The sequence below is a fragment of the Trachypithecus francoisi genome, unplaced genomic scaffold (assembly GCF_009764315.1).
Source record: "Trachypithecus francoisi isolate TF-2019V2 unplaced genomic scaffold, Tfra_2.0 Lachesis_group12, whole genome shotgun sequence".
Taxonomy (NCBI): domain Eukaryota; kingdom Metazoa; phylum Chordata; class Mammalia; order Primates; family Cercopithecidae; genus Trachypithecus; species Trachypithecus francoisi.
Genome location: NW_022681457.1, coordinates 60,674,532 through 60,746,620, shown reverse-complemented (window position 1 = coordinate 60,746,620; position 72,089 = coordinate 60,674,532). Strand labels below are relative to the sequence as shown.

The following is a 72,089-nucleotide window of genomic DNA, read 5'->3' as shown; positions in this document are numbered from 1 at the left end:
ACCAGGCTGGTCTCGAACTCCTGACGTCAGGTGATCCACCCACTTCAGCTTCCCAAAGTGCTGTATTTCCAATACAGGTGTGAGCCACCACACGCAGCTAATTTTTTTTTTTTTTAAGTAGGGACAGGATTTCACTGTGTTGGCCAGGCTGGCCTTGAACTGCTGACCTCAGGTGATCTGCTCACCTCAGCCTTCCAAAGTGCTGGGATTATAGGCATGAGCCACCATGCCCAGCCAGATTCCTTGGTTTTGATTTGTCTATTTATTTATTTTCTTTTAACCCAATTCCCTTCCCTCTGTAGACAATCACTGCAGTGTGTTTAATGCTTATCTGTTCTTTAGCATGTGTTATTTTCTTTGAGATAGGGTCTTGTTTTGTCGTCCAGCCTCAACTTCCCAGGCTCAAGCAATCCTCCTGCCTCTGCCTCCTGAGTAGTTGGAACTACAGGCACACACCACCACACCTGGCTATTATTATTATTATTCACAGAGACAGATTCTTACTCTATTGCCCAGGCTGGTCTCCAACTCCTGGGCTCAAGTGATCCTCCCAGCTCAGCCTCCCACAGTGCTGGGATTACAGGAATGAGCCACCACATCCAGCCTTGTATGTGTTCTTGACCGGTATATATTGTTAGTGGGCATGTATTTTAATTGATATAAATGATAAGTTCCCTATTGCTGTGTGAACATAGGATCCATTACTTTGAGTCACTACACATTTTCACATTTTACTTACCTTCCCCATACAGGCTTCCAGTTCCTGCCCCCGACAATTAATATTGTGACCAACATCCATACTGTGCCTCTTGGGGTCCTCTGTGAGAGCTTCTTGGAGAGACATTTCAAGTGGTAGAATTCCTGGATCATAGAGTATGGTGGTTACAATGTTGGGCCACCCAGGCATCCAGTTCAGGACCAAGGGAGCCTCAGCTGCTGCCAATAGCTCTCAACTGAGTCTTTCTCCAGGGGACTAAGAGAGGTCTTGGCCCTAGGTCCTGGGACTTGCCCCTTTGTATCTGGTGGGGCATGGTAGACAGCTTTGAAGGGTCATCTCAGCTCCAGATTTCCCTGTAAGATAACAGAATAGCTGGGCTGAGCACAGTGGCTCATGCCTGTAATCCCAGCACTTTGGGAGGCCGAGGCAGGTGGATCACGAGGTCAGGAGTTCGAGACCAGCCTGGCCAATATGATGAAAGCCCATCTCTACTAAAAATACAAAATTTAGCCAGGCATGCAGGTGTGCACCTGTAGTCCCAGCTTCTCGAGAGGCTGAGGCAGTAGAGTCGCTTGAATCCGGGAGGCAGAGGTTGCAGTGAGCTGAAGATCATGCCACTGTACTCCAGCCTCGGCGACAGAGCGAGACTTCGTCTAAAAAAAAAAAAAAAAAGATAATGGAATAGCTGAGGCCTCTGTGGTGAGTGCATTTCAGTTCAACTTCTACTGATTTCACTCCCTTGAATGTTAATTCTGAACATGCTCCCTGGGAAATTTCATGCATGCACTGCATACTCTGCAACCAACCTGAGTCGCAGATAGTGTGTGCACTGAAAGCAGTCATGGCTGCCCTCCAGGGTGGATATGAGATACAGCCAGCACTCCACCAGCCCCACAGAAATGTCCTACCTTCCCTCATCCCTGTGAGCACTTGGGATTTTCTAGTAGTCCAGGTTATTTTAACAAATGTTTTAAATATAAAGTAGTATCATTTTGTTTCAACTTGCATTTCTCTATTAATGATTTTTGGTCTCTCTTTATAAATTGAACAGAATGGGCGTGGTGGCTCATGCCTGTAATCTCAGCACTTGGAGAGGCCGAGATGGGTGGATCACCTGAGGTCAGGAGTTCAAGACCAGCCTTACCAATACGGTGAAACCCCATCTCTAATAAAAATACAAAAATTAGCTAGGAGTGGTGGCTCACGCCTGTAGTGCCAGCTACTTGGGAGGCTGAGAAACGAGAATTGCTTGAACCTGGGAGGCAGAGGTTGCAGTGAGCTGAGATCACGCCACTGTATTCCAGCCTAGGCAACAAAGTGAGATTCCACCTTAAAAAAAAATAGTAATAAAATAATTAAAATAAATAAATAAATTGTCTGAACATCTTATTTGGTATTTTCCTTTTGGGATTACTGTCTAGCTATTAATTCCTTTTCATTTGAAAATACTGCAAAATAATCTCCCATTCTGCCATTGGTTTATTAACTTTATCTTGTCCTTCATTGAACCAAAGCCTTAATTTTCATGTGATCAAATCTTTTAAAGTTTCAAATCTTTTAAAATTTTTTGGTCTATTGTTTTTATTGTTGAAGTTCTGTTTAAAAAGTCATAAAGACTCTGTATTCTTTTCTAATAATTACATATTTTTACCTTTCAAATTTACACGTCACATGTTCACATTTAATCAACTTTGAGCTCACTTGACTGTGATATTAAGCAGAGATCTTGTTTTATATTTCTCTGTAGAGTGGTTTAACTTGCCCTAGATCAGTCCCATTATTTCTTTATTAGTCTATTTTTTCTATGCCAATGCCACACTGTTTATATTGTGATGACTTTGTAATATGACTTTATATTTGATACAACAATTTTTCCCTCTTTGATTTTCTTTATTGTTTAATTAGCGATTTTGTATGTTTACCAAATTTTAGAGCGATTTTAAAATCAATGTACGTTTTAGAGTAAACATCTATTTTTTCGAATCCCAACTGGAATATTCATTTAGATTGAATTAAATATATAGATTTAGTATAGGAGAGTTGATCTGCTTATATTGTTATCTGTCAGGATTATTGAAGTATTATTTCCGTATCCTTTGTATGTTGTTGCTATTGTAAATGGTATTATATTTTTAAATTATATGTCCTAATTGGTTATAGTTGATAAAAAGAAATACCATTGAATTTTGTCATTTGATGTTCTATCCAACATTTCTGCTGAATTTAATTTTCCCATATTTATTGAGAGATAATTGACAAATAAAATAACTTTATCGTTCATTACAAGAATTTTTCTGTTGAGTTTGGATTTTTCTGTTTGTGTGCTTGCTTGGCCGATGATCACGTCATCTGAAAATGATGATGGTTTAAAACATCGTCCAACCCATTCTCTTCTAACCAGCTCTCTTTTAACTACTGATATCATGGAAAACCCATACTGCATTCTAATATTTTTTTCCCTCCATACCCAAGTAAATAAATTACCTCTTATTTTTACTTTGCAGAAGAGTTGAGTTATAATTAGGTGTTAAAACTTTCTTTAAGAAAAGTGCAGGATAAATCCAAACATGTTAATATATGCCTTTCAGTCCTATTAGTGACTTCCTCCCAGAGTGTTTCTGTTCCATTAACTCTATCCTGGCCACTCAAAGTGACATTTACTCCCAGTTAGGACCCTCAGTCTTAGGCAGCCTCCTGGGTTTCCACTTATTTTCTTGTTTCTGCCATGACCATGAGAAGGCCATGCTGGGGACAGTGAGCATGAGAGACTCGTGGAGCTGAACGGCCCCAGCCTGGTCCACCAGGATAGTGTAGCCAACTTGCAGATGCAGTCATGAGCCAGCCCAACCAAAATCAGTGGAACTGCCCAGCCAAGACGGGCCAATCTTCAGGTCATCCCACAGACATGTGATCTGGATAAATGCTATCGTTCTAGGCATTCAGGTGATTGCGTTGTGTGGTTACTAGTTTAGTTACACAGCAATTGCCAATTGCAAATTTGTCACATATTAATGCTCTCTTTAGTCACCATACAAGGTAAGAATTCTGCCAATAGGTATTTGTCATTTGTCACGCTGCTGATAAAGACGTACCTGAGACTAGGAAGAAAAAGAGGTTCAAATGGACCCACAGTTCCACATGGCTGATGAGGCCTCAGAATCACGGCAGGAAGTGAAAAGCACTTTTTACGTGGTGGTGGCAAGAGAAAATGAGGAAGAGGCAAAAGCCGAAACCCCCAACAAAACCATCAGATCTCGTGATACTCACTCACCACCAGGCGAACAGTATGGGGGAAACCGCCCCCATCATTCAAACCATCTTCCACCGAGTCCCTCCCACAACACGTGGGAACTACGAGAGTACAATTCCAGATGAGATTTGGGTGGGGACACAGAGCCAAACCATATCAAAGGGGAACCCTCTCCTCTACCCCTGCTCAGCAAGGCCCGTGCCCATACCCGCCGTGTCTCACCCAGCTTACATGACACCATTGCCATGCACACTGCCAGCACAAGTGAAATACAGTGCTGAGGCTTGTTGGGGTCCCAGTTATTTTCCCAAGATGTGGACATAGTTCCGTTCCCCAGGGGGCCCAGGAAGCCCTAAATAGCTGGCCCTCAAACCCTGCCTTCACAAAAAAGAACCCTGAGTAATCCACATGTTTAGAAACATAAATGGTTGTACGCACTTTGTTTTTTTCACTTGCGATCCTCAAGTGAAAAGAACAATGTGTAGAAGGCTCATTATTTTGCAGATTTTTGTTACCAACCATTCTTTCTGCCTAAACTTCGGCAAGTGGGTTTGCTGCAAGGGGTGTTGTTGGAGCCTCTGGCTGTCAGGATGATGAGCCCAGCCGGTGTTCTTGGCTGGGATTTATGATTTTTGAAACTAATTCTTATTGTTGTCCACTTCACAATTTTGCTGCTGCGCTGTAGACCGTAGTATCAATTTTAGTTGAAAATGCTGCAAAAACAAAAAGTAATGCCACTTCCCACACCGTTTCAAAAGGTTTTTTAAGTGGAAAAAGGTATTTAGTATTTTTAATAAGCATCTTCAATACTATTGAGTTGGTTTCTTTGTTAATATCACAAGATTAATTATGCTGTCAGACACTTTCAAGGCCTGCTTAACAAAGATTCAGTGATATAATGGTTTGCTTTGCACTGCCTTTTTTCTGCATAGCAATCACAATCAGCATTAGACAATTTAAAACCCTTTCACCAGCCGGAAGTTCTGAAGAGCCTTTTAATCAACAAAAGTAATTTTGCAAACAACTAGATACAGCATTTTTCATATTAACTAACTTGCATTTAAACTCTGCAGGCTTGATTGTTTCTGGATCTTTGATTCCAGGAAACTGGGATATTCCGAAGGCCTAGAATCCAAAAGTGAGGATCACACACACTCTCTGCCCTGGGTACCCCCCAAACGTTAAGGTCCTGTTACCCCATTCTGCTCCTTAAAAAGATAGCATTGGTACTCAAATGTAATTCATTCAATTTAATTATCCCTTAACATACATAACTCATCTAATCAGCTACATTCTTTTTTTTAAAATATGATTACCTAGAGGGCTTCATCTTGTTATTTAATAAATACAATTTGTGTTCATGTGTTGAAATTTTATAGTTTTAAAAATTTTGCTTTTTTAAAAAATGGGTGAATGCGTTGGGTTAGAAAATTCTATGAGTGCCACCTTCGAGATTTTAAAATTCAATTGTTTTGAGATTGACGGGAACTGAGCCGAAGCTGACGTTCTGTGCTCACAAGACAGCAGCCCCTACAAAACTAAAGGTTTTGGGCTTCTGTGTGTGAAGGAGCCTTAGCAGGGAGACACATTTTGCTTTGTTTCGTTTTGTTTTTAATCAGGCACATTTTTAAAATGAAACTAACCTTTTACTGATACCTTTAAAACATTAATTTTTTTTAAAAAAGAGGAGGAAATAAAGGCCCAGCCAGCAGCAGCAATTCGTACCGTTACTGTGTGTAGTAATTAACAACCGCAGCAGTGATTCCTACACCCTAAATCCTTGTGTGTTTGACACTATTTCAACCCTGGCGAGAAGTGACCCAGGGATGTGGAGCCACAGGACACGAGGAGCAAGTCCTGTCACGAGAAATAACAGGGTCAGGAGACACGACTAATGAAGTCATAGCAACTGGTGCACAGAGCCAATCAGAGGAGGCGCCAATCTGTAAATGAGGATGTAATTAGCAGAAAAAATAACATGCTTTGGTTGAATTCGAGGGGAGCCTGTAATGACTGGATATTGAGAAAGATTCCGAAAGATTAGAGCAAACATTATGCAACAAAGAATACCTAATTAGGGGAAAAAAGTGAATATGCCTTAATTAGAGGGAAATACATGATTGAAAGATGCAAAGTTGTCTTCTAATATGAATGTAGCCATGAAGGTTAGCGTGTGTTTCCTGGTTCGGCATAGCAAGGCACTCTGTGAATTAGTGGGAGCAGCACACTCACGTCTCTTTGCAGTTGGTGCTTTCTGTAGGGAGACACAAAGGAGCTCCTGAGCACCTATTGCTCCTGTGAGTGGATGACCTGTGGTGCCTATAGCACAGGTAGTTAGTTACCCGCCTTGGCCCCAAAACATTCCTGCCTCCTGGAGCACAAGCACCCTCGCAATTTGCCCGGTGCTTAAAAAGCAGAAAACAGATCATCACGTGCAAAAAAAAAAAAAAAAAAAAAAAAAATGTGTCCATGTGCCAGCATCTAGGCACATAACTTACCTTGGATGGTTTCCTTTCGGATCTGTAACTGGAAAGGTGTATATTTTGCTTAGAGAATTGAAGCAGAGCCCTCCTCCTTCCAGACCACCCAACCCTAGTAGGTCTGTCTTGTCACCCTAGCAGGGGCGTTTTTATGACCCACAAAAATGAGGGAAAAAAATGCCAGCAGGAGCCCTTCCTTCACGATAGTAGACATTTCAAAACTACAAGCAGCTACTAATTTTTTCCCCTAATAGACAACTACATGTTCCTCTCTTTTTTCCTTTTTGTCAATCTGTTCTTAGTATTGATTTTCATTTATTTCACACGATTCTTAATTGTCATTATTAGCACATCCATGGCGCATCCCTCGGCTTAAATATGCCCTGTCAATTTTGCAGCATATTTATAGATTAATTTAAACGTGTTTGTAAATTTATGACTGCATACCTTTGGTATGTTTGTAACATTAAAATACTTATGGTACAGAATTTTTTAATTAAAACTATTCATCAAAGAAAGTCCAGGTAGCAAGCTTCTCCTTGTTTGCGGTGGGGGATCTGGCAGCTAGAGCCAGAAAATAATAGGTCAATTAAAAAAAATCTAAAGATAGCATTTTCAAAGACCCAATTGTTTAATGAGCATTTGGCAACCGATCCCCCCAAATTAAATTATGAACTTGATTTTTAGTTATGGGCATCAGGGCTGCACATGGCAGAAAAAAAGAAGAGGCCAGGGAAGGGAGCCACTCCTGCTTAGGTTTCCTGCCAGCAAGGTTTGCTTCTCAGAGTCTGGTGGGAAGGGCAGCGGGGACCGCATTTTGGAAACTGACACCACGAAACCATGGGGAAGACTGCATTGAGTCCCCACACCTCTGGTCTGCCCTACCATGCCAGCTTTGTTTGTACCTCTTAAAACCCACAGCCCCAACTTGGCAGGCTTCTCTTGAGGAGACAGCAAGGAGGGCTCTGAGCTGCTACGGAAACAACCTTTCGTATGGCACTCATCAAATAGGGAAAAAGAGTCTCTTCGGTTCTTTGCCCACATGTGCTGCTAATTCCCTTTGCTGAACTGTCAGCTATCAGGAGAAGAGGAAGGCCATCAGAAACAAACAGCACTCCTGTGGTTCCCTTAACTGATGCTTCCTCCCCCGATGCTGCTATTACTGGTTCTGTATAAGGTGCTGAACGGGACCACTGGCCTCAAATTCCAAGGAAGCAAACATGTAATTAACATAATCAAAAAGCCAAGCAGCACCCCACCATGGGATTATGGGGCACTGTGTTCAAGTCTCAGAAATAACTGGACACTTTGGGGTTCTCAGACAAGGAATGGGTAAAAAGATATGCTCATTTTCCTTCTAGTGGGCCAGGCAGGTCAGAGTACGGACTTGATGTTGGCTCGTTGAAATTCCTGTCTTCCTATCTTATTCTCTTTTGAATTTGCCTTATTTTTTAGTACTTTCCTCCTATTTTTTTTTTTTTTTGGCCAGTTTTTTAAAAAAACAGCTGGTCGTGGACCCTAGATCCCAGCAATCAATTCTGCATTTCTTACACTTTTAAAATACCATTTCCTAAAAGTAAAAATGGTATTTTTCATCAGCACCCATATTTTCACATTATTTTATAAATCATTTTTCTATTTTCCACTCCCTACAATTTGTAAATCTACCTTCTTGCTCTGATTATCCCAGATCCCCCCAACCCATATGCGAATATTGCTTGCAAACAGACATGATTTTTTTAAACTAGCAAATTATTTGGGGTACTTCTCACAGATATGGAATGAATAACATTGACTGATACCCTATTATTATTTTCTAGTTTTAGAATCCTGCTGACTTTGGGGGTGGAAATTTTAGTGATAGAGCTAAATCTCTGTCCTGAAATAAACAATGTAAATAATAAAACATTTTTCAGCCATCTAACATTAAGTAGACCATGTCAAATGTATTTCAAGTCAGATGCTAGAAAAATGGCAGCGTTGTATACACTTACCAGTGGCATCTTGAGTGGGTTGGATGGCTGGATGCAGGGATGCCAAGGGAATCATCCACTCGGTCTCCTTACCAGGCCTGAGCTATTCCTGGGCATTTCAGGGACAGAGTGGCCTATAGGAAAGTTATTTTGTTCATGTGTTGCCATTCAGTCCCCGATTTATTTCCTATGTGAGCTTTTATCAAAATGTCCCCACTGATGGAGAAGGCAAAGGCAGATAATAATAGAGATAGCTAATGGAGCAGGGTTGCATTGGAATTGGACCAAATCCTCCTTTTGCTCGACTTTGAATGCTAAATGAATCACTCAGATTTATATGGAGGTAGAGGCTCCACAAGGTCCGCATCAGGGCAAAATAGGGTTACAATTCAATAAAACGCGTGGCAATGCTTTATTGACTAATGAACCTACCGTGCCGCCAACTGCTGTATTTTACTGTTGCAGCCCATAACTGCCTGGCAATTACATTGTGAGTGTTTGCTAAAGATGTGTCTGTCTTTTTCCCAGATCTGGAAACAGGTTCAGCAAGAGAAGCTCCGGAAAAGCAGGTCGGACACCTTTCCCAAGTCTTCTGGGGCTAGAAGCCAGGCACAGATAATAACAATGCAAACAGTTGATGCTGCTATTTTTAAATAAGCTGTTATTATTGACTAACAGAGGTTGTCGTGGGTGGGATGACAAAGCCTCCAGTGCCAGAGAGTTGCTGCAAAGACTTCCACCAGAGAGCTCGTTAATGAGCAACGGCTAAGTGCAGAGTTAAATGCCTGCCGCCATGCTTTGTGCTCCCTCTTCTGCGGAGGAGAGCTGACTGCTGGCCGGGTGCTCCAGCCATAATCCCTTCAGCCCCTACCATCCTCCAAACATGTTGCCTATGGGCATATCTTATCATTAGGTAAGGTGGGGAGCCCAGGACATGAGGTTTTCCACAGCAGAGAAGGTGGCTGTTTGCCAGTAACCAGGAGTGTTTTTTAATATTGAAAAATACAGTGGCTGCCGCTGTAGGTAGCTCTGCTCTCACACCACACAGTCCACATGTGCCCTAATGCATGAGCTAGAGCAATTCCAAAGGGACTCTTTGCACACTTGCATGCCTGCACACATTGCACACATGCACACACACACACACACACACACAGATGGACTAAATTTCCTCTGAATTGTTCTTTGCCTTAGTGCATTTAAAATGAACTTCAGTTTTGGAAAGTTCAGTGCTTATGGTCCCAGGTCCCTACTGTGATGTAAAAGGCACTTGGAGGCCCCAGCAGGGCAGAATCAGCAGAGAGAGCTTCTGTAGTGCTGTGCTCTGAAAGGCTGGGCCAGAGAGGACCAGTGGAGCAGGAGGATGATGAGCCAGCATCACCCTTAGTCTCGGCTCTATGTGTCTGCTTTTGTTTGTTGGTTTGGTTGGTTGGTCGGATTACAGACAGGATCTCATTCTATCACCCAGGGTGGAGTGCAGTGGTGTAATCATGGCTCACTGAAACCTTGAACTCCTGGTCTCAAGCAATCCCCTGCCTCAGCCTCCCAAAGTGCTGAGATTGCAGGCACGTGCCACTACGCCCAGCTAATTTTTGTATCTTTTGGTAGAGACAGAGTTTCACTATGTTGCCCAGGCTGGACTCAGACTCCTGGACTTAAGCAATCCTCCCACCTTAGCCTCCCAAAGTGCTGACATTACAGGTGTGGGCTGCTGCAGCCATTCAAATGCTGCTTCACATCTACTTGGCACGTATGTAGTGATGTGTTCGGGAGGAAATATTGAACCTCATGGATTATTTAGACCAAAGGCTAGTTGCAGAATGATTCAGGAATATGGTTGTATCTTTAAACATTTTTTAAAACATCCAAACGTACTGAATATATTTGCACATTAGTAAATGTGTACAAATGATCTGGAAAGAGCCACATCAACCTGAGAGTAATGCTTGTTTACATTACATGTGCTAACATAGTGCCAGGCACTGTTCTAAATATTTCACATACATTAACATGCCTATGATCATCCCAGCAATTTTATAGGGGTAGTTACCACCCAAGTTTTATTTTACAGAATGGGGAGTTGAAGCACAGAATGGTGAAGTCACTTGTCCAAGATCACACAGCACAAAGCAGCAGAATGATGACTCCACCCCAGGCCTCTGGGCCCTAGAATCCATCCTGAGAATCCTACAACATCTGCCTCCGCTTTGGACAAGGTTGTACTTAGATGGGATGAAGTTCATGGCAGTGATGAAAGAGAGTTTCAGCCTGATCTCTATGTCTCAGCTTTTAACTGGTAGATTATAAGCTCTTATTATTTGTGAATTGTATAATGTTACGTTGACAAGAATTATGGAAGCCCAGCCTGAATGCCACCATGTGATGTCAGAGCTGGTGTTTGATTTTATGGTTTGATCAGTTTGGCAAAGTAGTGCAGTCCTAGTTGTTGCAGGCTAATGAGAATCGCTGAGAGAGACTTGCTATGAATAGGTGATGTGTTCTGTCCAAGGATAGGCCTGGTGCACAGTGGCTGGATGTGTGAAGGTTTCACTGTGTTAGGTGAGGGGATCAGCCGATAGTCCACGCCAAGGCGGGCTGGCCAAACAGGACCCAGCGCACTGGGTGGTCCTGATTGCCACTCACACTCTGTGAACAGCCTTTTGTGTCAGGGCAGGACAAATCCATTGTGCTGAATTAATATTGCTGATTTAAATTCCATTGTTTTGTAATACCTTCTATTTAAATGTAATAGTTTTGTGGTTTCGTTTACATTTAATTTGCAAATCTGTTTTGGCTGCCCTTGTAGAAAAGCTCTGAGTTTCAGTTGTGTAAAATGGTCAGATGGGAAGAAACTACCAGGGTGTTTCCCTAGCTTATATTTTTCTCCCCCACCTCCCCCAAGGGGCATTTGGCCTCTAAGGCTGCTCATACTCCATCCTCATTTTGCCCACTTGCTTCCCTCCTTGGTGGGCCTGCAAGTCCCCACCTTGGTCAGTTTCTTTCCCAGGGTGGGACTGTCCCTGATTTACCTTTGGGTCCCCTCTCCATGTCTGACTTTTTTTTTTTGAAGGCAAGGTCTTGCTCTGTTGCCCTGGCTGGAGTGCGGTTGTGTGATCTTGGCTCATAGATCTGAGAGAGATAATTCAGGTTCACTGCTGCAACCTCTGCCTCTGGGGCTCAAGTGATCCTCCCACTTTGACCCCTCAAGTAGCTGGACTACAGGCATGCGCCACCATGCCTGGCTAATTTTTGTATTTTTAGTAGAGATGGGATTTTGCCATGTTGCCTAGGCTCTTCTTGAACTCCTGAGCTCAAGCGATCCACTCACCTCAGCCTCCCAAAGTGCTGGATTACAGGCCTGAGCGACAACACCCGGCCCCATGTCTGACTTTTATTAGACCTCAGCTTAGTGTTTTAAAATGCACTTTACAGAGGTAATTCGAAAACTCGTTTATGCTGAAGAGTTGATGGCTTGTGTTGGAGACAGTCTACATTCTTTAAAGAGTATGGCATATTCCACATAAAAAGTCTAAAGGCAGGATTTCAAGTTCCATAGAACTTGCAGAATATGGCGCCCATCTCTCCATGTATCACATTGACTTTTGGGGTGGTGAAGATGGGGGAGGTCGTTAGCTGTCTACATATTCCTGAGATCTCCAGCTTCTACGGAAAGGGAGTTGTCGGAAAGAGGTCATAGAGAGGGAACGTGGCTTATGGGACATTTGGACATTTGGCTTAAAAGGACCTTTCTGTAGCGAGGTGTCCAGGCTTCTGTGTCTAGGGCATGTCTCTGGCATAGCAGGAAGGTTCAGGGATGCAACTGTGGTCCAGAGACACACCATACATGCTCTCTGCAACTCTGATTTCCTAGCAACAAAATCAAAGGTTTGAAGATGTGATTTCCAGGGGCTCTCCAATGTGACATCCGTGAGACTAGAATTTAGGATGATGCCTGGGGAGGGGAGCTGTCCAGTTTCAGTGGCTCAATTTCCTTCTGCCAGCCAGGGCACCTCATCAATAGTTTGTCTGCTAATGAGTTTTCTGCATTTACCAGAAGGAAGGCTGGCCCAACCCCGCCTCATTGCCAAGTCAACTGGGAAACATCTGGCTGTGCAAAGGGTACCATTCACCTCTGCTCACATTCTAAATGCAAAGCCCAGCGCTGGGGACATAATGGGAATTTGTGACACTCGGTGGAGAACTTTAGGCCCATAAACCATAGACAGTATGTAGTCGCTCATCTGTGACAGACATAATAGAGATAATTGTCACTTAATAAGTAATCCAAGGCTAATTAAATGTTACTAATATACATTGCAAAGATTCTGTTTTTGCTTCTCACACTATTCAGAATGTCCTGCATAAAAGGGTGCAGGGGATACTCCTGCAGGTAGAACATGAGGAAAACAGTGAAAAAATTCCATTGCAATGGGGCTGAGAAAAAATCTGTCACTCGCTTCTTGGGATCCCTTCAGCACCTTGAGAAAGGAAAATATCCTGGGCCCCCAAAATCACTAAGGAAAACTCAAGCTGGAAACTGCCTGGGGCAAACTTGCCTCTCATTCTATTCAGTCACCCCTCTGCTCTGTGGGATAGATGCATATCTGATTTGCTTCCTTTGGAAAGGCTAATCAGAAACTCAAAAGAATGTAAGGGTTTGTGTCCACCTATATGTGATCTGGAAGCTCGCTCCCCACTTCCAGTCTTCCTGCCTTTGCTTCAAGTTGTCTCGTCTTTCCAGACTGAACCACATGTTTCCCTAAAATATATAAAACCAAGCTGTGCCCCGACCACCTTGGGCACGTGTCATCAGGACTTCCTGAGGCTGTGTCATGGGTGCGTCCTCAATGTTGGCCAAATAAGCTTTCTAATTTAACTGAGATCTATCTCAGATTTTCTGGGTTCACCGCCTATAAAGGCAGGTAGGTCCACAGAGCTTGGGGAGGGAATGGGGAGGAAAGGCCTGAACCTCCCTGCAGACATGCAGTCAGTGTGGCCGAGGTATAAGCCATGCCTTGCCCACCTCTCTTCCCACATAGTGGTCTCTTTACAGGCAGATGCCATGTACCTGATGGATTCACCTGTACAGCACTAGGTACCCAGCAATGCACTGGAAATTCTGTTGCAAAAACTGAATCCTTTATGTTTGAGATAAATTGACTCTGAGGAAAAGCTTTGCTTGCCCCAGGATGGAAGGGCGTAGTAGCTACACCATCCTTTAGGAAGAAGAGATGCATTCTCCGGCTCCTGAGAAGGCTGGTCCCTGACAGCTTTCAGCTGAATTCCTTCTAAGAATTGACCTCTGCTAGAGAAAGCTGGCTCCCCAAGGTCATACCACTCCCTGGGGACAGCCCACAACCAATTACTCGTTGAGACAGGATGCAAAGATGGGGCCCTTCCAAAGGTCTTAGTCCATTTTGGCTGCTGTTGAAAAAAAAAAATAGTTCAGACTAAGTGGATGACAAGCAATAGAAATTTATTTCTCACAGTTCTGAAGACTGGGAAGTCCAACACCAAGGTTCTTACAGATTCAGTATCTGGTGGGAATAGTTTTCCTGGTTTACAGACGACCATCTTCTCCGAATCCTCCCATGGCAGAAGGGATGAGGGAGCTCTCCCGGGCCTCTTTTATTTATGTATCTTACTGTATTTTATTTATTCTTTTGAGACAGGATCTGGCTCTGTCACCCAGGTTGGAGTGCAGTGGCGCCATCATAGCTCACTGCAGTCTCCATCTCCCCTGCTCGGGAGATTCCCTCCACTCAGCCTCCTGAGTACTTGGGACTACAGGCATTCACCGCCATGCCCAGCTGATATTTTTATTTTTAATGGAGACAAGGCCTTGCTATGTTGCCCAGGCTTGTCTCATACTCTCCAGCTCAAGTGATCTTCTTTCCTCAGCCTCCTGAAGTACTGGGAGTACAGGCATGAGCCACTGTACCTGGCCATGGGGCCTCTTACAAGGGCCCTAATCCCACTCATGAGGACTCCATCCTCACGACCTACTCCCCTCCCAAATGCATCAGCTCCTGGTACCATCACATTGGGGGATAGGATTTCAACATAGAATTTGCAGAGGACATAGATATTCAGTTCAGAGCTGCCTGTGGGACTGGCCGAGGCCTCACGTGTGCCTGAATCCCAGTTCACCTTCTCCCTCTGCTCAGCACTTTCCTTCTTTCATTAAAATGTTGACTCCAGAAATCCCTCTTTTTTTTTTTTTTTTAATTTTACTTTAAGTTTTGGGATACATGTGCTGAAAGTACAAGTTTGTTACATAGGTATACATGTGGCATAGTTTGCTGTACCTATCAACCCATCACCTAGGTTTTAAGTTCCGCATGCATTAGGTATTTGTCCTAATACTCTCCCTCTCCTTTCCCCCTGGCAGGCCCCCATCCCTGCATCCATGTGTTCTCATTGTTCAGTTCCCACTTATGAGTGAGAACATGGGGTGTTTGGTTTTCTGTCCCTGTGTTAGTTTGCTGAGGATGATGGTTTCCAGCTTCATCCATGTCCCTGCAAAGGACATGAACTCATTCTTTTTTACGGCTGCACAGTAGTATTCCATTGTGTATATGTGCCACATTTTCTTTATCCAGTCTATCATTGATGGGCATTTGGGTTCAGGGATCCCTCTTAAGGAGACGTCTGCACGTGAATCTAGAGTGCAGAGTTTGCTTCCAGGCTCCCCTACCCTATGCCCTAATACAGTGTCCCAGGCATGCAGAGGACCTGGCTGAATGAAAATTCAATCGAGTGCTCCTGCACTCACTTCTCTGCCTGCTGCCACTGTATAGTGGGCTCTGATAAAGCAGGGCCTGCCCCAGGGATTTTTATGAGATGACCTCTGAAGGAGTATCCTTGTGCAAGGCCTATTAAGAGATGGAGGGAGAGCCAAGCACTATAGGTGGTATGCACCTGTAGTCCCAGGACTTTGGAAAACTGAAGTAGAAGGATCACTTGAGCCCAGGAGTTCAAGGCTACAGTGAGCTATGATCCTGCCACTGCACTCCAGCCTGGGCAACAGAGCAAGACCTTGTCTCTAAAATAATAAAAATAGAAAAAGAGATAGAGGGTGCAGGATAGGGCTTGAGAAACACCCCAGCAGGACATGGTCTCAGGGAAAGCCTCACCTTGGATCCATGGGGAGAGGGTTCTGGAGCACAGCCTGCAACTGGTGGCAAGGCCCTGGGCTTTCATCTCAGCCGGCCACTGACTGTGGCTGCCCTGGGAGCGGGTGACAGGGACATAACTTCTCAGGCATGGCATCTCTGATAGCAGAGGCGGTTATCCAGAGAAGGGGCACCTATGAGCTATGGCCATACTTGCTGCACTTGGAGGAGGAGGGCACTGGCTGCCAAGAGCCATCTGGAGGGGACCATACTGTGTTCCCCAATGCTGGAGAGCACATGTGTCCCCTGTGAACTGTGTCCACCCGGGCCCAGCTGACTCATCCACCCATTTCCTGTTTCCACTGCTGAATCTATGTCCGCTTTTCACACTACAGATCATTTTTTAAAGAAAGATAACTTTTATGTTTGCATGGGGCTTTTGTGTTAAAAGCCCCTTCTCATCACAGTCATCTTGTTTCCTGAGCACATTGAGGGAGGTGGGACTGAGATTGCTATTCCATTTCACAACCAGCCAGCACTGAGCCCTAAGAGAGGCAGGGTTCCACCTGAAGCCACCCAGTTAGAGGCAGAGCTGAGCTCAAACCCAGCCCTCCAGTGTGTGACCTATAGCCTTGGTTCTGGATTCTAGGCAAAGGCTCCCATAACGCTGCCACCAGGAGAGCTGCCCATGTCATAATTTGTGCAGTGTGCAGCTTGTTCAGTCGTATACCGCAGGCCTCCTCCTATTCATACTGACTTGAGCTGGGGTCAGACCACCGTGGTGAGCTGGATGATAAATGCTAGCGTAGGCTGGCCACATGGCACGGGTCTACTGCATCCTTCCCTGCATCCCACTAGCCTTGTTTCCTTCTCACAGTTTCCCTTCCTCCAAACCTCAGCTCTCATTGGTTGTTGGCTTGCCAGTGTGGCTCTGGTTTTAACTGGATCTGTCTGCTTGAAACTGGCCTGCCACTTAGAAGTCCCCTGCCCTCTGACACTGATCTTAGCTCCCATTCCTGGAAGGACGGTGGTTCAGCTTATCTTTTGCTGCTGGGCCAGAGGTCACTGCCCAGTGTAGGGATTGTTCCACGTGGGAACGATGCAATGAAGGCTGTGGCCAGGACACAGGGCAGGCATATCTGGTACAAAAGGGTGGCCGGTGCCCTTCACGAGGTCTGTGCACAGGACAGAATCCATGCCCTCTGTAGTGCAGGGAGACCAGAGCATCACTGGTCAAGAACTTTGGGAGAAGATTCTTATGCTGATGGAGGCTGAATGAAGGCTCCCTCCCATTCTGAATTCTGTGGTTCTAGGGCCCAAACTGTACCCCTTAGAAATAAACAAAACAACAACTCACCATCTAGATAGCTGGCCCATTTGGCGAAGTCTTTCCAGTCCAGCCATCCGAGAAACAGTCTGCCAACAGGCTGTAGGTAGAATTCTAGTAGGTCCCGGTGATCTACAATGGCCATGAGGGCCAGACACGTGGTTTTCTATAAGATTGGCAAGAACAGCCAGGTGCATGTCACCGTCCACTATAGTGAAGTGGGCTTTAGACTCAGGCTGATGGACCTACCTTGACAGAGAAGAAGAAAGAAGGTTTTATTTAAAAAAACAAAATAGGGCACCTGATTTTAGGTCAGAAGACCTGCACCATGGCATTGGCCAACTAGGAGGATCTCTCCAAGCTGCTGTTCTTTCATCTTAAAAAAAAAAGGGGGGGGGCATGGTGATTCCATCTGGCCTGTCTCCCAGGTGGTTTTGGAAATCAGACTGCGTAGATGTTTGTGGAAGCTGAGTATGCCCATAGGTGCTCAGCACAAGTGAGTTTGTGCAAGACAGTGACAGAACTCTGGGACTGCACCTGCCCTGACCTTCTCCCAGGCTGGAGTTGAAGGAGGCCTGGGTGTCACCTCTGTCCAACTCCTCACTCTTCATGTGCCCCCAGACCCTCCCTCCTGAGTGCAAGCAGGAGTCCTTCTTGTTGGAGGGAAGCCGCCCTGCCACCTCTTAGCTCCACCCACATCCCTTGGGCTTCCTGTAGTCAGTCATCTTCATTCTGCTTTTTTTCTTTTAAGGTTTGCTTCTTTTCAAATCCCTGCACAGAGTAAGGGGGAGCCCTGCATAGCTTCCGCCTCTTTTATATACAGTAGCTTGTTTTATGACTTTGTTTTAAAAACTATTGGCTTAGGGTGCAATAACACAGATGTCTTTGCCTCACAAGAGAACCGTGAATTTCCACTTCTCTCTCCTTGGTGACAGCTACATTACCTTCCATGGATAGTCTTTTCTTTGGCCCTGGAATAGGGAGGAGAAAAAAAACCCGCTGTTTTCTCCTGCAATTGTCCCTTGCAATAGGGCATTCGGATCGATAGAGCTGGCGCCCACTCTCCTTCATGGGGCCTCCTACCAAGTCTTCGGGAGGCAGCTGTGTCAGCAGCCTCCTGGTCGTGGAGGAAGACTTAATGTCCCCATCCCCAAAGGAGTGCTAAAGCCATCGCAGGAGAAATATCTGTTTTCTCGTGTGCGTTCTGCAGGCGCTTCCATAAGTGGTGGCAACCCAGTGGCGGGGAAACTTTGTTGGCTGCCTCACTAAATCTTCACCTGCCTGACCCCAGGCTGACAACTTCTTAACACGCGCGGAGAACAGTCAATGCTCTGTGCAGAGCCGAGAGTTCCATCAGCCTCCCTGCAAATGTCGGAGTCCCGGTTGGATGAGAGGAAGGAGGGAAGGCAGATTTACACACACATCACGGCCAGGCGCGGCGAGGAGGAGGCAGCCTGTCTTGTGCTCGCATGCAGAACTCTTCCCGCTCCTAACATGTCAGGCTGTCATGCTGCCTCTTCCCCGTGTGGAAGTGGTTAAGGTGTGAGTTTAATTAGCATGGAACAAAATTTCTTACTATCTAATAATAACACCTTGGATTTTTATGTTACCTGCTCTCCAACGAGCTCAGAGCATTCAAAATAAATGTGCTTCCTCATGGCATCTCTTTGTACTCCAGACATGAGGATTGATTGCGTCCCCATTTCACAGAAAGGGAAGTTAATGCAGAGAGCTATTGGTGGCTCACCAAACCATGGAGGGAACTTAACAGCAGCCTCCTAACTTAATAGATTTTTTTAGTTCTGTGCAGAATCTATGGGCTTACATTTCTTGGAAAGAAGGGTGATGGAAACAACTTAGGGGTTGCAGCCACCAGGGCCTTCAGATGATGGGTAGGTGACCTTCGTGAATGGAGTGGGCCATGTGTGAGACAACATGGAGTGGCAGGATCTGGGCAAACTGGAGAGGGCCAGCTGCCTAAAAGGGGAAGCTTAGCCCCAGGTAATGACTGACACGCAAGAATGCAAACCCAGCCTTGCCAGGTCTTCTGATATTTAGATATACACATTTTGACCAAAAAGAAAAGAAGAAGAAGAAGAAGAAGAAGAGGAAGAAGAAACAACTATCCGTGGGTCGCTACTATGTCTCCTTATTGGGCATAGCCCCAAGGCCTCCAGTGTGTGACTTCTAGGCTAAAGCCATGTTTAAACTAGATGGGCACACTGGCCCTTGCTTGGCGGATGAGGGTGGGCTGAAAATGCACTGGCTCGGGAATAGTTGGAGGTTATGCTGCTAGGTGAGCAGGAGAAGACAGGTCACTGAATTGCAGAGTGGCAATGGCATGGAGAAAAGGAGGAAGAGCCCAAAGAAGTGGAGGAAAAAGCACTAATGAATGTGATCCACTGAATGACGGGTGAGCTCACGATGGTTCCTGCAGGAGATTCCTGGGTCAAGAGGTTAGAGGACAGACAAGCCCAGAGACCTCCCTGTGGGATACAGGATCCAGAAAGGTGGATGATGAGGTCTCAGCCTAACGCACTCCAGGTAGCAACAGGATGGGCAGGTAGAAATGTCCCGTGTCGTGGACGTGCTCAGGCTTCGGGATTCCAGGTGCAGTCCACATTACAAAACTGTGAGCATAAATAGCTACCATCTCTATGTTGTCTCGGAATGAAAATGCTCCCCAAATAACAGATAATCCTTTAAAGAAAATACATTTAGCTTTTTATGAAAATCTTATTCCTTGGAAGGTTGGGCATGGTGGCTCACACCTGTTGTCCCAACACTTTGGGAGACTGAGGTGGGCAGATTGTTTGAGGACAGGCATTCAAGACTGGCCTGAGCAACACAGCAAAACCCCATCTCTACAAAGAAAAAAAAAAAAGAAAGAAAAAAAAATTAGCCAGGAGTGATGGCATGCACCTATAGTCTCAGCTACTCAGGAGGCTGAGGTGGTAGGGCTGCTTGAACCCAGGAAGTTGAGGTGTTAGTGAGCTATGATTGCACCACTGTATCCCAGGCTGGATGATAGAGCAAAATCCCATCTCAAAAAAGAAAAAAAAAAACAAAAGTGTTTCACAAAATATTTTTTAAAAAAAGCTGGCTCCCTGGGCTTTCTTTTTATTTCATTTAATACAAATGACACAGGTGTGTGAATTGCCGTTTGAGAGCCTCTGCTCTGGCTCGCAAGAAGAAACTAGGTGGAGTTTATCAGTAGTCACGAGAGGGAAGATGGGAAATTTGGAACGACTCAGGAGCCCCCCAGCACCACTCAGCCTGGGGGAGAGAAGCAAAAATCAGGAGGCTATGTTTTAAGACCTGGAGGATGTTCTCAGTCAAGGCTAGAAGAGAGCAGGAGACAAAGAGGAAGGGGTGAGTGTCAGGGTTGCAGGGCAGCATGACGAGCTCAAGTGAGATGCATTCAGAGGCCTGAGGTGGCCTGGTTGACTCCATGGGCATCTTGGACTTCCAACTTGATTCAAAATCACTGGAGCCCCACCCTTTTCACTTTAGGAGCCCAGACACAGGCTCCTGCATCCCTACTGAGCATAAAAGCACACATCCGAAATTCCAGGAACAACCACAGCTGCCTCTGGACACCTAGAACAGGCAGGTGAGCTCAGCCAGGCAGCTGTTTGGGGCTGCACCAGTCTCCCTGCTGCCCAGGGACTACCCCAGCAATGGCTCCGCACAATCCATAATCCAAGAAGGCCACTGAGCAGACGCCTTCGGGAACCATTGTCTGTTCCTGCATTGGGCCCTTGTGCTGACGTTGATGAAGCTTCTCCAGACGCTTGGGCAAGAAGCTTTTCCTGGGATGAGGATTAACCACGGCTATTAGTGTTTGTGAGAGGGGAAGTCTCCTCTTCCTTCATCAGAAGTGCGTGCTTCCTGGGGATTATGAGTTAATGTATCTGGAATGGCGTCTGCCTGTCCAGGTTTTGTGGTCTCCTTGGAAGTCATATTCCAGGGCTCCCACAGGCCACCTGGCTGCAGTTCCACTTGGATCAGAGTTTGCCATTAAATGCAATGAGGAGCTCAGCCCATTTATCACAGTGAATCTCGTGCCTGAATCTGGGAGGAAATGGTCAGTGCTCCAAATCAGAGCTGAGTTCCCTGCCAGGAATGAGGTAGGGCCAGCAGTGCTGGATTTCTGGGACGCATTGAGTTGTCTGTTTGCAAAAATGGTACCATTCATCTAGCCTTTCCTTTGTGTGTCGTCCATGAGGCAATGAATTCCACGGATTACACATCCATTCATTCACTCATGAAATGTTCACTGAACTCTCACTGCGTACCAGGCCTTATTCTAGGTGCTGTCAAGAGATAAGATTCCTGTTTCATATTCCAGGGGAAAAGAGAGACATAAACAAAAGCCTGAGTAATTTGAGAAAGTAATGAATGCTCAAAAGAAAATTTAAAAGAGGTTACTATGATAGACAGATATTTAAAAGAGGGCTACTTTAGACAGAATGGTGAGGGAAGGGCCTGCTCAAGGCAGTGGTATCTAAGTGGATCTGAATCCAGTCAGAGCTGAGGGTCAGGAAGATTATCCCAGGCAGAGATAACAGCAAGTGCCAGGACTCTGGGACCAGAGTAAGCATGGCATATTTGAGAAACAGAAAGTTCACTGTGGCTGAAACCAAGTGAGCAAGGCAGGACCAGTGGACGATGAAGTTGGAAGGGAGAGGCAGAAAAAATGAAGCCTTATAGGCTGTCATGGGGATTTGAGATTATACCTTAGTTGCCAGGGAAACCACTGAAGAGTTTAAGCAGAGATGTGCTGTGTGGGTCAGCATAGGAGAAGTTGTGCTGCAGTAACAAACAACTATATGAATTCATGAACTTAGAACAATTTCTCCATCTTGGCAGGGCGGGTTTGGATGGAGTTGGAAATCTGTTCCTCGTGGTTTCATCAGAAATCTCAGATTGACAGGCAATCTGCCTCCTGGAATGTTGTTAGTCCCCATGACATGAAGAAGGGCAGGTCATACTCTTTCAAAGGTATCCACCATGGGAACAACACAGGTAATATCTGTCCTGTTTCCTTGGCAAACCTAGCCATTCATGCTTGCCTTTCTTCAGGAATACTTGTTGCTGGCACTAATGGCTATTACATAGGGCACGTGTTGGTAGAAGGAGAGCCTAGGGACCCAGCAATAGTCCCTGTCATCCCAGCATTCAGGGGCCTGTGTTCCACCATTGAACCACTTAGAAATATCATCCCCTCAACAAGGCCAATCCAGGTGTGGAGTTTGATTGCTGATGTGGTACTAGAAATTGCAGTTGTTGCTCTGACCTTTTTCAAAATAACTGGGAAGGAGCTCCATGAATGCAGCTTTTTGGGAGTACAAATGCAATGCTGCAAAATACAATGACCCCTGGGCTGCTGCTGGCCATCCCCATGCCTGTGAGCACTCAATGCCACCCACCTCTGCAGCAACCTGGGAAAGACACTTGCCTGGCTTGGGTGACCCTCACCATAAAAGCACCAGATGTCCCCACTTTCATGGAAAAGCCTGGGATGGCCCAATGTCCCAGTGAGGCTCCCAAAATTCTCCTTTGCTGTTGTTGACTCTAATCTCTGGTGGCTTTAAATCCTGCAGGGCTATAGCTACTGTGATCTTTACCATGTGGATGTCCCCGCTGCTGGGTCTTCCCTCTGTTTCCCTGATGTCTCCTTCTGCAGCCTTGGCCTGTCTGCAGCGAGTGGCCTCCTTATGAATTACAACCCCCTGACCATGGCAGGTCCTCTGCAGAATTCTGGATGCCACCAGAGCATCAAGGATCACTGTCCTCCAGTGTGACCACTCATTGACTGAACTCCAAAGAGAGTGGCCTTTTCCAAGGCAGGACGGGGGCCCTCCACAGTGACCATCAGACACAATTCTGTCCTTCTGCAATGTGACTTCCTGGCTCACCTCAAGTTCTGCTAAGAGGTGCAGGGGTGCCCCGCCTGGACCACCTGCCTTAGGCAATCCCTTTGTCCTCCCGTACATCTTTCTTGACATCCTTACAGTACTGCCAGGACAGAAAGCCATTCCCAAGTCTCATCCACAGCCTCTCTCCTGGCCCACCCTGAGCAGTATAGACCTGCCCCTTGTGTCAGAATATGCTCGCAGGGTGTTTGCTTCTGGCCTGCCTGGCCGTGCTGTCCCTTTGCTCTCTGGCTATGGTTTTTGTTTAGTTTTATTTTGTTTGGGACCATCTCTCACTCTGTTGCCCAGGCTGGAGTGCAGTGGTGTGATCTCAGCTCATTACAACCTCTACCTCTCGGGTTCAAGCAATTCTCCTGCCTCAGCCTCTTGAGGAATTGGTATTACAGGCACATACCACCCCATCTGGCTAATTTTTGTACTTTTAGTAGAGATGGGGTTTCATCATGTTGGCCAGCCTGGTCTCGAACTCCTGACCTCAAGTGATCCACCCACCTAGGCCTCCCAAAGTGCTGGGGTTACAAGCATGAGCCACCGTGCCTGGTCACTCTCTGGCCATGGTTTTTGTCTCCTGGACCAAAGGCAGCACTTTGACTCATCTCTTTCTTGCTTCCTTGTAGCCTGAGGACACTACTGAGCAGCCAGTAAGAACTCACGAAAGCCTCACTGGTTTCAACTGGGTTTTGTTAAAGTATAAAAATTTCACAAAGTTGGGTCTACAGTGCAGTGTTGATGGGAGAGAGAGATGGTCATCTGCAAGGCATAGGCCAAAAAGGTGCTCTCAGCTCAACTCTATACTGGGAGACAGCATCAGTGGCTCTACTCTTGGCTCCATATGCTGCATGGCCCTGAGTCATTCCTTTCCCCTCTCCAGGCCTCTGCTCCTCTTCTGATCAATGAAGAAGAAGGGCTTCTGGGTTGGACATCTGAGTTTGTAGAATGCAGGCTGCTCAAGTAGAATATATAAACATGGCCAAAGAAAAATGAAAAAATGCTAACTTCACTAAACTCACTAATGATCAGGGAAATGTAAATCAAAACCACAATGTGATATCACTTTACTCCTGCAAGAATGGCCATAATCAAAAAGCAAGAAATAATAGATGTTGGCGTGGATACAGTGAACAGGGAACACTTCTACCCTGCCAGTGGGAATGTAAACTAGTACAGCCACTATGGAAAATAGTGTGGAGATTCTTTAAAGAACTAGAAGTAGAACTGCCATTTGATCCAGCAATCCCACTAGTGGGTAACTACCCAGAGGAAAAGAAGTCATTATACGAAAAAGATACTTGTAGGTGCATGTTTGTTTATAACAGCACAATTCTCAATTGCAAAATGTAGAACCAATCCAAATGCCCAACATTTAACAAGTGGATAAAGAAACTAACCTGTGGTACACATGTATGATGGAATACTACTCAGCCATGAAAATGAATGAACCAATGGCATTTGCAGCAACCTGGATGAGATTGGAGACTAGTATTCTAAGTAAAGTAACTCAGGAATGGAAAATCAAACATCGTATGTTCTCACTCATAAGTGGAAACAAAGATGTGAGGATGCAAAGGAATAAGAATGACACAGTGGACTTCAGGGACTCAGGGGGAAAGGGTGGGATGGAGGTGAAGGATAAAAGACTACAAATTGGATGCAGTGTACACTGCTTGGGTGATGGGTGCACAGATCACTATTAAAGAACTTACTCAGGTAACCAAACACCACCTGTTCCCCAATAACCTATGGAAATAGAATTAAAAGAAAAAAAAAGTAGAATAGCCTTAAATTTGACACTTGACTCCCTCCTAAGCCAGGCAAGATCAATGTGTTGGGGGTTACAGAAGGCATGACTAGAAGAATTCACATGGGTTGCAGTCTTCATTCCTTACTCCCGTTTCCCATCAAGCCAAATAGCTCTCTGGCTACCATGGCTGATGCCACTCTGATCACCTTCACTGTCAACGCTATGTGGTGGCTGCTGGGAGGGGCTGCATAGACCTCCTTTCGGGACTCTATGCATAGATTCTCCTCTCTGCTGGGAGAGCCCCTGACAGACAGCCCTCAGCTGCCAGCCCCTTTCAGGATTGCCTTGGCTGAAGACCACTGCCTCACCCAAGCTCTACTGCTGTCCCAGGCAATGGCACCTAGTGTTGATTGATGGGGACAGGGTGTGTAGAGGCCCAGTCAGCACTCTCTCCCTTGAGCTGGGCAGCTCTGAAGGCTCATCCCATCTTCAGGACTCTCTGCCGGGCTGGTTGCAGCGTTTGGCAGAGACTTCATGGCAGCCTGACTTCCTCCTCTGCTCAATCCTATTTCCTTCCTTGTCATAGATGGGATCTCAGGTGCACTCATTAGCAAACTCCTGCACACTAATCTCCTTCCCAAGAGTCTACTTCCCAGGAAACCCAGCCTATGTGCTCCACAAGTGGCCTGCAAAGAGAGAAGAGACTGGGGAAGGGAAGAGAGGTGAGAAGAATCATACACACACACTGAGGATAGGCACTGCCGCTCCCTTCCACCTCCCCAGCCATCCTGGCCAGCATTCCAGCCCTGACTTCTCTCCAGGGAATGCCCTCAGGCATGAGTTCTGCTCTCCAGTGCTGTCTGCAAGCTTGGGTTCAGATGAGCAAGTCTGTTATTCTTGAGTTTTACAAGTGGTTGAGTAAACAGCCTTTACTTTGATCAGGCATGTGGCATCTTAAACAAAGGCATATATCTGCTCCTTTTATCTAATATGGGTTATGTGATCTGACAGTGCCAGGGTGGACACCAGGGGTCATTCCCACTGCATCCAGCAGCCTTGAGGCTCTGGGGCCAAAAAGGTGACAGGACAGCCAGAGATCTCAGCTTTTTGGCCAGGACTGCGTCTTTTTCCTTCACAGCTTTTCCCCCTGCAACCCCTGAACCTCTTATAGACCATCTTTTCAGTTTCTTTTGGCTTCTCTGGTCCTAAAGATGCAGAGAGGCCTTGTCTACTTGTCAGAAGTATTTCCTGAGTACCTGCTTGGAATCAGGTACTGTGCTGGACACAGAAGGTTCAAAGAAGACCAGAAACATTGTCCTGGTGTTGATGCGCACGATCCTATGCAGAGACAGATGAACAAGCTGAGAGGGAGGCCACTGAGAAGTGACTGGAGACCCAGAGGAGGGGACTCCCACCAAGTAGGGGTACATCGCATCAATGCTGGGGACAGCAAAGCCTTCTGGAGAAGGTAGCATTTGGGCTGGGCCTGGAAGGAGAGTGAGTTTCCTGGGAGTTCACCTACTGTCCTGAGTTGCCAAAAGCCCCGGGGGCTCTTTCAAGTGCTGCCAATCCAGGCTTGCTAATCTGGGTCTCTCCTGGGCAAAGCAGCACCCCTTATGCCTAGACCTAAGCCCTTCACCTGACACCTGTCCTGGCTTCATTTTAGCCATATCCGGAAACCTGCCATCAGGTGTGCTCTTGGGGCCAGAGAGGAGAATGGATCTGTGGCAGCTGCTGAGAGTTGAGGGAGCCACAAGGGCCCAACATATTCATGAGGAAAGATCTCTGCCCTTCTATTGGGAGGCCCCGAAGGTCCAGTCTTGGAACTTGAACTCCAGATAGGACTCCCTGGTAAAGACAGAGTGTGGCTACCCTGTTTCAGACAGCAAGAAGAGGGCCTGGGTGGGGCTTTTACCTGGGGCTCAACAACCCCACCTTGGCCAGAGCCTCCCAGCCGACCATCTCAGAGGCTACAAGCAAATCTCAAATCTCCCTTCTTCCCTGGGCCTCTGCATCTCAACTGGAAAACGTAAACCTTGATCCAGAAAAGCTTCCTGTTTGTTTTGTTTTTTCTTTTGATGTAGAGCCTGTTTCAGTAAACAATGCATAGCGCACATTTAGTGTTCCCCACCCTGTGTCCAGCAGTGGGGATGAAAGGGTGCTCCAGTTCCAGTCTTCGTCCCTGTGGGGCTTATGCTGATTCATTCATTTCTACATTCTCTCTTCCACTCATCAGTTCCTTTCACAGTTGTCTGACACGTGCCAGGCTCTGTTCTAGGAGTGGAGGATACAGTGGTGAGCAAAATGTGCAGGTCCCCACCTTCACATGCCGACAGAGTGAGGAAGAAACTCAGTGAACAAACAAATGAAGTGAAATCTCCATGCCCTTCCTCCCCCAACCCCAAGAGTCGCTGCAGGAGCTAATGAGGACGCTATCTCCGCACTCCCCAAGGAGGCCAGATGCTTTAAATTGAACTTAACTTTCTCCTAAGTTTAATAGGAAAAAATAGTTTGTTTTTAATTATAAAGAGATAATGAATCCTGAATACGCCTCTTCAAAGAATGCTGCCCTTCCCCACAGATACTGATCTGTTCTGACCCCTGTTTTAGACTCATTTTGGTAAACGGACAACAATGATTCCGTGCTATCAAGGAGAAACCGAGGCAGTCAGGCAGGGAACTCCCCCAAGGCTGACTTCTTGTTGGATATGCTGCCAAAGTGCATCTCTGGGCAGCTTTGGAATTGGGGGGTGGAGAGAATAACCCCCACCCCCCACTTTTGAGCTGGTCTCTTCCTTTCCACTCTGATGCCCTGTCTATCCCTGGGGAGGTCAGGGAAGGGTGGGGCCATGTGTAGGGAATCTTGAAGTGATGTGGTCAGTTCAACGAAGTGGGTGGTCTGGATTGGCGCAGCTAATGAACATTTTTGTCTTGTTTGGTTACTCCGTGCTTCTGTTTATTTTTGCCTAATAGAACAGGCTGACTTTTGATGCTGTCCAACAACTGACTTTCTCTCTTTTTCCATCCAGCCTTACTTTGCCCTGGACTGGAAATTATTTCTGTTTTTTTCCTTCTACAGGTTCTAGGGTTTCATGAACTGCTCAATTGAAAATAATTCTAGCTGAGAGGACTTCTCCAGAATACCAGGGGTGGGTTCCAACATGTGCGAGGGGAGGTAGCCCTAGGGCACAGCCCAGCTGGGCCTGTTGCAGGGCCAAGCATCTGCTAGGAGATTGAAATCACCAGCTACTTAGAGTCGTGCAGAAGAAATAACCCTAGGTGCTTGTAAGTTTTTATTTGGGAATCTAGAGATACTTTCATTGACCCAGATGTCGTAGAAAATTAGATAAAATCCAAAAGATGTGTAGATAATAAATTTAATTTCCGAACTTTAGAGTCTAAGACACAGACTGATTTTCAGGCAAAGAAATGAAAAGACACCTCCAGGTCTGTCCCTGTGGATACTGATGACTAAGGCATCTGACCAACTCGACTGACACCTCCAGAGAAACTATTTGGGCAAGGTGTGGTGCTTGGCAGGGCTCCAGCAATGAACACAACAAAGTTTCAACCCGACAGAGAGTACTGTCTTCTTGGAGTGGGGCCTGATGTGGCACAGACATGTCATCAAGGCCATGTGATATGAGCTGCCACGTCCGGCTGTCATGCTAGTAACAGAAACCCAGGCCCCAATCTCTGGGTTGGGAGGTTGGGAGGCGGGGACAGACATTAGGGAGGGCTACACAGAGGAAGCAACAGTGAAGCTTAAACCTGAGGAGTAAAAGGGTAGACAGCAGTGTTCTAGGTAGAGGACATATCATGAACAAAGGCCTGGAGATAAGAGAAAAATCAGAACTTCAGGAAACTGAATGAATTCAATATTTCTGGATTAGAACTTGTGATGTGGGTGGGCAAATGAGGACCCACCCTAGGCTGATGTGTCGTCATAAAGGTTCTTATAAACTGTGTCAAGGATGACACTGCTGCAGTTTGCAGCAGTGTCTCAGTGTGCAAGTGACAAGGTCAAATTTTGCTTGAGCCCAGGAGTTCAAGACCAGCCTGGGCATCATAGCAAGATCCTGTCTTTACAAAAAATTTTAAAAATTATCCAGGCATGGTGGGGCATACCTGTAGTCCTAGCTACTCAGAAGGCTGAGGTGGGAGAATTGCTTGAGCCTAGGAGGTCAAGCCTGCAGTGAGCCATGATTGCACTACTGCACTCCAGCCTGGGCAACAAAGCAATACTCTATTTCAAAATAAATAAATAAATAAAATTGCATTGAGAAAAAGGATGCTGGCTGCAGTGTGGAATATGTTGGGTATAGTGAAGGCTGGCAAGATAGAAGCTGTTGTATTAATCAAATGAGAGAAAGTGGTGGTGGTGGATCAGGGTCATGGTGGTGGGAACAGCAAGAATGGACAGATGGGGGAATCAATATAATTTGGTGATTGATTAGACAATGGCTGTATTGGAGAGGAAGAAACCCAGGATGACCTCTTGTCATTCATCTCTAGAAAAGAACCGAAGTCCATTGAAGATGGGGAGAGAGATGGCAGGTTAGCTTTGGAGATACTCATGAGAGATCCAAGAGCAGATGCCCAAAAAGTTTAGGCTTAAAGTTATTTGAAGCCCAAAAGGAGAGGCCAAACTTGCCTATAGAGTATGTAGGGTAAAGAGAAAAAATACAATAAAACCCCAAGGAAATGACATATTGTATGGAGAGAGAAAGAGAGAGAGCGAGGAGATCATGAGAAGTAAGTCTCTGAAGGAGCCCAAAAAGGAATGGCCAGAAAAAGGTAGCAAAGAAAGAACCCAGGGAGGCTGTGGTGTCTCATAAGTCAAATTTTTAAGAGGCAGTTATGCCCTCATGATCGCAGAAAAATAAAACAGGTTAGCTGAAAATTGAAAAGTGTTATCTGTCTGCAAGCATTTAAGCAGTCTTGGTGAGAGTTGGAGGGCTCCAAAGTCAAACAGCAGTATGTTAAAGAGGGAATGGAGCTATGAGAAGTGGGTCCAGCAAGAGATGATAACTCTTTAGAAACTTGCTGGTTGTGAGAACAAAAAGGTCTTTAGGACTGTAGGAGATCTCTTTCTTCATAAGGATGGGAGATGTTTAAGTATGCTTAATTGTTGGAAGGAATAAGCAAAGAGAGAGAAAAAGTGAGAGATGATACAATCTAGAAGAAAGCTGGGCACGGTGGCTCACACCTGTAATCCCAGCACTTTGGGAGGCCCAGACAGGTGGATCATCTGAGGATGGGAGTTCAAGACTAGCCTGGGCAACATGGTGAAGCTTCGACTCTACTACAAATACAAAAATCAACTAGGTGTGGTGGTGCATTCCTGTAATCCCAGCTACTTGGGAGGCTGAGGCAGGAGAATCGCTTGAACCCAGGAAGTGGACTTAGCAGTGAGCTGAGATCGTGCCACTGCACTCCAGCCTGGGTAACAGAGTGAGATTCTCTCTGTCTCTCTCTGTCTCTCTCCATACAATATGTCATTCCCTTGGAGTTTTATTGTATTTTTTCTCTTTACCCTACATACTCTGTAGGCATATAGAGTATGAGTGAAGAGGGAAGAGCCCCTTATAAAACCATCAGATCTGGTGAGAGCTCCCTCACTATCATAAGAACAGCATGGGAGAAACCTCCCACATGATCCAATTACCTCCCTCCAGGTCCCTCCCTTGACACCTTGGAATGACAGGTCAAAATTTGGGTGGGACTACAAACCATATCAACATCTGAGACCCAGAAGTCTCAGAAAAATAGAAGTGAATGTACAAAAATGAGTAAATCTTTAAGGGAGCTAGGATAAGACATTGGATCTGAGAATGAGATGGTTCTAGTAGTTAAGACTTGAGAGAGTTGTAGTTTTGGGGAGAAGGTACGGTGCACCTAGGTACGCAGATGGCCCAGCACCTGGCTGGCTGGCTAAAGTAGGGTGAGGTCACTGAGATGGGCAAGTGGATCAACTATCTGTAACTCAACAGTGATGGGCTAGAGATCATCCTTGTTAAACCTGAGTTCACCCTTCATAATGACAATATTTGGTGATAAAGGAGGATGTTGACCCAGTTCTCATGATTCCTAGTGAATGACAAAAGTGCCCAGGAGATTGGTAAATGCTGGGGATCACAAGAAGTAGAAGGTAGCAGAGCCAGATGGTGCTAATCTAAAAGGTGCAGAGGCAGAAGTAGAAATAGTTCTCAAAAGGCTTGGGATACAAAGAAGACAAAAACTCCTGATCCTGACATGCCACCCTTGAGGGCTGCAGGGAAAGTTTCTTCCTAAAGTGTATCACCAAGACCACAGCATTCACTGTGACAGAACAGGGACATTGAAGATATAAGGTGTATTTAAGGAGGTTTGTTTATCAAGAAACGTGGCTTCCATAGATCAATTTAGAACGGAGAGGAGCACAAGGTATGTGCTCAGAGAAAAGCAAGCTCTGTATAACATAGGAATAGAAGATGACTAGAGGTCAAAGACAGCAGGAATGGGAGGACAGTGAAGTCAGCCTATACTGGAGAGATACTAGTGAGTGGAGGAAGAGCGCCCTTGCCCTGAAGGGCCAGCCAGCAGGCGACAGGATTCATTGATCCGTTGGATTCTACCAAGTGTTGGAAACACTTATTGAATCCATCCCTATTGTCTTCAGAGGCATCTAACCTGATATGCCCCACTCCTGTGGGGGCCCTCAGGACCAGCCAAGTGTCCATACCTATGGTGGGCCTGGTGCTGGTCTCAGAATTTCAAAACTCCCACTACTGCTTCTTCTGTGAAGCTCCTACTTCATTACTGTCAATCTTAGTCTGTCCTGGAAAATTCATTCCACCTCACATAATGAATAAATGATTCTTTTCTTAAATTAGGATTCAACGGAGTAATTGTAAAATTGGTATTTTGCTCAAAAACCCTTTCTTGGAGCTTGCAAAAATGACATTAGAGAGAAACTTTCTCAGCGGTGATTTTTATAAAATGTAGCATATTAAACTGTATTTAAATACATTGAACATACATAAATTATCACAAGCAAAAAAAAAAAGACAATTATTATGTTTCCAAAAGATTTCAGTGGCTTTCACATGAGCAAGACCTAATGACTCTGTCTATTAAAATGACTAATATTTAGAAAACTGTTTTGTGTACCTTAGGACAGGACATCTCAGCTCTCAGGAAAGAGATCAGTCTGCAGGAGATACATTCCATGTCCTGGGTGTTGAGAATTGAAAAACAAACAAACAAACACACAAACAAAACACAGTTTTAAAATGACAGCTTTTCTAAAATTTATATAATTTTCAAGGGCATAGACCCTAATTTATTGAATTTTTTTGCTCCTAAATTAGTATCCAGTGCATAATAGTCCTGCCAATGTACTTGATAAACTGAACTAAACTCCATTCTCAAGTAGCCAAATTGGAATTCAGTGCAAAAAAGTCATTAGAGTAACTCTTGGGAAAAGGGTGACTTAAGACCAATATGGATACATAAAATCTGCTTATGGCTATGGTTAAGAATGCAAGGCTTTTTCACTCTCCTCCATATCCACCATGGGGACATCCTGGAGTACCTTGAGAGGGGCTTGTCTTGAGATAGATAGCATTTTCCACACTCTCCCTCTGCTCTCTCCCTCTGACCCTCTTGTTCATGCATTGGGCTCATGCCATGCTGCTGCATGCAAAATACACTGATAATGGATGAATGGATTGATGGACGGACGGATGGATGGATGGATGGGTGGATGGATAGGTGTATGGATGAATGAGTAAATGGATGGATGAATGAGTGGATGAATGGGTGGATGGGTAGATGGATGGATGGGTGAATGGATAGATGGATGGGTGGATAGATGGATGGGTGGATAGATGGATGGGTGTATGGATGAATGAGTAAATGGATGGATGAATGAGTGGATGGATGGGTGGATGGGTAGATGGATGGATGGATAGGTGGATGGATGGGAGGATGGATGAATGGGTGCATGGATGGGTAGATGGGTGGATGGATGGATGGACAGTTGGCTGGGTGGATGAATGGATAGATGGGTTGGTGGATAAATTGGTGGATGGATGAAAGGATGAATTGGTGGATGGATGCATGGATGGATGGATGGATGGATGTGTAGTAAATGAAAGGAAAGAAGAAATTCACCCCTGAAATACTCTCACTCCTAGATTCAACATCAGTCTGTAATAACCAAGAGAACATGCTGATAGGTCCCTGAGAGGCGGTGCCCCAATGTGAAGCCACCACCACCAACTCTCTACTGGCCCCAGGTTAGAAAGACATGGACTTGTCAGTACAATAGATCCAGGAGGAGAAGGAAGAAATGCCTTCCCCTTCTGCATCCACAGTATGGATGCAGAGAACACAGATTTGTTTGGCAAATCTTAGAGTCTAGAACTGAAACCCACGTGGTGAAGCCTTCCAGTGGTACCAATCTTCCTATGCTCCCTCCTTGCCAGAGGCAATAAGTATTGAATTTAAGGCCCACCAATAGGTCTTCTGGCAGGCTGAATGAGGAATAAAGTCTGAGAACCCATGACTCTTCTTGGTAGTCCTGGTTAAAAGCCCACACTCCTCAGATGACCCAGACACAGCGGACAATAAGTCAAGTTGGAAAGATTGAGGAGGATGAGATTCCAGAATCCATATCTCTTTCTCCCACCCTGTGTGTTCACCTCCCATTCTTCCTCCTGTTTTTCTCTCTCCCCTAAGTCTCACTTTTTTTTTTTTTTTTTTTGAGACAGGGTCTCACTCTGTTGTCCAGACTGGAGTGCAGTGGCGTGATCTTGACTCACTGCAACCTTTGCCCCTAGGTTCAAGTGATTTTCCCACCTCAGCCTCCCCGGGTACAACAGGTGCATGCCGCCATACCCGGCTAATTTTTGTATTTTTTAAATAGAGATCGGGTTTCATCATGTTGGCCAGGCTGGTTTCGAATTCCTGACCTCAAGTGATCCACCCACCTCAGCCTCCACTTTGTTGGGATTACTGGTGTGAGCCACCATACCTGGCCCCCACTAAACCTTTCACTCAAAAGGGAAAGTGCCTTGGTCTGACCCTGTTGGAATCTCTGATCTCTCTCCCTTCCCCTGCCTTCCTTAACACCTCCTCCACCTCCTCTGTCAGCCAGAACTTGTGCAAATGACACTTGGAGTTCCACCTTCCCTGGCACGTCGGATGAGGAAATGACTGGAAACCTGACAGTCTATCACTACCAGCGAGTGACAATTTAAAAAAAAAAACGATTCAAGTTATGAGTGTAAGTTTTAAAATGTAACTAAAAGCCTTCATCAAAGTTTAAAGAGCTTCTTGCGCTTTTAGCATTTGCTTATTCTGATTTATTGACAATGACACACCTAGGAACAGTCATCTCTGCTGAGGCAGTGAAGTAATGGACTGTAGGGGGAGAGAGAAAAAAAGAGAGAGGGGGAAAAAGGGAAAAAAAAAGGGAAGGTGCAGCTCACAGAAGAGAGGCCGCTGATTACAGCCCACTAATTTGTTATGCACTCTGGCAAATCAGCGGTGATTCATATGACAAATAAGGAGAAAAAATTAACAGCTGTCATGTTGTGATGTGTTAATTTCCTGACAGTCTCTGCACTGAAGCCAATTACTGATTTAAGGGCAGGGAGAGAGAGCCCTGTTCAAGCTTCTAATTAGGCTTCTTCAAGACTAAAAGGATAAAAGCAAAAATAAGAGCAAGAGAATGAGGCAGGTAGCTGGGCTCCAGGAAGCTCACATGCTTTTAAAGCCCCAGTTAAATAGCTTTAAGCTTAAGTGTGTTTAAGATAAGAATTTAGAAACATTTATTCACTTTTATCCCTGACCTGGTGGTTTAGGCTTTTGTGGACTAATTGGGAGCTGAGCAGGGCCCAGGGCTCTTGTTGCCCTCTTTCTGCACGAGTCCAGCCTCTCAGATGTAATCTACTAATAATACCTTTGTTTAGCCGTGTCAACAACCATTCATCACCGTGGTAGACAAAGGGCGGTGGGCCCTCCACCAGCTTCCTACTCAAGGATCCTGCTGAATGCTGGACCTCCATTGCACTAACTGGTCCCGTGGCACTGGCCCCAAAAGAAGGCTGGTGGTGAGAGGAAGTTATGGGGGTCTGGCTGCTCAGATATCTAGGAAGCCTCCACATAGACTCAAGGGAAAGGAGAACTCATACGCTGTTGGCTTGACTTTGGTTTCTTCCAACATACTGTCATGCCTGATCCCAGTTGCCTTATTTTTCATGTCCACTGATCCAGCTATCCAGAGTATGAATGGATCTTTTCTAGGGACCCAAAAGATCTTTCATGGGAAGAGTTAAAGGGTGCTGGCTGCTGAGAGACTCATTCTTGCCCATTCTAGACACAATGGGGATTCAACAAAGTTATCCATAGCAGGAGCTCCTCTCTAGCCATCATCATCAGTCAGAAAAATGGGACTTCAGGAGATCATGTGCCTCTGAGTATGACCAGCTACACAGATAGTGGTTCTTGTTTTAATTTGTTTTCTAAGAAAGGCAGTTCCCTTCCTATCTGTGCCCTTAATTCTTTCCTAGGGCTTTTTAAAAGGCTCTTTGTAAATTTACTGGTTAGTACTCAAAAGCAGTAGTCATGGATTGGTGCTGTGGTCACAGGAGCACAAGAGCCCTTCCTCAGAGGATTCCCAGGAAGGACTTCCTCCTCAGATGGAAAGAAGCCTTATTTCCCAATGCTCATGGGTTTTTCCTTGTAGGTGGGGGAAATCCATCAGGATTCTTTGATTGCCTGTGACAACAGAGAGAGAGAAAGAGAGAGAGTGAGAGAGAAAAAAAAAAGTAGGAGAAGAAGAAAGAGAAGAAGAAGAGGAGGAGGAAGAAGAAGGAGGAGGAGGAAGAAGAGATGAAGGAGGAAGAGAAGGAGGAGGAGGGCGGTGGAGGGAGGAGGAGGACAAGGAGGGAGATAAAACCAAGTCTAAGTGGCCAGAGTGAAGAGGGAATTTCTTGGCTCACGAACTAAAGAATCCAAGAAGATCTTGCTTGGGGGTCCGAACTTCAGGTAGGAATCCTGAGGCTTGGAATCACTGCCTTAGCCTCTTATCTCAACCTTCTTGGTGTGGGTCACATTTTCAGATGGGCTTTCCACCAGCTAATGACCAACTGGAAACACACTCCACAGGTCCATGTCTGCTCAGAAAGAGAGAACCAGGCCTTTCTCTGTTAGTCACCCCATTAGAAGTCCTGAGTTGACACTCTGGCTGACAGGATGAGATTTATTAGGGAATCAACTACTAAGTTAGACCTTGATATCATTGGAATGTTTTGTACCCTTCTCATTTCAGGCTGAAATGAGATCCCCAGTGTTTGAGGTGGGGCCTGGTGGGAGATGTTTTGGTCATGGGCATGGATCCCTCATCAATGGCTTGGCGCCCTCCCCATGGTAATGAGTGAGTCCTCACTCCTATTAGTTCACGTGGGAGCTGTTTGTTTAAAAGAGCCTAGCATGTCTCTTGCTCCCTCTTGCCATGTGACCTGCCTGCCCCCATCCTTCTGGCTAAAAGGTAATTCACTCTGTAAACTTTGCTCAATCCTGACCCATTATCAATTGAGTTGAAATATGTCAGCATGGTGAGATACTGAGCATAGCATCTTTTTTAGGAAGGTTCACTGAGTGAATAACACACATGCATTTACCTATCTAAGTGCTACCTACTCACCTTCTGCAATGAGTAAAATCTTCTAGAGGCCTCTCCAGAAGAAATTCATGGTGCTGTGCTTGTACAGCCTGTGGAACCATGAGTCGAATAAACCTCTTTTCTTTGTAAACTAGCCAGCCTCAGATATTCCTTTATAGCAATGCAGAACAGACTAATACAGACCTGAATCCTAGGTCCACCATGGAGCTAAGAGAAGAGCACACTCAGACAGGAGCATGAGGAAAAGATGAATTTCCAAAGAAAATCTGGGGATGATCCGTAAAGAAGAAGGAAACCATAAATGTGCCTCAGAGTGAATCAGTGGACACAAAAGAGAGCCTTGCAGAGAACTACTAGGTCAGTTCTTATGTTTCTGGACTCCCTTCAGCTTCCTAATATTTAAATATATTTAAGGTGATGTTAGCTAATTTTTCAGAAATTTGCAGGTTGGGGAGGAAGGAAGAGCAAGGGGTAGGGGCAGAAGCCCATTGACGGTCACATTTGCAGCCAGCTCCTATTTTTGTAACAGTGACCCTAGAATTCAGATGTAGAGCAGGGTTCATTTATTACAGGGCTTTCTTTCAATAGAGATTTATCACATGTCTGGGAGTCAAACAGGCCCCTAACCTGGAGGCATTTGCACAGCCCCTGGTGATGCAGCCCTGCTCTGGGACCTGTGCAGCCCCAGCTGAGGTCACGCCAACCCTCTGCCCCAGAGAATTGCTGCCTCTTGCTGCCCGAGTGTCTGGGTCCAGGGTAAGCACATCATTACTACAATTAAAGAATCACTCATGCGTTGACCGGTAAGAGGAAAATAGGTCCCTAGAGCCCCAGCCTCCTCTGGATGGCTTCCTCCTTTTAGGCAGGTGGTCTGATTAAAAGGCTTCAATGGTTTATTTCATTAGGAGTCACTGTTGGTATTGTCTGAGACAACAAGAATCCTTCGACATTGATTTTGTTGGTGACTGCAACCCTAAACTGGAAGGGATGGCTAAAAGGTAATTCACTCTGTAAGTTTTGCGCAATCCTGACCCATTATCAATTGAGTTGAAATATGTCAGCACGGTGAGATACTGAGCATATTATCTTTTTTAGGAAGGTTTACTGAGTGAATAACACCATGCATTTACCTATCTAAGTGCTGTCCAACAGACTTATGATCCATTGATTTATATAGCATCCTTCATCTGCATCAAGATGCTCTCCAAGAGAATGCCACGGCCGAGAAGAATTCTGTGCTGGCCTTGGGGAGAAGAGGCCACCTCCAGGGTGGGCAGTTTCCACTTTGTCAACCCCTCTGAGCTTGGAGAAACACTTCCCCTGTCAGGGAGACCGTGCTGGCCAACTGGGGTTCCTTGTATGGAGTGGAGATGATGGACTGAGCTGAGTTCCGTCACAGTGGTGGAAGAAGCAGCCAACCAGCTTTGGTTTGGGAAGGCATCAAGATAATTCTGACCTAAAGGGGAAGACAAGGTTGGTCAGGTGCAGTGGCTCACACCTGTAATCCCAGCACTTTGGGAGGCCGAGGAAGGTGGATCACTTGAGGCCAGGAGTTGGAAACCAGTCTGGCCAACACGGTGAAAACCCATCTCTACCAAAAATAAAAAAATTAGCTGGGCGTGGTGGCACATGCCTGTAATCCCAGCTACTTGGGAAGCTGAGGCACGAGGATTGTTTGAACCCAGGAAGTGGAGGCTGCGGTGAGCTGAGATCACGCCACTGCACTCTAGCCTATGTGACAGAGTGAGACCAAAAAAAAAAAAAAAAAAAAAAAAAGAAGGAGAAGGAGAAGAAAGGGTAGACAGATATGGAATTGAAACAACAAAGGCAGATGAGAATCCCAGGAGGAAGGCAAAGATGCTTGACAAAAACACAGAGAGAATTCTGGTTTTGATGAAAGCAAGAGTGTTTTTGCAGGCTGAAAATCTAGGCCTGGGATGGGTAAGAAAGATAAAGAGAACAGCATGAGAAATTCCAGGGTATGTGATCTGAGGCCCTAAAAATCCAGAAAATGGACTGAGTCCTCCATTCCACTGCTTGCCATGTTGCACACCTGTTTGGCTTCCAGAACTCTTCCAGTGTCTTTGAGAAGGACTTGGAGAGACGCTGCCTCTGTTTCCATGACCCTGCCTCTTCTCTCCTTCTGTCTCTAGCTCTCACTCTCTCCATAGGTTCCCCTGTCTGCCTTAATCTTTCTTCCCTTCTCCTCCCTTTCTCACTGTTTCAGGTCCCTTTTACCATAACCAATTCTGACTATTTTAATCTCTGATGGGTTTTAATTACTACTCAAGGGTTGTAGGATATTTGTGGGAGTGAGAGAGGTCCTCAAAGGAAACAAAACCCAAACAGACTGCATGAGCAGTATGATCCGATGGGCCAGGCAAAAGTCAAGTTTAGAGTCTGCTCACTCCGAAGGTTGACCGGGTCCCTCCTGCCCTTCTGCCTCCTCTTTTCCATGCACAACCATCCTTGCACTGATGTCCATTGGCCAATGAAGAAGATGCTTCCGTCATGGTGGTCTTGGTGACAATTGTGGGACCTTGACATAGTCCATGCATGAAAACCTTTTTCTTCTTGGCTACTTCTTTTCCATCCAACAAAAGGTATTTTTCTTTCATCTTCCTTCTCCATAGGTACCTGTAGATATTTTTCAGTGCTGTGATTTAGCACCAGAGTTAGGGGGCTGTTGCATTTAAAAGGCATCATTTTCTGATGAGCATGTGGCCTTATCAGCTCCTCTCTCCCTGCGTGGCTGAGTGTTATCAGTGCATGCTGGGAAGCACTTGTGTTAGGGAAGCAAGCCTCAGCTGAGAAGTGCTGTGTTACTACAAAGCTTTCAGGTGATGGAGTGGCTAGTGCAGAGAGACACATCAAGATAGCAGGAATCTGGAGAATGTTCTCTGTAAGATTAAGCAGCAAGAACAGGTCAAACCAGAGACCCACTGTCTAAATGTGTAGGGAGAGGAGAAATAGTAAGGTATGTAGTCCTTAGAAATAAAGGAGTCAGAGTTCTCTCATTGACGTGGAAGTGCCTAGAAAGGATTCTGCATTTTACAGATGTGCAAACTGAGCTTTCATGACTTTCTGCCAGGTACCAAGCCTGTCTGGGCTCTTGGCTGGAGAACCTGCCAGACTTGCAGGTGACCTGAAGGAACTGTACACCCAACAAAGGATTAACATCTAGAATCCACAAGGAGCTCAAACAAATCAGCAAGAGAAAAACAAATAATCGCATTATGAAGTGGGTGAACGACATGAGTAGACATTTCTCAAAAGATGACATACAAATGGCAACAAAGATGAAAACATGTTCAACATTGCTAGTCATCAGGGAAATGCAAGTTAGAACCATAATGAGATACCACTTTATCCTGGTCAGAATGACCATGTTTTAAAAGGAGAGAAAAAAAAAAAAAAAAGACGTGGGGGTGGATGTGGTGAAAAGGAATCGCTCGGACACTGCTGATGGGAATATAAATTAGTACAACTTTTATAGAAAAACAGTATGGAGATTTCTCAAAGAACTAAAAGTAGAGTTACCATTTGATCCAGCCATCCCATGCTGGATGTCTACCGAAAGGAAAAGCAATCATTATATAAATAAGACACCATCAGGTGTATGTTGATTGCAGCACAATTCACGATGGCAAAGATATGGACCCAACCTAACTGTTTCTCAGTGGATGGGTGGATAAGGAAAACGTGGATCTGTACCATGAATTACTACTCAGGTATCTAGTCCTCTTCCAAAGAAGTGCCATGGCGGGAGGGAGGGTAGCACTGAGAGAGCGGAAGGATCTGACCGGGGCGCACAGACTCATTACTCTCCAAGTCCCCATGGGCTCAGAGAAACAGGTCAAATCCCAGCACTGTAAGAAACTCCACTCCCCCAAGTTCCACTGGAACCCATTTCAAATTCTGAGTCTGGCAAATCTCAACTGCCAGAAAGAGTTTATGAAGGAAAGGCAGGGCAGGAGACAGAGCATTTGGTGAGGCTGCAATTGATTTAGGCTGTGTACGCAACAAAAGCATCTGATTCCAAGTTCTCGTGAGGGAGTTTCTGACCTGGATCACAGAGACTTGGATTGATCCAGACATGAGCTCCAGCTAGTCCTAGCAGATCATAAAATGACAGGTAAAATGCCGGTGATGTGAGAAATACGTACTTCCTGGGAGAAGTGGGTCGGGGCATAGATTTCATCCCATTCTTAAAAGAGATGGTGACCCCAAAGAGCTGAAGATGTTTCTTCTCACTGCTTCTGAACTGGGCTCTAAAGTCAGACAGACCTGGCTCCAACCTCTGCTCTTCCATGTGAAACGTATACAGCCAGAGGCACTTATTTGTCCTCCATGGGCCACAGTTTCATAAAAACTATAAAGAGAGGTAACAGTACTGCTACCTCAAGGAACTGCTGTTAGGATCAAAGAAGGCATTGCACGTGAAATGATTCCCCAAGCGCCTGGTGCACTGTAACCTCCCGTTGGCACATGTGTGTGGCAACAGTGCTGGTGGAAGTGGTGGAAGCTGCAGGGCTCTAGCCCTAAGCCTGACCATAACTCAAAAGCCCCTTCTTTCAGGATTGTTGCCTCATCAGTAAAATAGGTACAGTAGTCCCAACCTGCTGCCTTATAGGGGTGCTATGATGATAATAAGAAACAGTGGGTAGAAAAGAGTGTAAGGCTAGAACAATGATACATGTAGCCTTTCCCCACGGCACAGTTTATTGGGGTGGTTCCCCTGACCCCATTACCAAGCATGGGGGCTGGGCCAGCCTATGCCAGAGGAGGACTGGTGAGCTGGCAGAGGATCTGTAACCCTGATCACCAGGTGGTTTCCCAGAGCCCATAGCTCCAGATCTTCACCTTTTATACAAGCTCAAGGGTAGCTGGGGGCGGGGAGAATTGCCTTTTAATTTAATAGGGAAAATAATTCACGTGCTTATAATGAAATGCGACAAGCAGAACATAACAAGTAAATACAATACAAACCACGTTGCAAGCCTCTAAGGTAACAGAAAATAACTAGTTTTAGTTGCTTTTTTATCTATTATGAGGAATGTCAAGCATTTGACAACAGAGTATTTAATAAAAAATACTATAATTTGTGTTTAAGCGATAGCAATAGATATTACATTTATTTTATTTCTATCCAAGGAGACAGGTTTGGGATTTCTTAAAGGAATTAGGAAATACAAAGTGAGAGGTTTAATGGGCCTGAGATGCACAGGCCGTGGGCTAGGGCTCCCTGGGGCTTGCATGTGGGGACACAGCCAGCTGGAGGGCTCTGTGACCAGCATGTGCATCCTCAGTGGAGAGCTAAGGGAGAGATGTGACCACACATGTCAGGGAAAATGCTGAGGTACCAATTGGGGGCTGTGCTGGGTATCTTCACATGTGGTCCCTAGGGGCCCCCAGAAGGTCTCAGTACCACTGGGGAGAGGGACCATGACACATTTAGAGAGCAAATAAAACTCTAGGCAAACCTCATTAGCAAACCCCAGAAAAGATGCAGTGTTGTTCTAGCTTTATTGGTGATAGTAAAAAATCCACAATGCACATGCCCATCAAAAAGGGATCAGGGGGCCGGGCGTGGTGGCTCACGTCTGTAATCCCCGAACTTTGGGAGGCTGAGGCAGGTGGATCATGAGGTCAGGAGTTCAAGACCAGCCTGGCTAATATGGTGCAACTCCATCTCTACTAAAAATACAAAAATCAGCTGGGCATGGTCGTGAGCGCCTGTGGTCCCAGATACTCAGGAGGCTGAGGCAGAAGAATCGCTTGAACCTGGGAGGTGGAGGTTGCAGTGAGCCGAGATCATGCCACTGCACTCCAGCCTGGACAACAGAGTGAGACTCTGTCTAAAAATAAATAATTAATTAATTATAGAGGAGATCAGGTAAACAAAATTTTATATCCCTCAGAGGATGGGATTTGGTAAATCCTGCACCTGGATTTACAGGTGCAGGTGGGAATCGACCTCTGTATTAGTTCATTTTCATGCTGCTAATAAAGACATACCCAAGACTGGCTAATTTGTTAAGGAAAGAGGTTTAATGAACTCACAGTTCCACATGGCTGAGGAGGCCTCACAATCATGGTGGAAGGTGAAGGAGGAGCAAAGGCACATCTTACATGGTGGCAGGCAGGAGAACATGTGCAGGGGAACTCCCCTTTATAAAACCATCAGATCTCGTGAGACTTACTATCAAGAGAATAGCACAGGAAAAACCCACCCCCATGATTCAGTTGTCTCCTACCAGGTCTCACCCATGACATGTAGGGATTATGGGAACTATAATTCAATATGAGATTTGGAGGCGGGGACACAGTCAAACCACATCAACCTAAAAAATGCAATGGTGATGGAAAAAAGCAGAAGTGATTTATGTAGATCTAAACACATGCATGTAACCAAACAACATATGTAATTTACAAACGTGTGTGTGTGTGTGTGTGTGTGTAAACATAGATTAGAAGGATTTGGAGGAAAAGTCACAATAATGCTTCCTTCTGGAAGAAGAGAACGGAAGGGGATCAGGAAGCGATGTGTAGAGACCTTAAGAGTATAATGCAGCCAGCTTCCTGGATGGGACTCAGAATTCCTTGATATTTTTTTAAACATCTGCAAGAAATACAGGACATTTTGATTTTTAGTTAATTCTGAATGTTGGGCATTTAGATATTTCCCTTTTCTCTGTGTTTTTGGTACTTTTTCCCAAAAAGAGCAAGCAAGGTGAACCCTCAGATAGCAATATGATCAGGGTGACTTCTTGGGGCCAGGAAAGGGTCTGGGAATGGGGTCAGTGACATAGAAGGTCAGGCACCCTGTCTCACCTTAATTTCATTACTACAGACAAGAAGGTTGGATTTAGATGTCTCCAGGGTGCATCTGGCTCTGGCGTGCTCACCTGCATCAACCAGCTGAAAAATCCTTTTGGAGCTTAGGAAGGAGAAGTCGGGCAGAGGAGCTGCTGAAATGATCAGAGCTTGACTCGAAGCCAAGAAAGGCTTGAACAGAGACAGAGAAAGTGTATGGGCAGGATAGTGATGCATGGGTGACTCAGGAGGAGGGCGAAGCAGTAAGACTGGGTTATAGGAGGGTTAGAGGAGGGCCACTGGGTCATTGAGCAGAGTGAGGATTTGAGGGGTCAGTGTCTCAATGTGTGTACTGGCCAAAATGTGTCTCTTGAGCCTGTGAGAGCTCAGACCCCTTTGAGTGGAGCCAGTATCATGCACCCAGTATCACCACAGTGAAATGTTAGCCCAATGGCAAGATTCCAAGTTTTCAAGAGAAGCTCAAATCCCTTCCTTCTATGAAAGCTTTTAATTTTTAGATGTTAGCTCAACTTATTTTTGTAACCCCTTTGGAGCATAGCACACAGATCTGGGAGCTGCATAGAGCCTCTAGAGATGGTCATGGGTGCTTGGACTCTGAGAACTTTCCATCTGTAGATTTGATAGGAAGAAAGCCCCTAGATGGTCCCACCCTTCCTGCAACTAAATCTTATGGTGGCTGAGCCACTTCCCAGGCATGTGAACTCAGCCAAGTCTTTCAAACTCTCAGAGCCTCAGTTTACTTAGGGAGTCAAATGGGAATTGTTGGACCTAACTCATGGACTGCTGGGAAGATTAAACAATATCCTATACACATGGGAATGTGTTCAGAACGTTGTGAAGTGCTGTTCACACACAGAGCATTAACGCTACCATTCGTGTTGGGTGTTGTGAGGTTTTATAAGCAAAGGATCTGTGTCAAATCCATTCAGTATCCTTGTGTCTTAACAACAAATGGTCAAATGTGCCTAACAATTTCTCTTGCATGGCTCCATGCAGACGATGCTAGCATTTGGGCTCTTTTAAGAGGCTGTTTCTGGTGTGGTCAGACATGACCCTTAAATAAGCGGGAGTTTCCTGGGATTTCCTGCTGGATCTGGTGCCCAATCACCATCAGGTAGCGGCACTGAGAAAGGAGCTCCCTTATCTTGCTCCAGGTCTCATCTCCAGGCGCCCCACTTGGTACTTCTGCACCTGCAGCTGTTCTCAACTGGTTGGGACCGCACCACAGAAGAGAGATCAACACTGATCTCCCACCTCCCAAGAAGACCACAATGGCGAGAGGTCTGCAAAGGCTGCTACTGGAGAGGCACCCTGGAGGATGTTTGAGGAGAACATGCTCCCTGTCCTCGGGTGAACAGAGGGCATCATGTGCGAGGGAGACGTAGTTCTGGTATTCCATAGGATCCCAAGTGGGAGGAGTAGGACGCTTGAGTTGCGCAAATCAGAGTTGCATGTATAAAATGGGCAGTTTTGCAAATGGAGAGCTACCTGGAGGAGTTCCAGGCAAGGCGAGTGGCCCTGGAAGAGGTATCAGTTACCATCTGAAGTGTAATCTGGCTATACACCCTGGGGAAAGCGTAGGCTTCCAAGATACTCCAGCAACCAAGCATCACAAGCATCCCTGTGGAGCATAGACTGGGGCCTCTTCTGCAACCCAAGCTGGCTGATCCTCAGAGCAGGACAGACCCCGCCATATCCATGGCCGATCCCACAGCCCACCCCCACCCCAGGGTCTGTCCAGGTAGCCTGTGGCATAGCCAGAGCAATTAATAACTTTGGCACCTGGATGAGAGGCCCTGGCAGGTTTCTCCCATTCTCCATTTCCCTTCCCAGTCCCTGTGAATAAATTAATCCCCTAATACATAATTAACTTGGAGTTGAAAGGTGAAGTCAAACTTAACCAATTTACTGTTCTGGAGCTGGTTTAGTTCGGATCATGTGATTTTAATTCTTTCCGTATGACCAGGTGATGGTGAAGGAGGCAGGGGGAGAGGAGAATGCACAGATTAATTTCATTTCTTAACCTCCCTAATGTGCCTGCTTGCTTGCATCGTGTTGCAGACAGCAGATCATCACATGATTTATGGGACTGACCGCTGCCTGCATCTCTCAGGCTAATGACACACACACTAGAGTCATTGATTTGTATGAGTAGCCCCCACTCTTCATTTATCACAATTTAATGTAAGAGTTTGCAATGCAGAAAAAAAAAATTCACATGGGAAACATGGACCCATAGGCCCTGCCGCTAACCAGTTATGAATCATTTGCTGCCTTTTAATATATAGACTCTTCTATTCTGGAAAATGCCCGGTAGGTCATATTCTTCTCCTGAACATCCCGACAATTAAAGTCCCCAAGAAGCTGTTTTGAGATGCATGGCCCACCAGCACCTTTGTTAGCTCACGCTCTCTTGTAATGCATGCTATCGATTTGTGTCTGAACTCTCCGGAACCCTTCATAAGCCATAACCCGCAAAAGTTTCCGAGGGCAGCACTGTGCAAGCTGAGTGTGTGATGCCCAGGAGCTCCAGGCACGAGCCAGCCAAACCGCATGTGGACGTGGGGCCTGGCCCCTTCCCCACACAAGCACTGGAGCCAGCCCAAAGGGGCCTGTAGCTCTGAGGGTCAGATCAACTCCCCCAAATTAAGGGCATTTACTTTCTGATTATAATATGTGCCCAAAAGCTAAGAACTTGGAAGATTTCGACAAGGAACTAAAGACATGATGAGCAACAATACTGGGAGAGCCTGTATTTTTCAAACTGGGGAGAAGGCATCCTGAGCTAACATCTTTGGAACGCTCAAAGCCTCAGAACAGCCCGGCACATCTTCCTGGAGGGACACTTTTAGTCCATACGTTGGGAAGAAAAATATATAAATTTTAATTAAAATATACATAGTCCTGTTATATAATAAAATGGAAAACACATTTTTTAAAGATGAAACCTAAGCCTTCAAAATAATGCGCTTATTCAGGATCCTTGACTATTCCCAGAGCTGACTTGACTGTGGAGGGGTGATCTGTGCTCTAGGGTATTAAGGGGGGAAGGTTGGGAAGCATAGTTCTTGTAAACCAGGGTCACAGACAAAGAGGCCTAAAGAGCAAAGCAGGCCAGGTGAGGACCCAAGCAGGCAGGACCTAGGAGCCCATCTGCTGGGGAGAGCATGGCTCAGCTCTGGTTGGAGAACTATAGGCCCAGTGTGGCCTCGCTTCCTAATTTTCCAGTTATGTGTAAAATCCTGATTTTTTTAAATGAAAAAAAAACCTATATTTTTAAACTAAGATAATGGAAAGAACACAGTTTAGCCCAAACTGAATGCTGGAATCAGTGAGCAAGTCACACACTGTAGTGTGATCCGCTCGTCACATGCATTCTCTCTCCCTCAGGAAGTACCTCTCATGCCACAGTCAGGAGCAGACTTGTTGCAAGCTGTAGAGATCTTTGGAAAGCAGTATTATTAACCCCAGCAGCAATAGAAAGAGCATTTTCTTGGGCAGGGCATGGTGGCTCTCACCTGTAATCCCAGCACTTTGGGAGGCCAAGGCAGGCAGATCACTTGAGGTCAGGAATTCGAGATCAGCCTGGCCAACATGGTGAAACCCTGTCTCTACTAAAAATACAAAAATTAGCCTGGAGTGGTGATGCATGCCTGGAATCCCAGCTATTCTGGAGGCTGAGGCAGGAGAATCACTTGAACTCCTGAGGCAGTTCAAGTGAACTCAAGAGGCAGAACTCAAGAGGCAGAGGTTGCAGTGAGCTGAGATTGTGCCACTGCACTCCAGCCTGGGCCATAGAGTGAGACCTTGTCTCAAAACAAAAACAAAACAAACAAACAAAAACAAACAAACAAACAAACAAAAAGCATTTTTGTGGATCCCAGAATAGATTGCAGGTCAGGTTCAATCCCAAGGTTAAGAATCCCAACTTAGAAGCTCTAGGTTTGGAGTAAGAAGAAAATAATTGTCTATTCACCATATTTTAAAAAATCAGTGGGTATAAAAGTTTGGTTATGCTAGATGGGTAAATTATGGAGATTTGCTGTACAACATAGCGCCTATGGTTAGCAATATTGTTCACTCAAAATTTGTTAACAGGGTGGATCTCATGTTAAGGATTCTTATCACAGGTCAGGCACAGTAGCTCATGCTGTAATCCCAGCACTGTGGGGGGCCAGGGTGGGTGAATCATTTGACCCCAGGAGTTTGAGACCAGCTTGGGCAACTTGGTGAGACCCCGTCTCTACAAAAACTACAAAAAAAAAAATTAGTTGGGCATGGGGGCTCATGCCTGTAGTCCCAATTAATCAGGAAGCTGGAGTGGGAGGATGGCTTGAGTCTAGGAGACAGAGTCTGCAGTGAGTTGAGATCACGCTCTGCGCTCTAACCTGGGCAACAGAGTGAGACCCTGTCTCAAAACAAACAAGTAAAGAGTTCTTACCATAAAGAAGAAGGCATCATGGCAACTGCAGGAGATGTTAAGTGCACCTATTATCTTGATTTTGGGGATGGTATCACAGGTGTTTGCATATTTCAAACTCATCAAATTGTACACATTAAGCATGGGCACAGGGAGGGGAACATCACACACCGGGGTCTGTCGGGAGGTTGGGGGAAAAGAGAGGGAGAGCATTAGGACAGATACCTAATGCATGCAGGGCTTAAAACCTAGATGATGGGCCGATGGGTGCCGCAAACCACCACGGCACATGTATACCTGTGTAACAAACCTGCATGTTCCGCACATGTATCCCAGAACTTAAAGTAAACTTTTTTTAAAGTACTTTTTTTTGTGTATTCATTATATTTCAATACAACTGTAAGAATTGCTATCTAATTATAATATATTGGATACTATTTTTTAAAAATAAAGGATAATTTATAATAACTGCCCCCCTAAAAATCAAACAAAAAACCCCAAACACTCTACCACACTAGGGCTATTTATCAATTCTTGAATGAATTGTTTTCTTAAAATAATCATTCTGAAGATGTCATCTTGGTTCATTTAGTATTTTCATACCATCATGTTTATTTTGTAGAAATGTCTACCTATAATCCCCCATTGTTTTTCCAGAAGTACCCAACCCTCAGATTTTAGGGAAAGGAGGAAGTAGAAAGAAATTCTGAAATAATGACCTGGTCTCTGCCTGATAAACTCTGGCACTCTAATAGGTGGGATATACGTATAGAAATCCACACCAGGGATTGCAAGGCCTGTGATGCATCCACCTTTGTACCAAGCCCTGTGCTGCCTCTGGGGTGATGCAGCAGGCGATCTGAAACATCTCGAATGAATGGGAGGCTTCACCCCTGACTGGAGCAGTGAGCTGCTGGGTGCTGAATTATGAATCAGAAAGTGAGGGCAGCGCAGTCCTGACCAAAGTGATGTCAGGGATGGAGAAGATGCCCTTTCCAGATGTCCAGTGGGGGTTCACTGGTGGGTAGAGGTGGGTCACAGAAGGAGCCCAGGGGAAAAACAGCAGGGTCGCTGGCTCCAGGCTGTCACTCTGGCTGGTGAGCCCTCTTTGACTCTAGAGCCTCATCTGTTACTGGAGACAGTAATGACTACCCCATCCTCCCACCCGTGTCTGTCTTGAGGCTTTTGGTAGGATTGGTTTGTTTTTTCACTGATTGGTTCATTCATTCATTCATTCATTCATTCACTCAATAAATACATATAGATACCTCCTATGGGCCAGGCCCTGTGCCAGCAACCTGGGGGTATAGGGTGAACAGAATAAGCAGGATTTTTGTCCTTATGCTCTAGAGTGGAGGCAGAGCATGCATTACTAAGAAAACACATCAGATCATTTCAGACGGAGGGAGTAGAACCTTGCAGTGGGTGGTCAGGGAAGTTCTCTAAAGACGTGACATGTGAATTGAGATCTCAATGACAAGAAATGTGTGAGGCCCTGCAAGAAGTGCATTTTTAGTAGAGCTAGTGAATGTGCAAAGGTCCTAGGGCAGCAATGAGTCTGACAAAATTGGGGAACAGCAATCCATCCTTTGTGTCTGGAGTTGAGCTTCACTCATCTGAAGTCACCCTCAGGGCAGAATGGGATGAGGTAGTTGGGGGCAGGGAGCAGAGAGGCAGCCAGGGACACAGCCAATGCTGACCCCTGTTCACAGCATCTGGGCTTGAGGAGGCAGTTGACAGAGACTAGGTGCTGCCCTCTAGGAATCCACAAGCTGAGCAGGGAGGTGCATCCCAGAGTTATCAGATGGCAAGATGAGGTCTCTGCAGGATATCTGAGGGACAAGAGGCTCTTGAAGGAAGACGATGAATTTGCAGAGAAGCAGAGGATGGGAACTGCATGTCCAAGACATGGCCTGGAAAGTCTAGGGAACCAAGTCAGCCGTTGGTGTGGCCGGACCTGCAGCTGGATGCACAGGAGGGGCTGCAGGTAGGAGAGGAGGCCAGCAGGGAGTGGTAACAGATGAGGCAGAGAAACAGAAGAGTCAGTGGAAGGACTCAAGCCTAATCTGCGGGGCTCCCCATCAGGGCTGAGCTAGTAGCTACAGCGGCCCATGGTTTCCAGAGTGGCCAGGCAGAGAGCCCCAAGGATCCTTTATCAGACAGAGGACAGCTACCTAGAGACCTCCTGGACCTCGACTTTCCACCCAGAACAGGAAATTTTAACATCCCCAACGATGCAGACAGCTGGGCCAGCACCACGACAAAAGCCAGGTGAGTACCGGCCCATGGCTGACCCTGGCCTATAGATTTGTATGTTCTGCAAAAGCAGGTAGGATCTCATTGTCAGCAGCTGTCACACTTGCACTACCTCACCACCACCTCCAGGCCAAAAGCCAGTCTCCAGGCACCTGGGTGGGCTCCTTGAGTGTGCCACTGCTTTTTTTTTTTTTTTCTGAGATAGAGTCTTGCACTGTCCTTCAGGCTGGAGTGCAGTGGTGTGATCTCGGCTCACTGCAACTTCTGCCTCCTGAGTTCAAGCAATTCTCATGCCTCAGTCTTCTGAGTCGCTGGGATCTCAGGCACGCACCACCACGACCAGCTAATTTTCATATTTTTAGTAGAGATGGGATTTCACTGTTGGTCAGGTTGGTCTCGAACTCCTGATCTCATGTGATCCACCCACCTCAGCCTCCCAAAGTGCTGGGATTACAGGCATGAACCACCGTGTCCAGCCTAACCACTGCCTTTTCCTAAAACTGTTGCTGTATGCCATCGTCTTATTTAGTCTTCCTATTAATTTGTAAGGTAAACACAGTTACCACTATTTCATGCAAACAAGCAGGCTCAGAAATGCCAACTGGCTTGTTCCAGGTTTCACAGTTAAAAGGTAATGGAGCTGGTGTTATAGGACTCATGTCTTTGGGGTGCACAAGGCAGTTTTAGGGGCTACAAAGATACTATGATTTATCCTACGTTTTCCTGAAAGGAGAGCTGGAGCCCAGGGTTATGTGGAGGTGGCCTCCTTGGGAGATGGTTCTATGGAACAGGGGTAAGGCACTAAAGGAGATAAAATCATTCTATTCGGTATTTATCCAAAGGAAAGAATATGAGTATGTCAAAGGGATACCTGGATCCCCATATTCACTTCAGCACTATTCACAATTGCAAAAATATGAAATTAACCTAAGTGTCCACTCATGAATGAATGGGTAAAGGAATAGTATTCAGCCAGTAAAAATAATGAAATCCTGTTCTTTGCTGCAACGTGGATGGAACTGAAGGCCATTCTGTTAAGTGAAATAAGCCAGGTACAGAAAGACAAGTATCACATGTTTTCACTCATATGTGGGAGGTAAAAAGTTGATCACATGGCATTAGAGGGTAGAATGATAGTCACCAGAGGCTGGGAAGGGTGTGGGGGCTGTGGGCAGGGCAATGAAGAGAGGTCAGTAAATGGGTACAAACATACAGTTAGAAGAAGTAAGTTCTAGCATTTGATAGCGCGGTAAGGTGACTATAATCAACAAGAATATATTGTGTATTTCAAAATAGCTAGAAGAAAAGATTAGCAATGTTCCTAACACCAAACAATGATAAAGATGCAAGGTGATGGCTGTGCTAATTACCCTGATTTGATCATTACACATTGCGTGCCTGTATTAGAGTATCACATGTACCTCATAAATATGTGCAATTATTATGTATCAATAAAAATAAATAAATTCCATTTTAATTTTTAAAAAAAAGCAGAAAGGAGAGAAGGCTGATTCAAGAGCAGCCCAGCAAAGTGTCCTGAGGGCAGGAAGCAGGAATGTAGGTTGGGGACTGGGTGGGGATATTTAGATCAACTTGCACAGTACAGGAGGAAAAGGCTGGCCAGAGACTTAAAGCTGAGGCACAAAGTAGCAAATGACGTAGATTCCATGATGAGAAAATTACCCCTCAACATTTTTCATTCCATCCTGAGGCTCTCTGTTCAGTGATACCTATCTCAGAGCTGGGGCATGGGACTGAATTTAGCTACAATTTATAAATAATGTTTAATCATTGTATTTATTGAACTGTTGTTTCCTATTTATGTCTAATAATAGGGGCTTCCCATTGGTGATCATTGCAGAATGTTTCTTTTAACAACACAGGTCCAGCATGGAACCTCAGGCCTGTAATCCCAGCGCTTTGGGAGGCTGAGGCTGGAAGATCACTTGAGCCCAGGAATTCGAGGCTGTAGTGAGCTACGATGGCGCCACTGTACTCCAGCCTGGGAGACAGAGTTAAGACCCTGTCTCAGAACAAAACACTAACAAAAAAAACCACACTTGGTTCTGTAAAAGAGGTAAGTGGACGCAATGAAAATATAATTAGTGGGGAGTAGAGGGCCCAGAGACATGGTGGATGTGGTCAAAAGAGACCCAGGAACGGCAAGAAAGCAAGTGAAGGCTGTGGCTCTGTCCTGCACTCATTGCTCCCTGTGGACACCCTGATCCTGAGTGCAAGCCTGGTCCAATCAGGCCGTCTCCTCCAAACAAGGGCTGCTTGTATTAATGACGGTGACAGCAACAACGACTACAGTAATAACAATAAGCATCATAGCAGAAATCATCATGTCCGATTTAAGTCTCTTGTTTGCCAAATGCTGTCACATCCATTATGGCATCTGAAGGGGAACTCTGCGTCTGCACCTTCCGCAGAGGCCACTTGGGCTAGGTAAGCCCTGGAAACCAGGCTGGACTCAGTGAACAGCTATGAATTGACTGATTGATTGATTGATTGTAAACACTTATAAGAGGCCATGGGGGGAAGGCAGCCTTCCATGAGTTCTGTTTGCTCATTAGAAACTAGTGACTGTAAGGGTACTATTGCCTTTAACTGATTAATGTACATCTACTGCTCTGGACTGACAGCCTCATGAGGGCAGGGTCTCTTCCTGGTCCCAGTATACAGCAGGGGCTCAGCAAATGCTGAAGCATGAATATTACCGCTTTTAAAGAGGATTTCTTCCTTCCACGATGTCTTGTGAGGATGCTCAGTGAAGGAGAGGGACTCCGAGCTGCAGGAGTTCCTTCCCTGATAGCCAGGCCCTGGTGCCTGGCAGATTGTTGAGCATGTTAAATGCACCCATGATTACGACAAAGCTCTGGACAGCTTAAATCACTGCCAAAAACTGAGACCTTGGTTGTGTGTCATGATTGTCTTATTACTACTGTCAAGTCACATTGTGAAATGATAAGCTCATTTAACCAGCACGAATTCAGCAAAATGCAGTTGTAGAGGGAGAAGAGCAGAGAAAAATTTTCACATCCCACCCTCCCTTCTCTGATGACACCTCTTTGCTAAATTGTGCACCCTTCATCCGCTCCTTGGAGGTTTGTCCATGAAGGTCACCTCCAAGGAGGCTTTGGTCCTGCCCACAAGCTCCATCAAATTTGGCATTCTGAACTTGCGGGTGTGGAGGGGCCACTCTGTGGGTCCTGCTTCATCCTGGCTTTCCCTCTGACCTGGAGCCTGTGTGCACGGACACACCACCCAGCCAGTGTAACTCAGAGGCTGGCCCAGGCAATCAGGCCCTGTCTCCTCTCCCTTTCTTTCTACAGCCGTTGATGGATCCCACAAAACCTACTGGGGCTGTGCTGCCTCTTTGCACTTGGCCTGGAAACAGAGCCCTCACCCTTCTGGTTTCCCTTCCTTCACTCCTCCCAGCTTTAACTCAGACTGTTTTCCAATCTGGCAGCCCACACTCCTGGGCCCTTCATTGTCTCTCTCTCTCCTGAATCTGTCCTTTGAGACTTGCCCCTGCTGTAGGGCCTAGGCTTCTGGAAAGTTACAGTCAGAAAAGACTCCTTTCTTTGCCTGCTTTCTGCTGCTATATTCTGCCCAGGGCCTACGAGATAGAAACAAAATGAACTGAGGGATAAATGAAAGGGAGGAAGAAAGGGGAAGATTCGTTACTATTTTAGAATATTATCCCACTACTCTTCTCAGCTATAATGCATTATCTCATTAAGTTTCATTTTTACTCCCATTTTATAGATTAGTAAACCAAGGGTTGGTGGGGCTAAGTGGCTTCCACAGGGTTATGATTAGTGTATTACAGGCCATTATTTACACCTAGGTGTGTCTGAACCCAGAGCTTACTTCACAAGTGCATTAGCCTATCCATCCCTCCAGAAGAAAGCTAGCAGCTCAGGAGAAGAGGCAGCCAGCTGGGTCAGGAAGTAAGAAAATAAGGTAGTTCTGAAGCCCCCAATCTCCAGCAGGCATCCTACATGGTGTCTGCAGACAAAAACCACTCACCACTTAAGTTCAACACTTGAAGTTTGCAGAAACAAGTTTCCTTAGTAACCTAGTCTTTGTGATTTGAGGAGCTCACATAAAGTACAACTGATTTTTGGTTTAATTTCCTTCTTGGAAAAGAATCAGTTATGTCTGTTGGTGTTGACACAGATGGGCATCCTTGTTTAGCTGCTGTGGTTCATTTTGACATCTGCTATTGTTTCCTGGTGTCACAGAGGGCCAGACTATGAGCAGCAAGCAATGAGTTTGCTCAGAGCTGGGAAACTGTTCACTTTTAGCTCTCTACTCCTGACAACCTTTTCCTGGTGTTTGGCCTACAAGGGAGACTGTGTCCCCTTGCTTCATGTGTGCCAGCTATGGTGGGGCATGCATATCATGCTTTATTTTACTTATTCCTCATATCAAGCTTGTTATTTTACAGACAACTTTACCATGACACTGAGGAACAGATATGTAAAGTGATTTGCCTAAGATTACATAGTGAGTAAGTAAGAAAACCAGGATTTGATCCTGTTCTCTATGATTAGAGGCCAGGCCATTTTCTTAGTTTGGACTTTCACATTAAAAGTTAATAATAAAAGTAATTAAATATATAAGAACAATAGCAAAAAGCAAGGAAAGAAATGCAAGTATACTGTTCTAAGATTCTTATAAAGTATGTTAAGTGGCATGATAGTATTTGAAAGTAAATTGATAAGTTAAAAAAGGTATGTTGTAAACTTTAGAAAACTAAAATACAAAATGGTAGTGGAAATAAAAGGTAGTTAAAAAATAATCCAAAAGAAGACAGAAAAAAAGAACAAATGGGAAAATTGAAAAACACACAGCAGGGTGATAAATTTAATCATACTAAAAATTACACTAAATGTAAATGGTTTAAATATTTTGATTAAAAAATCAGCTTGGATATAAAAACAAGACTTATCTAAAAGAAATGCATTTTAAATATAGGGCACAGAGAAGACAAAAGAAAAAGAATGCCGACGTGTTCTTCAACAAATAAGTGAATAAACAAACTGCAGTATAGCTATCCAATGAAATAAGCCTACTCAGCAATAAAAAGAAATGGGCTATTGATTTATACAAAATGAACAAATCTTAAGTGTATTTTGCTAAATGAAAGAAGTCAGACACAAAGTTTACTTATTTTCTGATTCTATTTATATAATATTATAGAAAAGACAAAATTATGAGTACAGAAAACATATCAGGGATTGCAAGGAGTTAGGGAGTGGGGAGGGGTTGACTATAATGAGATACAGAAGAAAATGTTTAGAATGGATGAAACTATTCTGTATGATTCTTGGGTGGTAGACAGATGGCACTGTTTTTGTATATCAAAATCCACATAACTATACACTATAAAGAAAACTCTACAGTATGTAATTTTCTTTAGGAAGTCAACCAGGATATCGAAAGATCCCAGGATGGAATGTGGACCTTGACAAATGAATCTAACTCTGTTACAAATATGACATAATGTCACCACTGGGATGAAGAAAAAAGGTGCTGACCTAAATAAAAACAACAACAAAAAACTATATATAAACACAGTACCTTAGGTAGCAAATTTGCTTCTCACAGGGATATAATGTAGCAATTATGAAACTACTGTACATATAAAAATTAGTAATTTATAAAAAAAGGAAGCCAAGTTTCTCACTGTTAGAGAAAGAAATTACAAATAAACAAGGTGTTGGGAAAAGGGACAAATGTTTGAATAATTTTATACAATAAACATTATATATATGTGTATATACATGTATATCTATTTATATATGCATATTTTAACATAAAATTATAGGTATGTGTGTGTATGAGTATGTGTATATGTGTGTGTATATGTATGTGTATGTGTGTGTATGTGTATGTGTGTGTATGTGTATGTGTATACATACATACCTATAACTGTATAACTTTACATATAAATACTCTCTCCCCTCCAGGAAGTATAACTTAATTCCTTAATTCTGGGAACTTGGTGACTCACTTCCAATGAATACAGTATGAAAAAAAAATAGTAACTTTACAGTGAAGAGACCTGGCAGACTTAACAAAACGATCAAAGTTAACATCTGTAGTGTCATTTTTATCATTCCCACCCCTAAAAGATGTGATAAGGACACTTCATGTTCTATAATCCCAGTATAAGAGAATATGTCAGACAAACCCAAATTGAGAAACAGTCTACAGAATACCTGGCTAATACTTTTTAGATGCATAAAGGCAATGACAAACAATAAAAATACCAAGAAATCTTCGTGAACCAGAGGAGACTAAGGATACATGATAACTAAATACACATGTGGACTCTTGGATAGAATCCTGGAACATGAAAGGAAATTAGTAGCAAACCTGGGGAAATCCAAGTAAAGAATGTGCTTTAGTTCATAATAATTTACCAATGTTAATTTCTTAATGTTGACAAATGTACCATAGTTGTTTAAGATGTTAACATTAGGGAGAGATGAGTGACAGTTAAGCAGGGAATCTCAGTACTATCTTTGCAGTCTTCTGTAAATCCGAAATTATTCAAAAAATTTTAAGTAAAAGGATGAAAAAATCTACACCATATAAACACTAATCAAAACTAAGCTGGGGGTAGCTATATTAGTATCAGAGAAATATACTTCAAAGAAAAGAAAATTGCCAGTGATAATGAAGTACATTTCATAAGGATAAAGGGATCAATTTATCAAGAAGTTATAACACACCTAAATGCTAAATGCATATATACTTCATAAAGCTTTAAATTACATTAAAACAAAAACTGAAAGAACTGAAAAGAGAAATGGAAGAATCAGCAATCATTTTTCGAGATTACAACATTCATCTCTCAGTAACTGAAAGAATACACAGACAAAAAGCAACAAAGATACAGAAGATCTGAATACCACAATCACAGTGGTGTGCTAGAACTAGCTTGCACTGGCTAGTGAAAGCAATTTGTATACTTCTCTTCCCAACTCCACATTTGGTGACAGCACATTGTTAGCTTAAAATCAGCCATGACAAGAATGCATATACCACAGAAGGTATCAAATACTATATATCAGGACTTTTTCTTTCCAGATATTCAGTTAAGCATTTACCAGAACACCACCGTCCATTAACCAAAACTGAGTGACATTTAGGGACATTAGAGAAAATCCTAAAATAGTAGAAAGCACATTTTTTTCATGTCTATATGGGTCATTCACGAAGGTAGCTCATATTCTGGGTCATAAAACAACCTTAAATAAATTTTTTAAAATTTAAGAAATAAGAAGTATATTCTCTGACCATAATGGAAATAACCTAGAAATCAATAACAGAAAGGTATCTAGAAAAACCACAAACATTTGAAAATTAAAAACATACTTCTAAAAATGCATGAGTTAAAAAAGAAATCACAGGAAAAATAAAACAACATTATGACCCAGAAATAGTATGAACTGAATTTTAAAAAATCAAAATGTGTGGGTTATAGATAAAGTGATAATTAAGGAAGTTTGCTATATTTAAAGCTTACATTAGAAAAGAAGAAAAAACTAAATTCAGTGATTGAATTTTTACTGAAGAAAATTTTTATTGAAGAAATTAGAAAACAAAGAGCCACTGAAACCCAAAGTGAGCAGGAAGAAAGAACATAAAAAAGATTGGATATTAATAAAATAGAAAAGAGATAATTGAGTAAATCTATGAAAACAAAATTTGGTTCTTCAAAGTATCAATAAATGAAGAAATTTTTACAAAGACTAATTAATAGAAAAGAAGGAGAAAAAGGAACACAGCAATTACCAGTATTAGGAGTTAAAGAACAGACATCACTACATATCCCACAGACACTGAAAGGATAATAAGGAGACATGAGAAATAACTTCGCATCAGCAAATTCAATAACTTGTAAGAAACTGTCAAATTTTTTGAGAGATACAAATTATCAAAGCACACTTAAGAAGTAAATAACCAGAATAGCCTTTTATCTATTAAAGAAATTGAATTCATCATTTGAAAACTTTTGACAAAGAAAATGTCAGGCCTAGTTTGCTTGAATGATGAATTCTAATGTCTATTTATAGAATAACAGTATCAGTTCTACACACTCTAGAAATTACAGGAGAAGAAATATATCCTCAATTATTTTACATAGCCAGCCTTAATCTGATACGAAAATAACACAAAGACATGACTATAAAACAGAACTACACATTAACGTGCCTTATAAATATTCATCCAAAAACCCCTAACAAATTTTAACAAATTAAATCCAGAAAAATACAAATAAAATAATATATCATGACTAAATGGGCTTATCCAAGGAACGGCAGACTAGTTTAACATTCAAAAGTTAATCAGTGCAATTTACCTTATTAATAAACTAAAAACCACAAACATTTACAGTAAATTGTGCTGTAACACTTGTTTTGAAATGTGAATTTATTTCAATGCAATTCACATGCTAAGAACAATTTGAATTTTGTGTTTTCTCATGCACAATTTTGCTATCAAGAAAAACTAGATGAATGCAAAAAACTGCACTGAGCTGAAATCAGCTATGTAGTAATATGTGGAAAACAGTGGTACCATTTTTATTAGGTTCTCATCTTTTCTTTTCTCGTGTGTGTCACTGATAAAGTTTTTTAGTGTGGTACCTGTCCCCCCAATTTTTTCATAAGCACTAAGGTTTTTCTTGCAAGGTTTTAAATAGTATAGCAGGAACTAATTGCAATAGTAGATACTGAAAAAGCATTGGACAAAATTGAGCAGCAATTCATGAATAAAAACTGTTAGCAAACTAAGAATATAGGGAACTTCTTCAACTAGATTAAGAGTATCTGTGAAAAACCTACAGCTAAGTTCATATTTAATGATGAAAGATTAAATCTTCCCCTAAGATTGGGAAAAAGGCAAGGAAGCCTGCTTTCACCACTTTGACTAAAGTTTACAGTAGAGGTCCTGTACAGGACAATAAGTCAAGAAAAATACAAGATACACAGATTATATGATAACCTATGGAGGAAATCCAAGAAATCTATAAAATAAGATAGAATTAATAAGTTGATTTAGCAATGTAGCAGAATATGTGGTCTAGACATAAAAATATACAACATGGGAGAGTGGGGATCGTTAATGGGTACAAAAATTAGTCAGAAACAATGAACAAGACCTAGTATTTTATAGCACAACAGTGTGACTACAGTAAACAAAAATTTAATTGTACATTTAAAAATAACGGAAAGAATGTAAGTGGGTTGTTTGTAACACAAAGGATAAATACTTGAGGGAATGGACACACCATTTTCTGTGATGTGATTATTATGAACTGCATACCTGTATCAAAATATCTCATGTACTCCATAAATAACCACATCTACTATGTACCCACAAAAATTAAAAATTAAAAAAGTATTAAAAATTAAAATGTACAACAAATTTTTATAAAGCACACTTTTAAAATACCTTTTGTAATAGTATCAAAAATATTAAACAGGAATAAAATAAGCGATGTGCAAGACATATTCTGAAAACTACAAATGATTACTGAGATAAAATAGAAAATACTTATATACATTGAGATGTATAGCATGCTGAAATAACCATATATGCACATGGAAAATATTAACTTCATTTCTTAGCTCACATTATACATAAAACTTAACATTTCTAGAAGAAAATAGATTTAAAAAATCCTGTGATCCTGGCCTAGGTAAAAATTGCTTACATAAGACACAATAAAACACAAACCATAAAAGATTAAAACTAATAAATGACTTATCAAAATTAGAACTTTTAGTCTTTGAAAGACACAGCTAAGAAAATGAAAAGACAAGCCACAAACTATTTGAAAAAGGACATATACCCAGAACATATAAGGAACTGGCACAACTCAAATATAAGAAGATAATCAATCTAAATGAGCAAAAGATTTGAACTGGCCTTTCACCAAAGAAAATATTATGGATGTCAATTAGGGACATGAACAACATCATTAGTTTCTAAGGAAATGCAAATACTACCACAATGAGACACTACTATACATACATAAGAATGGTAAAATTAGAAAGACTGACAATACCAAGTGTTGGTGAGGATGTGGAGCAATTGGAATGTTAAACACTACTGGCAGGAATACAGCCACTTTAAAAAATAGAAAGTTTCCTATAATGTAAATATCTATTTATCATATGGGCCAAAAATCTCACTCCTAGATATTTGTCTAAGATAAGTGAGAACATGATAACACAAAAACTTATACCTAAATGTTCATAGCAGCTTTACTCAGAATGGCCTTAAGTTGGAAGCTACTCGCATGTCTACAACTGGAGCATTGGCAAACCATTTTATGGTATATCCCTACAGTGGAATTCTACTCTGCAATGTAAAGAAAAACACACAGCAAATCAAACACACTACAAAATCAAACTAATCAAACACACAACAAAATGCCTAACTCTCAAAAGCATCATGCCAAGTAAAAGAAGCCAGACATAAGAAAGAAGCCAGTACATATTATACAATTCCACTTAGGCAAAATTCTAGAAAAAGAAAACTATAGTGACTCAATACTCACTAGAAGCTGTAGGAGATTGAAAGCGAAGGGCCAGGGGCATGAAAAAACTTTTTGGGGTGATGCATTCTAAATCCTGATTATTGTGGTGGTACTGAGGTAGGAGATAGGACTCGACTCCGAAGGTGGGGCTTGAACACTGGACCAAATTGAGAACTAGCTGAAACAGGGGAGGGGTGGAAGCAGCTTTCCTTGAGACATGCCTACCATTGTGCCATGTCAGTTTGCCATTGCCATGGCAACACTCCATGGGAACATCCTGCCCCTTTCCATGGCAATGACCCAGTGACCTGGAAGTTGCCACTCTTTTCCTAGAAATTTCTGCATAATCTGCCACATAATTTGCATATAATTAAAAGTGGGTATAAATGTGTCTGCAGAGGTGCCTCTGAGCTGCACTTCTAGGCACACAGTCTGTGGGGTGGCCCTGCTTTGCAAGGAGCAGTCCCTCTGCTGCTGTGCATGGCCACTTCCATAGAGGCTGCTGTCTAACACCACTGGCTCCCCATTGAATTCTTTCCTGGGCAGAACCAACAAACTTCCTAGGCTAAGCCCTAGTTTTGGGGCTTTCCTGCCCTGCATCATTTCCACAACAGTAGACATTTTCCAAAACTTAACAAACGGTTGGTACACTTAAAACAGATTGCCTATATTTCATGTAAATTATACTTCAATAAAAATAATTTTTAAACATGGATGATGGGTGTTAGGGAAGCCTTGGGACACGAAAGTGGACTTGGGCCAAGGACCTCCTGGAACATCTGTCTAAACAGATGTTTTCTGTGAAGGGTAATGAGGATCCTCTTTAAGGAAAGCTGTCTGGGCAGAGAGGTCGGGTCATATATGGCTTCAGGCAGTGAAATGAGTGCTGGGTTTTTCCACATGAGCTGGGTTTAACCACAGCTCCTCTCTTACAAAAGACATAAGGGTAGCCAAACTCCTTGTCTTCCCTGAGCCTTGTGTTTTGTGTCCCAGCCTGGATCATGTGTATTGAGTTCACCCTGCTCTGCTCACAGACGGCTGTGCTCACCATATGAGTTGAGACAGGTTGAAAAAGCTCTACAAACTTCAGAATTCTGTGCACGCATGAAAGGAGACACAAGGAAGCTAGGGTCCAAAGTGGTAGGATGAGTTTTAGGTTTTAAAATTGTGTGAGTGCACACAGTTTTAAAACTGCTGTTTGCATTGGTCAAGAAGGGAAAAGAGAGGCTCCTTTCTTCCCACTGGGTATTTTGACCACTTATCTTGAGGCTTCAGTGGGTTTGTTTAGATTTAAAGATATGTTGTCTGGGACCCTCCAGATCAAAGAGAACAAAGCTCCTATGTATGGAGGCCCTTACGGGCCAAACTAGATAATGTCATTATCCTATAAACAGGTGATAACGGCAGAGCCAGGCTCATCTCAAACTAATCCAGTTCTAATCCCTTCAAGGGTCTGGAAAGATGTCAGAGAATAAAAGGCCACTGCCACTTAGCAAGCTGTATCTTGTGAGTGGATTTGTCACCCTTCAGGCCCGAGCATCTGTCTGGTTGTCTAGACATGACAGGTGTGGTGGGCTGTCGGGAGAGAGTGGGAGGCACTCCCTTTTCACATGACTGAGGCTGGAGCAGTCCTGTGCTCCCTCCCCCACCTAGGTACCAGGATTCCAAGAAAGATAACTGTTGATGGCCCCTTAACCACAAAGACTACAGCAATAAAAACTACTCACAAATACCGAGCCCACATCATGGTCTTGTGTACTTATTTTTGTTTTAGAAATGATTAAATAGAGGCTGAGAGACAGGAAGCAATGTCCAAGATCACAGAGCAAGAGAGAAGCACAGCCAGATTCCAGCTTAGGGAGTCTGATCCTACAGCTTCTGCAACCACTGTCTCTCAGGAAGCAGAGACCTCTCCTGCCCACTTCCCTGTTCCAGGCTCCTGCAGGCCATGGGGCACTGGATCGGCTCATTTCTCTGAGCTTTGTTTCCCTGACTCTAAATGACGATAAATAGGGTAGGAAAAGATTAAGTGGGATAATGGATGTCAAGCACCTCTGAAGGTATGTGGCCCTCACTAAATCACTCAAACATGTCAGATTCCATTTTCTTTCCTGAATACCTTTAGCAAGCAATTCTCTAGCCCTGGGGATAGACAGCGAGTGTGGACCTCTGAAAATGTTTAAGCAAAGATCACGAAGTGGAGCTGCCCTCCTTGCTGGGGAGACGTGGCCAACGCCGCTGCCAATGGAGTTTGTGGACGTGAAACTGGGTCTCCACCCCAGGGTGGAGAGGCCCTCGCTCTGCCCCGGCTGGGATCTCCGTGTGGACGAGCCCTAGTCATTGATGCGGATGGAAGTTCCGTCTGTATTCCTGTTAGGAATGACTGTCTGCAGCATCGAGGCTGCCAAGCCCCGGAGGCCTGGGAAAAAGGAGAGCCTGCTCTCAGCTCCGGCTTGCGAGTCCCAGAATGACACCCTTCAGACCGCAGTCAGTCCTCAAAGCCAGCGATTATGGAGGGATCTTCCTGGTGGCCTCTGTGCAGCAGCAGCTCAGGAGTGCTCCTGGGATAAAAGGGAAGCTTGCTTTATCCTCTCTTGACAGGTTCCTCGGCAGTGCTCAGAATAGAGATGGAGTGACCAGAGCTCTGGGTGAATGCCGTGGTCTGGTGGGGAAGGGGGAGCAGCAGGTCCTCCCACCCCAACCCACGGCCTCTGGCCACAGCCCGGCCCCCATCGCTTGGTTCCACCACACTAACCACCAATTCCACGGTCTGCAGTTATGTTCAGTAACTACAAGATGAACATCATCTCAATTAACAGAGTACCTTTAGGGCGTCTCTCCGCCAACTATTCCAGCACGATTGTCCACCCTGTCATCAGGGCCTAATCAACTAATGATGGCTGAAAATGAGGGAGGCAATCCCAATAAATTCGAAGGAAAGTCATTTTTCTCTTTTAATGCCCCTCTCCCTCCTTCTTCCTTCTTCCCACGGCACAATGCAGTAAATTAATGTCACGGTGGTTATTATAGTACCGCTGCTATGGCAAGTATTCAAGCGACGATCCTGGAATATTTTACCTCAGCATTTATTTGTCCATAAAATAAAACAGGATTTATGGCATGACTCTCCAGTTTGAGGGTTGCATGGACAGCAGCTGGGGCCCATCCTTATCTCCTCCACAGGTAAAGATGTAGGAGCTGGAGGAAAGGGGTCCCTCAGAGCCTGAGGCTGAGAAGGGCGTGTCCCTCGTCGGGGACCCACTGGCTGCTCCAGCTGGAAAAGGCTTCAGTTACAAAGGCAGTGTAGCTTTGGGATGGGGGATTTGGGTGCATGAGCGGGAGCCAGATTGTTTTTGACAAACAGCCTGGTCCCCTACTTTTGACACCCTGATACCCTTCCTGCAGGCACCCAGGAAGCCAGGGCTGCGACCCAAGTGTGCCTGTCAGGTACTGGCCCCTGGTGGCCCCCAGGACGCTGTGATTGTTTCTTTTGTCCCCTGCAATGTGTTTGGGGGGACCGAGCACTGACAAAGGCTGCAGCATCCAGGGTTGGAGGGAAGCAAGGTTCTGCTGAGCAAAATACTGAAGTACAGTTCATTAAAACACGTCTGCCTGCACAAAACTCTTCCTGGGAAGGGAGAGAGACTCCACCTTGGAGAATACACTGTGAAATTATAATTCATTGATTCGGAAGCCAATCATTTCGTATTTTGACTGCTGGCTTAGGAATATTCATATTTTCCACCGCATTTAAATTTCCCTGTGCCATTAAAATCTCCGAGCTCTATAATTAGGCCTCTCCTGATAGATATGGATGAGGTCTCTGTTCCGGGGAGAGCAAGCAGGAGCCTCTGGGAAGCAGGGCTTTGCGGAGTGGGCTTCCCCTCTAGGCACTGCGCTCATTCTCTCCCCTCCCCAGCGGGAACCCTTCCAGGCTGCCCACCGTCCACAGGGACCCTGACTGGGGGTCTCTGCAAACAGCCTGCACCCACTGCCTGCTGCCCTATCCCCTCCTGTGCTAGGGGGGATTGCGGGGGCACATAGTCTCTGCAATGTTTACTCACTTACACATAATTTGCATTCCAAAAGCTGAATTCTCGACTCAGATGATATTTATGAAATGAAGTCCTGCTGGTTGCGCAACCAAAACAGATGTGGCTGGCTCCTCCGCGACGTGTATACCAAACCGTACTCCTGCTCAACACCAACTAAATAAATAAATAAAGAGGCGTCTTCTCCAGAGGTAAATATTGTTTTATGAAATGAAATATAGCGCCGAAGCCATTCCTGCCTTATCCTTGTCAACACGGCCCTGGAGCTGGAGTCCTGGAGCCCCGCCTGTTCGAGTCCCACACACTGATGCCTGTGACCAGATGCACTCTGCGCATGGCCAAAGCCACCAAGGCCGCCCGTCCTGGCCCCCGTCTCACGGGTCAGGTTTCTGCTGAGACGGACTGAAATACCGGGTCATGAAGATGGAAAACCAATACAGAATGGGGGAAAATAAAGAATTGCTTAGAATGAATTCTGCACGTAATTACTTGCGTTTTTGCTAACTACTGTATAAACAACACTTTTAACAAGGCAAATTGGAATCTTGAAGACAATTCTGCTTAGGGATATAGCTTCAATTTATTATACGAGGATAACTGAAAACTTTGTTTCTGCTGCGTTGCAGTCAATTTCCACGGCACACACATTTCGAATGTGTGATTAATCATATGAGTGCACCGGTTGCCAATAAATACCAAAACTCTAAAACTCTTAACAACTTCTCATTTTTTGTGGTCGTTCCAAATAGCTAAACAGCCTGAGCCTGTCAATGTGCACCAGGATCAATGCTCTGGGGTCTCTGCAGAAGATTGATTTTGCTCTCATAGGATTTCATGTTGCTCATCAACAAAAATACTTGCCTCCCTAAATAATCTGATCCCAGGCCTGGCTTCAGTGTAGTGTCCTACCTACGGCTGCCACCATTTCCTGCACTGTCAGCCAGCCATAAAGGGCTTAGTGTGTGCTAGAATCTCACCACTTCGCAGCCAAAAATAGGACACTTTTGGTCAATGGCCACTACAAAAAAAAAAAAAAAGAAAAAAAGAAATAGAGGGGAAAAAATAAGTCAAAATAGCTTAGATAATTTGAACAATGAAGCATCTTTGAATAAACGAAGAAATTACAGGAGAGAGACAACAAATGCTATCCTAACTTAAGCCTCTATCATATTAATTTTATCATTTCTGGGTCTCTATTTTCTTTTTCTAGGTTTTGATCAATCTTCATTTCTTATACATAGTTTCTGGTGAACAGCTCAAATGTAGTTTTCAGCATACCTAGAACTGCTACTGGTTAATAATAGTGTATATATACATATATATACACACACACTATTATTATAATAATAGTATACACACACACACACACACACACATATATGCTATTTGTTTGGTATTTAACCCTGAAGATAAGGCTCCCTAATGGTGGAGGACAAGGATGAAAAAACACATTGGCATGTCAAATGCACCCTGAAGAACAGTGAAGTAACTGGGGGAAAAAGTTAGGTGTTTCTACCTAGTGTCTACAAGGAGCTTAAAATGGTTGCTTTACCTACTAATTAGCTGGGTCTTTTGCTAAGGGACCCAAGCCATTCCTCATTCAACATACAAAGCCCACTTTGAAAGAAACCTTTCTTCTAAGGGAGAAATTCTCTCCCTCCATGGCCCCCACCCAATGTTGATCAAGCCCCTACCTTCTCATTAAAACAGCTTGCAAAAAGACATAGAATGCCTATACCTCAGACCAGACTTCATAAACATCAGAGCAGCGCTGAATGCCAAACACCTTTCTAAGGGGGAAAAAAAAAGAATAAGGTGAGATCACTTCATTCTTCTACAACCTAAAAATAAACGGAAGGGGCTTCTCCCTGCTTCAGGGAATGCATATGGATTTCTTGCTGACATTCGATTCTCTGAACTGAATGTCACACTCGCTGAGAACAGTTAAAAAAAATAATAATGCTAGACTGTTATCATTATTAGAAGGGCAAGAAGAATGAAATATCATGATTATCATTAGGAAACCCTGTAAAACATATTTGTACATTATCTTGGGGCAAATACAAGTGTCATGTGTTACCAATTGTTAGGCAAAGAACGTGATAATATGTTGTTCCCCTCCGGCCCTCTGCACAGCTCAGCACAGAGCAGAAATGATGTGCATGGTGTGTACCAGCATCCAGACCATGCTGGCACGGTGCCTGGAGGGCAGAGGGCTGCCCTAGGACTTGTAACACAAGGAAACAGTTGAACCACGGGATAGATGCAGTAGCGACAAAGGAAGGTATTCCGAGGCCAGGCTGGCCACCTAGAAAGGTGGACCAGACCTTCCCTGTGGGAAAGAGTCCTGGGCCTCCTCTTTACCAGGGTTTGGACAGGGCCCAGCAGCCGGAATGCGAGGGCTAGCTCAGTGTGCAGGGATTTGATTTCGCACTCAGGAGGCCTGAGTTTCCCGGAAGAAACTGATTTGCCTTTTCTCTTCTGAGACATTACATGTCAGAAAAGAGGCTTAGGAGCAAAGTTGGTCTGGAGAAAAACATTCCAAAGAGCCTTACTCTATGAACCCTAGGCAAGTCTGCAAATGAAGGGGGTTTTGTCCTGTTTTATTTATTGTTTGATATTTTAGCATCAAAAGCCTTTCTGAGAATGTCAACAAGGATGGAAATGCATAGGTGCACATATTTCATGTCAATGTTGTGGGCTCACAATCCCCCTTCTAGTTCATCCAGCAGCCCTTTGAGGCCCTGGGTTTCCCACTTAGAAACCTTTGGTCCGATAGCTACAACATGGAATCAGCCTAAATGCCCATCCACGGTAGACTGGATAAAGAAAATGTGATACATATACACCAGGAAATCTATGCAGTCATAAAAAGAATGAGATGATGTCCTTTTCAGGGACATGAATGGAACTGGAGGCCATTATCCACAGCAAAGTAACACAGGAACAGAAAACCAAATCCCACATGTTCCACTTATAAGTGAGAGCTAAATGATGAGAACATGTGGACACATAGAGGAGAACAACGCATACTGGGGCTTATTGAAGAGCGGGATGTGGGAGGAGGGAGAGGATCAGGAGAAACAACTAATGGATACCGGGCTTAATATCTGGGTGACAAAATAATCTGTACAACAAACCCCCATTACACAAGTTCACCTACGTAGCAAACCTGCACATGTACCCCTGAACTTAAAATAAAAGTCAAAAATAAAATAAAAAAATAAAATAGACAAAAAGAGACACCTTTGGTCCTTGCGTTCTAGAGGGGGCTTTCCAGTCTCTGGCTTCCAGAGATCCCTGATTCCTGGGAGCATCTCTGGAGCTCTCTGCTTCATGTTGAACATCGACTCAACAGCCCCCTGGACGCCCAGGAAGGAAGGGAGCTCTCCTAGCCCAGGGACCCAGTCAAGGCCCCTCATGAGTCCAAGGTGGGTGTCTACTATTCCCAGTACCCTCTCTGCACCTGGTGGTTGGACAGAGGGTCTGAAGGGGTTAGGAAGCCCCAGGACAGCACTCTTGGTGCAGCCACAGAGAAGGAACAACCTCTGCCTAGGGATAAGAGGATACTGCTTGGAAAATGCATGCCCACAGTCTCTGGGACTCCTGGAAGCTGCAGCCGAGGCCACCTTCCAAAGGCTCAGCATCTCTCGCATTCGGGTTTGCCTAGAGAAGCAACACTGTCTCTGGGCCATGAAGGAGCTGGACACCTTTGTCTTTGCAGATCAGAGCTCACCTAAGGCTTCCTGTGTGCTCTGCTCCTGGAGACAGCCTAGGGGACAAGTCACTATGTGCCTCTGAAGCCAGCCCTCCCTCCCCAGGCAGCCTCCCTCATCCCCTACCTGATTGCGAGAGAAGATGGTCTACTCAGAGAAGCCTGGGCTTGCCGCCTCCCTGTGTGCCGTGACATTTTGTAAGTAAGCCTCTTTGTCCTCAAAGGAATGATGCACCAATGATAGCATTTCCGGCAACTTGGCTGGAGGCAAGGAAGGTAATTTGGGACAGCAGTCCCAACTCACACCAAGTCTGAGACATCTAAACATAATACAGTCACCTGCTAATGGTTCTATCCCTTACAGCAAACTAGAATCCTAGAATAAGGACAGGAGCCTCTTGCCTAAGCTGCTTGTGGGAAAATCAAGGCCCTGGGTGGGAGAGAGCGGGGATGAAAAGCTTACAGTAGGTTCAGACAGAGTCTAGGCCTGGACTCTGATCCCTCCTGGGTGGCATCTTTCCGTTCGGCTTTGCACCCTCTGAGCCCCAACCTTGTGTGAAAATCACCCCTCTGGGTCTGGGTGCCTGATGGTCCAGGGCATGGATTTGAGCTGCTTAAACTCCAGTGCAAAGCTCATCTCTGCCTGTGGCTTTGCTGGCTTCCTTTTGCAGGCTCTGAGCACCAGACTGTCCAAAGTCACTTCTCAAAGTGTGGTTCCACCCTCACACGCCTGCCCAGGCCTCCCGAATCACAATCCACATTTCCACAAGATTGCCGGGTGCTCTGCACGTGTGCTAAAGTGTGGGGAGTGGTGGTCTCAAGTTTCTCTTTTGTCTTCACTCCCAGGACACTTGGAGCCGAGTCTCACATGAGGAGGAATTGGCTCATCTCAGATCTTTTGATTTTCTCTCTTCTGGTTTTAGCTCTCATTTTTCAAATGGAGTGTTTAATTTCCTGAGCAGTTACAAGCCAGGCAGGTAGGATATTAAGAGGTAGATGGTCAGTTCAGCTGCAGGCAGCCTGCCTGGACACAGTCTGCCCTGAGCCCCTTCCCAAAGCCGTGGGCTCCCATAGCCCTGAACACACTCCCACTGCCCCCACACACTCCCACAGCCCCCACACACTCCCACAGCCCCCGACAAGTCTGAGACATCTAAACATAACGCAGCCTCCTGCTAATGGTTCTGTCTCCTACGGGAAACTAGAATCCTAGAATAAGGGCAGGAGTCTCTTGCCTAAGCGTCTGGGGGGAAAACTGAGGCCCTGGGTTGGAGAAGGAGAGAGGCGGTGAAAGGCTAGCAGGAGGTTCAGGCAGAGTCTAGATCTGGACTCTGATCCCTCCTACCACTCCCCATATGGACCCACACTGACCACCAAGGACCTGCAGCGGTCCCCATGGATTCCCCATAGACTCACTCCAGACCCCATATTTCCGCAGCCTCCAAAGCTCTTCCATAGACCCCAAGCATGTCCGTCAGCCTCCAGTGGACCCGTAGGCCACCCACTGCACATGGGTGACCCTGAACAAGCTGCTGTCTTTAGGGGAGAAGCCCACTCCCACCTGGCGCTGTGAGCACCCTCCTTTCTCTTTGCATTTTAGACCCCTTATCCCCTGACTTGCCCACTCGTTCTGTGTACAATGCTAAGTTGTGAAAAATGCGTGATGACATTAACCTGAGGTGTTATTTATAAATATGTTATAATTTATTAAATTACATGGCACTCGACAACAACTCAGATAAAGAGGAAGCACACAGGAGTGTGAACACAGCACACGCACTATTTTAATAATCCCTTTATCTTAAAATATTGCCTCCTATCCAGCTGTCATGGAGCAGCAGGAGAGTCTGTTAAGCATGGAGACAAGGGGCGTCTCTCCAACAGGCTCCACGGTGAGTTATTAAATGAGCGAGAGGCGCCCACTCATCATTTGATCAACACACGTAAATTATGTATAATGGGTTCCTTCATGTAAAAAGCTCCTGGAACGTTGAGGAAGACATATCCCACCCGGGGGTCCAGAACAGAGCGTCCCCTCCACCTGCTCCTCTCTATCCTCTAAAGCAACTTCTGCCTGACTTGAACCCTAAGCTTTCCTCTAGCACCCTCATCATTCTTGACCACACCCGGGGAACCATTGGTACTCTATTTTATTTAATGTTTTTATTGAATTTATATTCATTCTTTTTTACTTAAATGGATTTAATTTTTAAAAGAAGTTTTATATTATTACTATGAATAGAAAACTAATAGCACTTACCATAAATATGAAATAACCATTAAAAAGAACTTATAATGGAAACAAACCATGTAATTAAATTTTGGCTCAATATGAAGGCTTGATGAAGCCTGAGTCCTTCTCTTTCTATTAAAAGGGGTGGCCAGCCAATGTCACAGAGACATTCAAGCTATGCCGGAGCCAAAGACAGTCTTCTTCCCTGACCTCGGGGGGACTGAAAGTGTCCAGGCATGCCCTAGCCGGACACCACGCTGGCTGGATACCATTAAAATGCCCTCGAGTTTCCATGGCAGGACTGCCCCACATTTTTGGGCCCAAATCCAGATCAATGATCCCATCGCTGTTCTCTTAGGCTTCACAATGCAGGTGGAACAGGTGAGAGTCCTCCTTCCTGTGTGCTATTGTAGAGGGTATTGCGGAGTGGTGAGGACAGGACCAAGGAGGCTGGGAGCTGAGTCCAGTTCTGCAGTATGAATTTGGACAAGTCACCCCTTCTGTCTCACATCATCAGAATCCAGGGTGGTTTTTGTTGCTGCTGTTGTTGTTTTGTTTTGTTTTGTTGTTGTTGTTGTTGTTTTGAGACAAAGTCTCGCTGTGTCGCCCAGGCTGGAATGCAACGGCACAATCTCACCTGCAATCTCAGCCTCTCAGGTTCAAGAGATTCTCCTGCCTCAGGCTCCCGAGTAACTGGGATTACATGCACCTGCTGCCAAGCCTGGCTAGTTTTTTTATTTTTAGTAGAGACAGGGTTTCGCCATGTTGACCAGGCTTGTCTGTCTCGAATTCCTGACCTCAGGTAATTCACCTGCCTCGGCCTCCCAAAGTGCTGCGATTATGGGCATGAGCCACCCTGCCCAGCTCCAGGGTGGTCCTGACAGCTACAGAGCTTCTCCAAGACCATGCACCTTCTAGTTCTCCAGCCTCCTGTATACACATCAAAACTAAGACATTTTTAAAAGCATCTTACTGGGTATATACTCAAAGGAATATAAATCACTCTACTATAAAGACACATGCACATGTATGTTTACTGCAGCATCATTTACAATAACAAAGATATGGAACCAACCCACATGCCCATCAATGATAGACAGGATAAATAAAATGTATTACATATAGACCATGGAATACTATGCAGCCATAAAAAGGAATGAGATTCTGTCCTTCGTAGGGACATGGATGAAGCTGGAAACCATCATCCTCAGCAAACTAACACAGGAACAGAAAACCAAGCATGACGTGTTCTCACTTATAAATAGGAGTTGAACGATGAGAACACATGGACACAGGGAGGGGAACAACAGACACTGGGGCCTGTCCGGGACTGGGAAGCAAGGAGAGGGGGAGCATTAGGACAAATAGCTAATGCATGCAGGGCTTAAAACCTAGATGACAGGTTGATAGGTGGAGCAAACCACCATGGCACATGTATATCTAAGTAACATACCTGTGCATTCTGCACATGTATCCTGGAAGTTAAATTTAAACAAACAAACAAACAAACAAGCAAAAAACCGTGTTTCATGCCCCCTGACACAAAGCATACATTGGAAAGAATGACTTAGGACCGTGTTATTTGAGGCTGCTTTCTCAAACTGGAGAAAGGTAATGCTAGATCATCAAAATGCAAAGCTGAATAGAGAAGAAAAAAAATAAACCTAGGGGAATCTCTAAACCCTAAAGAAAGCCAAAGCATCTTCTTTTCAAAATAGAAGTCCTAGCCATGCAAAATAGAAATTTCCAGATGCGAAACCAAGCTCTCCCATCATACTTAGAACCCATTTTA

The 72,089-nt window shown here is 44.6% G+C and overlaps 1 long non-coding RNA gene across 1 annotated transcript; it reads right to left on the bottom strand.

The window, feature by feature from the left end:
- Positions 1 to 26,603: 26,603 nt before the first annotated feature.
- LOC117093859 lies at positions 26,604 to 60,503 on the bottom strand. Its single transcript, XR_004441282.1, has 3 exons — positions 60,319 to 60,503; positions 31,696 to 31,758; positions 26,604 to 26,817 (listed from the first exon to the last, which is right to left on the bottom strand). It is a non-coding gene; the product is annotated as an uncharacterized LOC117093859 (long non-coding RNA).
- Positions 60,504 to 72,089: the final 11,586 nt, after the last annotated feature.